Source organism: Rutidosis leptorrhynchoides, chromosome 1 (genome assembly GCF_046630445.1).
Source record: "Rutidosis leptorrhynchoides isolate AG116_Rl617_1_P2 chromosome 1, CSIRO_AGI_Rlap_v1, whole genome shotgun sequence".
Classification (NCBI taxonomy): domain Eukaryota; kingdom Viridiplantae; phylum Streptophyta; class Magnoliopsida; order Asterales; family Asteraceae; genus Rutidosis; species Rutidosis leptorrhynchoides.
In genome coordinates, this window is record NC_092333.1 from 401864176 (window position 1) to 401936264 (window position 72089).

Consider the following 72089-nt stretch of genomic DNA (forward strand, 5'->3'; position numbering starts at 1 on the left):
TGTTCTCCTAATACGAGCCGTCATTTTCCACATTGGTTTAGAAAAACCTGGTGGTTTAGAGGTTCCCGAGTTATTGTCACAACTTAAGAAATACGGGTGTTGACGATACATATAAAGTTCATCGGGTTTGGAATCAAATTTCTCTATTTTTATGCCCTTTCCCTTATTGTTCTCTTTTGCCTTATTAAATTGTGTTGGGGTAATTTCTATAACATCATCGGAATCCTTGTCGGGATCTGATTCATCGGAGAATTGGTAATCCTCCCAATACTTTGCTTCCTTGGCGGAAACACCATTGACCATAATTAACTTTGGTCGGTTGGTTGAGGATCTTCTTCTACTTAACTATTTTATTATTTCCCCTGCTGGTTCTATTTCTTCTTCCAGTTCCGATTCTTCTTCCGGTTCCGACTCTTCTTCCGGTTCCTCTTCGGGAACTTGTGAATTAGTCCACGAATCATTCCAATTTACATTTGACTCTTCATTATTATTAGGTGAGTCAATGGGACTTTTTCTAGAGGTAGACATCTATCACATAATATCAAACACGTTAAGAGATTAATATATCACATAATATTCACATGTTAAAAATATATAGTTTCCAGCAAAATTTGTTAAGCAATCATTTTTCAAGTAAACACGGTCGAAGTCCAGACTCACTAATGTATCCTAACAAACTCGATAAGACACACTAATGCAAAATTCTGGTTCTCTAAGACCAACACTCGGATACCAACTGAAATGTCCCGTTCATATTGATTATAAACGTTCCATATTAATTGATTTCGTCGCGAGGTTTTGACCTCTATATGAGACATTTTTCAAAGATTGCATTCATTTTTAAAACAACCATAACCTTTATTTTATCTATAAAGGTTTAAAAAGCATTACGTAGATTATCAAATAATGATAATCTAAAATATACCGTTTACACACGACCATTACATAATGGTTTACAATAAGAATATATTACATCAAAAATAAGTTTCTTGAATGCAGTTTTACATAATATCATACAAGCATGGACTCAAAATCTTGTCCTTATTTTAGTATGCAACAGCGGAAGCTCTTAATAATCACCTGAGAATAAACATGCTTAAAACGTCAACAAAAATGTTGGTGAGTTATAGGTTTAACCTATATATTCTCAAATCATAATAATAGACCACAAGATTTCATATTTCAATATACATCCCATACATAGAGATAAAATTCATTCATATGGTGAACACCTGGTAACCGACATTAACAAGATGCATATATAAGAATATCCCCATCATTCCGGGACACCCTTCGGATATGATATAAATTTTGAAGTACTAAAGCATCCGGTACTTTGGATGGGGTTTGTTAGGCTCAATAGATCAATCTTTAGGATTCGCGTCAATTAGGGTGTCTGTTCCCTAATTCTTAGATTACCAGACTTAATAAAAAGGGGCATATTCGATTTCGATAATTAAACCATAGAATGTAGTTTCACGTACTTGTGTCTATTTTTTAAATCATTTATAAAACCTGCATTTATTCTCATCCCAAAAATATTAGATTTTAAAAGTGGGACTATAACTCACTTTCACAGATTTTTACTTCGCCGGGAAGTAAGACTTGGCCACTAGTTGATTCACGAACCTATAACAAATATGTACATATATATCAAAGTATATTCAAAATATATTTACAACACTTTTAATACATTTTGATGTTTTAAGTTTATTAAGCCAGCTGTCCTCGTTAGTAACCTACAACTAGTTGTCCAACGTTAGATGTACAGAAAAAAATTGATATATATTATCTTGAATCAATCCACGACCCAGTGTATACATGTCTCAGGCTAGATCACAACTCAAAGTATATATATTTTTGGAATAAACCTCAACCCTGTATAGCTAACTCCCTCATTACTGCATATAGAGTGTCTATGGTTGTTCCAAATAATATATACACATAGGTCGATATGATATGTCAAAACATTTGCATACGTGTCTATGGTATCCCAAGATTACAAAATATATTAGAATACATGTATAATACAATGTAAGTTAGCTAGGATATGATTAATATAGATTTGTTACCAATTTTCACGTTGCTACAACAAGAAAAATTATCCAATCTTGTTTTACCCATAACTTCTTCATTTTAAATCCGTTTTGAGTGAATCAAATTGCAATGGTTTCATATTGAACTCTATTTTATGAATCTAAACATAAAAAGTATAGGTTTATAGTCAGAAATATAAGTTACAAGTCTTTTTCGTAAAGGTAGTCATTTCAGTCGAAAGAAAGACGTCTAGATGACCATTTTAGAAAACATACTTCCACTTTGAGTTTAACCATGATTTTTGGATATAGTTTCATGTTCATAAGAAAAATTATTTTTCCAGAAGAACAACTTTTAAATCAAAGTTTATCATAGTTTTTAATTAACTAACCCAAAACAGCCCGCGGTGTTACTACGACGGCGTATGTCCGGTTTTACAGTGTTCTTCGTGTTTCCAGGTTTTAAATCATTAAGTTAGCATATCATATAGATATAGAACATGTGTTTAGTTGATTTTAAAAGTCAAGTTATAAGGATTAACTTTTGTTTGCGAACAAGTTTAGAATTAACTAAACTATGTTCTAGTGGTTACAAGTTTAAACCTTCGAATAAGATAGCTTTATATGTATGAATCAAATGATGTTATGAACATCATTACTACCTCAAGTTTTCTGGATAAAGCTACTGGAAATGATAAAAATGGATCTAGCTTCAAAGGATCCTTGGATGGCTTGAAAGTTCTTGAAGCAGAATCATGACACGAAAAACAAGTTCAAGTAAGATTTTCACTCGAAATAAGATTGTTATAGTTATAGAAATTGAATCAAAGTTTGAATATGAGTATTACCTTGTATTAGAAAGATATATTACTGTAAATAAGAAAGATTTCTTGAGGTTGGATGATCACTCTACAAGATTGAAAGTAAGCTAGCAAACTTGGAAGTATTCTTGATTTTATGAAACTAGAACTTGTAGAATTTATGAAGAACACTTAGAACTTGAAGATAGAAGTTGGGAGAGATCAATTAGATGAATAAAATTGAAGAATGAAAGTATTTGTAGGTGTTTTTGGTCGTTGGTGTATGGATTAGATATAAAGGATATGTAATTTTGTTTTCATGTAAATAAGTCATGAATGATTACTCATATTTTTGTAATTTTATGAGATATTTCATGCTAGTTGCCAAATGATGGTTCCCACATGCGTTAGGTGACTCACATGGGCTGCTAAGAGTTGATCATTGGAGTGTATATACTAATAGTACATACATCTAAAAGCTGTGTATTGTACGAGTACGAATACGTGTGCATACGAGTAGAATTGTTGATGAAACTGAACGAGGATGTAATTTTAAGCATTTTTGTTAAGTAGAACTATTTTGATAAGTGTCTTGAAGTCTTTCAAAAGTGTATGAATACATATTAAAACACTACATGTATATACATTTTAACTGAGTCGTTAAGTCATCGTTAGTCGTTACATGTAAGTGTTGTTTTGAAACCTTTAGGTTAACGATCTTGTTGAATGTTGTTAACCCAATGTTTATAATATCAAATGAGATTTTAAATTATTATATTATCATGATAATATGATGTATGAATATCTCTTAATATGATATATATATATACATTAAATGTCGTTACAACGATAATCGTTACATATATGTCTCGTTTCAAAATCATTAAGTTAGTAGTCTTGCTTTTACATATATAGTTCATTGTTAATATACTTAATGATATGTTTACTTATCATAATATCATGTTAACTATATATATATCCATATATATGTCATCATATAATTTTTACAAGTTTTAACGTTCGTGAATCACCGGTCAACTTGGGTAGTCAATTGTCTATATGAAACATATTTCAATTAATCATGTCTTAACAAGTTTGATTACTTAACATGTTGGAAACACTTAATCATGTAAATAACAATTTCATTTAATATATACAAACATGGAAAAGTTCGGGTCACTACAGATTGTTCCACCAAACTCTCCTAAATCAGATTTCGATAGTGAAGAGAAAGTTTTTAATCAACGAACCAAGATGGTTGAACGTCAAAGAGGGGTAGACACCTACTACCAACCGGGTGATTATGAAGATCATTCACCCATTGTTTTTCCCGCACCAGAAGGGGGAAACATACGGAGATTTTAGGTCCGACCTCAACTCAATTCGATCTTGCCAAGCTACCGAGGTATGGCTAATGAGGAACCATATGAACACATCACTGAGTTCAATGAGATATGTGCTACTAATCAGGTAAACGATTTCACTGATGATGAGGTACGTCTTCGATTATTTTCTTATTCACTTAAAGATAAGGTAAAACGATGGTTTCTCTCTTTATCAGCCCAGAGTATTAATACTTGGCGGAGATGAAAAAACGGTTTCTAGAGGAGTTTTATCCTATAAGTAAAACTTCAGACATGCGTACGCAAATAAAATCTTTTAGACAACTACCCGGTGAATTATTTCATGAAGCGTACGAGCGTCTGAAGGAGTTACTTAGGGCATGCTCACACCATGAGATACCAAAGTGGGAATTGGTTAAAGTTTTCTATGATAGTTTGGATTCCCAAAATAGGCAATTCCTTTTGGCGGCTAGTGGTGGGGAGTGTTTAACTCGATCTAGTAAGGACGAATGGACCTTCTTTGAGCAGTTAAGCAAGGGTTCGAAAATCCAAGCTTCAGTTAATCGTAAACAACCTAGTACCTCCCGAGTGAATCATGTTTCCAACTCGAGTGGTTCATCTAGGAACTTAGAGCAAGAATTAGATGATTTGAAAATACTTATATTTAACAACCCAAACCAGGGTCTTGCTTGTAATGTTTCGCAGGTTCAGGAGGTTTGTGAGATTTGTGGAGATCCTTCTCAATTTGCATATGGATGTAGAAATGGGATTCCACCGGTGAATCAACAAATAGTGGAGGAACAAGTTAATGAAGTGCAGGGACGAAGATTTGATATATACTCCAACACGTATAATCCGGGTTTGAGAAACCATACTAATTTTAGTTGGAGCAATAATAATGCTCTAAATGCTACCCATGGTAACCAATAAAGACCGCAAAACAACTTTCAAAACCAAGGGAATTTTCAGAACCAAGGCAACTATCAAAGAAACTATCAAAATCTTTATCCCAACAACCGAAACCAAAATCAAAACCAAAACCAAAATAATTACCAAAATCAAGGCCAAACCAAAACCAAAATCAAAAAAATGCTCCACCCAATCAACCATCTAGCTCGGATGCCAAGATGGATGCGTTTATCTCCGAAATGCGGAAAATAGTGGAAGTGAGAAATAAGTCAATTGGTGCATTGGCTAAGGAGATTGGTAATGTAGCGGAAAGTAAAGGAAATCGGGAGCCAGGTACAATTCCAAGTTACAGGGTTCTAAATCCAAATCATAAGGACCAAGGAAGAGGACATGAAGTGAACATGGTGGGCACTTTAAGGAGTGGAAAGACATATGATAATAAGGTAAAAATGCCCAAGAAATCAGAAATCAAGTATGGTCCAGGTAAGTCTCCTATTTTAAATGATTTGAGTAATGATGCTAATGAGGTTCCCGTGGATTTTGGGGTTGGGTTAAATGTGGAAAAACCGGTAGTTGAAAAGTTTGAGGAAATGGATATGACTAATACTATTCCATTCCCCGAGGCTTTGGAGTCCCCAAACCAATTCCCTTATGGGAAAAAGGGACCAAAAACAGATTATATGTGGGAAACGTTTAAACAAGTAAAAATCAATATCCCACTTATTGATGCAATCAAACAAATCCCTGCATATGCTAAATTTTTAAAAGATGTGTGTGTTCAAAAATGGAAACTAAATGCACCATTGCCCAAAAAGGTAAAATTAACTCAAAAAGTGAGTGCGGTCATTTCTGGTTCACTTTCACCGAAGTTTAAGGACCCGGGGACACCATTAATTTCGGTTACGGTGGGTAATGTTAATGTCAAAAAGGCTTTATTGGATTTGGGGGCTAGTATTAACATACTTCCATCAATGTTTATTGACTGGTACGAGTTGGGAAATTTAAAATGAACTAATATTCTCATCCAACTTGCAGACCTGTCAATGAGAACTCCAAGGGGTATGTTGGAAAATGTGATTGTGAAAGTGGAAGACTTTTATTACCCGGTAAATTTTATTATTATGGACATTGAGACCACTTTTAGGGAAACCCAACCGACGATCATCCTTGGTCATCCATTTTTGGCTACAATTGATGCTCTTATCAATTGTAGAACCGGGGTTATGAACATTTCTTTTGGTAATAAGAGATCAAGGATTAATATTTTTAATTCATTACATACACCAAATGTCCAGGATTGTGTTGTGTTGGATACTAACCATGAAAAGGTTCAAAAGTATGCACCGGATGTGAAAGAGAAAGAGGATGTAAGGAAATTTAGTGAAGAGGGTATGACGAGTGAATTCATGGAATCTCAAATAAGAACTAATGCAGAAATTTTGATGAGTCAACAAGAATCAATCCAAAATCTTGAGCGCGAGTTGAAAAATCTGAGTCGAGTTCGTCTATTAGCACCACTTTTTCATTGCCGGTGAAGGAAACCGTAATGGCAGTATCCACATTTGTTGGGGTAGATGAAAAAGTTTCTAAATGCGAAGAGGACGAACAATTGGTAACTCCAAAGACGATTGAGCATGTATCTAGTGATAAAATGGAGAATATGTGTATTCAGAATGTGTCTGATGCTACACTTGAAAAATCTGAACAATCCGATAGAAAGGTAGTCGAAGTAACGGGGGAACCGTATAAAAACTTGTTGAAAGGTTTGGAGGTCACAAGATCAACGTGAATAAGAATGTGAAGTTGAATTCTCAAGTTAATTATGAGGTGTCTTCAAATTTAGAGGATCTTGAGGGGCCTAAGTGTGGGGGAGACGAGGAAAATCCACCACGTATTTTTGTGAGATCGCATGATAAGGTAGAGGAAGATAAGGATGACCCAGTGATTAATCGCTCCATGAGAAAATTACATAGACGGGTCCATGATGCTAGGAGTAGAGGAGATGAAAGTTTGAGTAACCGTCTTGTGTGTAACTTGTCTCCTAAACAAAAAGATAAATTATTTGAGTTAATGCAAGTCCCCAAGGAAGATAATGCATGGTTAGAGTCTAAGTTGAGAAACGTTAGAGTTAATGAAGATTCTCACAAAACAAGAGAAGGAGGAATCTTCTACAGTCCCGAAATTAGCTGAAGTAGAGAACAAGTCGTGTGCGCGACTCAGAAATAAAAACTGCATGAACTATGTGTAGAGTTTGTAAGTCTTCTTTAATTTATTTATATATTATTTTCCTTTATTTATTAGATAAATGAACTTTGTGGGTATGTTAACTGCAAGCCCTCACGAGACAAAACTCGTCCACCCGAGGGAATCGGGTGGTTTAAAGGCTTATTGCACATGCTAAGTGAAATCGTGTTCCCTACAAAAGTGGGCTAGTTAGATTTTATGTTTCTTTTGTTTTTGTTTTGTAAGAATAAAAAGGATGGAAGGAACATGTTCTGTGATGAAATGAAAGATGGTGTACTTGTCACAATTGTATTGGGAAGTTGCTTTTAACCCAGGGTAATATTGTTCTCTTTCTTCTTTCTCTTTGTTTAATTTCCTCACTTTTGTCTGAAATAATCTCTAAACATGCATACGAGGACGTAGCATGACTTAAGTGTGGGGGGAGGAAGGAAATTTTCACATTTGGCTTAGCTTGAAAATGATGGTTGTTTTGAGGTTTTAAGAAATAAGTGGTTCTAAAGTGCCTAGGTGGTCAATTTTTTGATTTTAAAGCTATAATTGAGATGTTGACCCATTAGAGTTCCCATAGTGATTAAGAATTAACTTGGAAAGTTTGGACTTGGCCAGTGAGGAATGATAGTGATAAGCATTGGACCTTGTTGACCTTGACTAGTTAACTTTAAGGAAATGTACTATTATGGAGAAAAGAAAGGTTGAAAATGAGATCCCATTGTTGTATGCTCGGTAACATGAATGATAAAGAAACACTTTAGGATCTTCTTTTTAAACCAATTTTTTTATTTTTGCAGCCAGTCTACCCAGGTCGTCAGTACACACTTGTGTGCTAGAATCAATTAGTGACCATTAGCAGCCTAAGACTTTAATGTCGAATTTAATCTTACTTTATCTTGTTTAGATTTGGTAACATTAGGTGGCAATGCAACTCATTTTTACTAAGACATAATTGGTTTAAATTAGCATGGCAATTATATCTAGCTATTACGCTATAGTGTTTGTGGCATTTTAATTAGTTTGACTCAGAGTGGTTTCCTAGGTTCCACAATGGATTCCACAATTTACTCACTAGTATTAAAGTGCATAATAATGATGATAGTCACCAATGCAACACTGGTAGAGTTTACTCTTCCCTGAGCAAAGGTCGAAAGGGAGTACTTTATATCACAAGCTATGACAATGATATTCACCACACCCAACAACCATCATCTACATTACATACATATATTTATATATCATTGTAACCATCACCACACATTCACCATTACATCCCAAATGTCCTTAATATGTTAAATGCGGTGTGCTATCATGAAAAAAAAAGGAAGTGAAAGAGACGAATTTAAAAATTATATGCCAAAAATTGTGATACGATTGCCCTAAAAAGCATGGACCACTGAGGCATAAAAAAAATTTGATGAAAAAAAGAGAGTAGAAGAAGAGTATGCCAAAAATTGTGAAACGAGTGCCTTATAAAGCAAGGACCACTGAGGCATAAAATTCGTTCTTATTGAAATGTCAAGGCGGAATTGTAAGACTCCCTATAACTCCACAAAAGTACCTACTCCTTCATGTGATGCCTCGTACAAATGGGCAATGTAACCAAAATCCACTTCATCGAGCTTGTGGTATGGGGTATTCCCAATTAGTGTTAGGGGGTTCATTGGTGTCGGGACTTAGAAGCTATGTGTAACGACCCGACTTTTTCGACTTACTTTTGTGCTTGTTACTTTCTGCGAAACTGCATATTTGTGCGTACTATGTTGGTTTATATTCTGGGATCTCATTTCATGATTAATTACTTTCATTAGTACCATACAACGTGCCATTAAATACTTAGTTACTTAACTTGATCCTCGAATGCTTTTACGACAGTTAGTGTCACTTGACGTTGAGAACGAGCTATATGTGTTTTGGTACACGTTTAACTTTTGTCGTAATTGGAATATTACGACTACATAATAGTAATTGTTATTTCCTAATAACAATTACTTGGGTTTTTGGTTGCTTAATTACGCTTAGTAATTTACTTACGCTCACTAGTTAGTCTTGTTGGACTTTCTACCTTGTTGTACTTTAGCCAACCCTACTCTAGCTAATGGACTATTTAATTAGCCCAAATTTAATAAGTTTATGACCCATATAAATATAGGACAAAAACCCATTTATAAGAGGGAACATACTAGCATTTTTGTTAACCATAATCACAAATGTTTAATGGGATCCGAACATAAGCACCACCTTTAGACCACCACTAACCAAAAAGCAAAAAGGTGTCCCCCCATAAACCTACGGCCATCACCACCCCGTCCCACTATAAATACCAAGCAAATCTCACCCATTTCACACTTAATCTCATTCACATTATACACACACTTACTCTCTAATTCTCTCTCTAGTCTTTCTCACTCTAAAAATTATAAGTTTTAAATTTTCTTCTTCTTCTTTTCTTCTTCATAGCATCAACATCATCATCATCATGCAAGGATTAAGCTTTTTAGCTTCTTGATCTTGTTATATCTTGAAGATTCAAACTTTGATTTGAATCCTTCAAGAACATGAAAGATTCAAGCTTTCTAGCTTTGAATCTTCATTACTTTATTGGATTTAAGTTTTCTAGCTTATGATCCCTTTATTTTGTTAAAAAGATCAAAACTTGTGTTTATGATCTTCATATAACTTGAAGATCTAGCCTTTTGCTTTAAGGATCTTCAAGAACAATAAAGATCCAAGCTTTCTAGCTTAGGGTTTCATTATTTTGTTCAAGATCTTAGCTTTCTAGCTTATGGTCTCATTAATCATGTAAAGATCCAAGCTTTCTAGCTTACGGTTTTCTTAATACTTGAGATCTAAGTTATCATTGTAGATCTCACTTATTTGGAACCTTTTTGTGATTGTTGTGATGATAAAGATCAAGTCTTCATCGTCTCATATGATGAAGATGCATAAACTTGTGTAAAAAGGACAAAGGTTGAAGCTTTATTGTGTTTATGCAATAAAGAGGCAACCTTGATATTCAAACCTTGTAGAATGTTAGCTTTTACTCTTAGTTGTGTGTTTATAGTTGAAACTTGGTCAAAGTGATGCTAAAACATCAAAGAGTTGTACACTTAAAGCTTACACGCATTAAGGATGAGAACCGTGATGAGCATTAAGCACTAAGAAACCCACTAGAGCACTTGTTTTCTGTTTTTTGGGGTCTGATCAGATGCCTAGGACTTCTGGAATATTTATTTTCAGATAGTTCGTTTCGATTATATGACTTTTCGTTTAGGACTCGCTTAAATCCGATATACGATTTAGGATTTATAGCCTTTCGAAAGTCACTACGCCGTTATAACGACGTGCTGAAAATTCTGACCTACTCGCGCTTGAACCATCGCCACGGTCAAACGACATCGAGTTAGGATCTGAAAATTGGACAGCAGTTAGAGGACTCACATAAGGAACCTCAGCCACTGACCACGTGTCTTTTCGGTTTGTATAGAGGTCGTAGCAGCTGTCCGAATTCAGCCTTTTGTTTCGATCTCTATTCTTGTTGAAAACTTACTTTGTCTTTTACGAATGATGATGATGATGATGATGATACTTAAGACTTAATTTATTCACTTTTAAACTTTTGGGGACATTATACTGACTTAGTGATCTTTGACTTAGGTTGATGACCTTTCGGACCGACTTACTACTTGCATACTTTTCATATCGACTTTACCGCACATTCACCGTGAGTTATAGCTTCCCTTTTTACTTTACTATTTTTGGGATAGAGAATACATGCGCTTTTTATGTTTTACATACTAGACACGAGCCACTTAAACTTTATATATGTATATGTATATATATATATATATATATATATATATATATATATATATATATATATATATATATATATATATATATATATATATATATATATATATAACGGCATAAAGATTCCCCTTAGCACAGTAACATTTAATCATTGGTTTTTGAACCGGTAAACGCGAATATTAGATATGGATCCATAGGGTTTGACATCCCCACTCAGGCTAGTCGCGCTAGCATTTAACGGGTGTTTAATACTTCGAGAACATACGCACTCGCCAAGTGTACTTTTAGAGGGTATTATTATTACGTTAAGTTAGTTACCGGGTGCCCACGGATAAGCATATACTTTTCATACTGTTTGAATACGAAATCTCGTCCTCTACATTACATTACTGAATACAAACAAACTATTGCTCACCAATATTTGTGTTGACTTTTTAAGCGTGTATTTCTCAGGTGCTTAGACGTTGTTGCTTCCGCTGTTAGACTTACTGTCTTGGTGTTATAGACTTGCTGTTACAGACTCGCTGTGTTAGACTTCCGCTGCATTACATAGAGATGTCTCAATCATGGAACGTTTATTTTGCATTCGCAACTTATGTTATTTTGAATAATGGCTTTGTAACGACCTTTGTGTCACATTATCTTTTGTAAAACGTTATCTTTTCATGAATGCAAAACTTGTTTTAAAACAGCATGTAGTATTATATCGTGTAATGAACCTGTTGTTGACGATTCGTACATGATGGTTTTGTACGGGGCATTAAATTTGGTATCAGAGCATCGGTTGTATGGAATTAGGTTGCATTAGTGAGTCTTGACTGAGCCGAGTAGGATTCGCTAATAGGACTAATCTACAACTTGTGCGTTTACTTGTTACTGTTTACTACTACTGCTTACCTTTACTACTATGTGAACTTGCTGTATGCTGCTACTTTCTCGCTACTGCATGCTACTATCTGTCTTTGATTGTGATATTGCCGAAACGGACGGTTTTTATTCGCGCGGTGTCGTCGGGCCGCGGCGCGCCAGGATCAGCCACTCGAGGGAGGGGTACTGTTTTAAATTTATATTTAGCGGGACCTAAATCTTACTACTCCTTATAAGTAAGGGAAGTATGACCTAGAGTCTTATTTTTGAGATATCAGTAGAATCGAACCAATATTTAAGCCTAAGATAGTTAAGACAGAGTAGTGATTACCTATTTGGGATTTTCTAATTTATAAGACAGATAAAGTAAATGCGATAAAATTCGTAATTCAGTTAAGTTTAAAGTGATTGCATACTATGACTTCATCAGTTATTATGTCGAGATTATGGAATGCTGGCTCATGAATAGGCAGAGGCCTTGTATTCATTACACTGGTCCTAGACAACAACGTCCCTTACCTCTGACACCCGTGCAGTCTGACTACAGGCATGCACGTTCAGATGGCTCATCCAATTGAGCGACTCGGTTGGGTGACGTATTAACATTCCACAATGGTCTAAACTTTCTTAAGCATAATAGAATACATGGTTTACCATATCTGAGAGATGTGATATGTTTCAATGCTTTTGTTAATGATTGGTTTTAAAAGATAGTTAGGCCCTTAAAAAGAGTTCAACCATAAAGAACACCATGGCCAAGTCAAGCTGATTTCCATGAACACGTTCGGTTATCCTAACGGCCCAATCCTTTATGTGTATAAACAAACAGTTCCTTAATTAACTAAGAATCCCTCAAGCGGGGTGCAATGCTTGAGACCGCATTATGGTGCAGTGTACTGGTTAATACTAACTGGGTTCCATGGCCTTACTTAGCAGAGGTACAGCTTACAACAACCGATGTGCTTCAGCATGCACGTACGAAGTTTATATGCTTGGTGACTACACTAGCATGGCCTGGGACTGACAATGTACTAAGGGTCTAGTCAGATGTTTCACTACGAAAGAGTCCTCAACCAGAATCCAAAGCTTGATAGACTTACTACAACCGTTGTGCCTCAGTCAGTCTTATGTTGTATCCAATAGACTTCTCTTACCAAGGGGTGACACAAATAGTGTACTCTGAATTAGTGTTCGCGACTTCCCAATAACAGAGCCTATAACTACGTTCTATTAGTTGGAAAAGCGATTGAGTTTAAAGCATAATCGGAAAGCATTTCAACAGCATACACAAACCATAATATTATTTTAGCATTATAACTGCTTACATCATATCATACACTAAAGATAACTACTCGCTAATCATGGCAACAATATCACATAACATAATGATAGAAGACATTATATAAAGATAAGAGATAGAAGTACCAGTAGATTAAACGAGTTCTGAATACAAAAGTGACAACTTCAAGACTCTAGACAGCTCCTAATACAATCTTCGGCGTTCTTCTCCGGGTACTAGGTTTCCCGCACGGAGTCGAAGGCCTTGAGAGTATGACTAATATTGTACAAGCAAGAGAAAGAAGTGAATTGAAGTGTGTGTTGGAATGAATGACAAAGACCCTTTAAATAAACAAGAATTTTGCCTGCAAACGGCTGGCACGCCGTTTGGCAAGCCGTTTGGTAGGCCGTATTTGGTAGGCCGTTTGCTAGACAAGCCGTTTATCGAGCCCGTTTGCTTGACCATTTGGCAGGCCATTTGCCATACAGGCAAGCCGTTTGGCAAGCCGTATGGCAGGCCGTTTTTATGCCTGGTCAGCCTTGATTCACTGGATCATAACTTGATTTCTTGTCTTTCACCGTTTTCGCTCTTGAATCTTCGTTTTAGCTCCGATTCTCTTGATTCTTTTTGTACTGTCTTCGTAATTACTTGTTCTTCAATTCTAACTGACGAAGAGGGTAGTTTGCTGAAAAAGTTTGAATCTTTCTTGTTTTTGGGCCTTAATACCGGGGTGAAAACGTGACTTTTTAGCCGATATCAGATTGCATGTTACTTTTGTTTGGTACTTTTACGATTGCCATGCTATATACTGTTGGGATGCTGTAGTGCCTGATTTCGTGCTTGCTATATGTCTTACTGAAATGAAAAATGTTATTTTTCCTTGTTCAGATGTCAGACATGCCGCCCATGACCTTTGACTTCGAGAGTGACTCAGATACGTCTGCTACCTCTCCTACTATTGTTACTGACTCACCGCTACCCTTCGGCGACTCTGGAGATTTGTCTTCTGGAGATAGTAGACATGCGCTTGACCTAATGGACATCTTAGACGGAGACGAGGATCCCGAGGAGATTCCAGCACCACCCAGCCCTAGACTCCCGAGGCCACTGCACCATTCCGGTGGTACTGTGATCCCTGGGGGACACGGAGACGGTCCCTTCCGTAACGAGCATGGACATTAGGCTAGACGCACCACTGACGGACATGTCGTACCGATTACACATGGCATATATCGACTTATGACCACCAGCCAGACACTTTCTCCCGCCCCTGATGTACCTGCACTACCTTCCGACGATTCAGACGGATCATCATCCGATGACACCAGCGAGGAGGATCCCGAGGAGGATTCTGAGGAGGACCCCGAGGAGGAGCCCGTGCTGCTGTAGAGACCCGTCCTAATCCATTTGTACGAAGTCATCAACATTTGGTCCCATTACGAGGTACTGTCCTAAATATGCCATAACTTTGCCCAATATGCCATGAACGACTCCATGTAATATCTTTAAAATGAACAAATGCACAGCGGAAGATTTCTTTCATACCTGAGAATAAACATGCTTAAAAGTGTCAACCAAAAGGTTGGTGAGTTCATTAGTTTATCGTAAACATTCATTTCCATCATTTTAATAGACCATGAGATTTTAGATAATCCAAAAAAGGGGCATATTCGATTCGATAATCCAAGCATAGATTGTAGTTTCGATTAATTGTGTCTATTTCGTAAAACATTTATAAAAGCAGCGCATGTACTCTCAGTCCCAAAAATATATATTGCAAAAGCATTTAAAAAGGGAGCAAATGAAACTCACAATACTATATTTGTAGTAAAAATATGCATACGACTGAACTGAATGATGCAGGGTTGCCTTGGATTCACGAACCTATAACATTTACATATATATTAACACATATAATTAACATGTAATAGTAATCAAACCTAGTTTATATATATTACTTATATAATATATTACTTATTTGAAATTGTAATGTATTTTTTTTATAAAATATTTATTTGTAATAATAATAATAATAATAATAATAATAATAATAATAATAATAATAATAATAATAATAATAATAATAATAATAATAATAATAATAATAATAATAATAATAATAATAATAATAATAATAATAATATTGATACCAATAATAATCTAAATGATAATAATAATAATAATAATAATAATAATAATAATAATAATAATAATAATAATAATAATAATAATAATAATAATAATATTGATACCAATAATAATCTAAATGATAATTTTAATAATAATATAAATTTTGATAAAAAAATGATAATAATAATAATAGTAATAATAATAATAATCATAATAACTATAAAAATAATAATTTTTCTAATATATAATCATATTTACATATAATCATATTTACATATATAATAAACGTAGTTAAATCATCTATTAATTTTAATGATTAGATTGAGTACATATATGTATACATATACATATACACATATGTATATATATAAATGAGTGTATATATATAATTCTTTATGTATAAGTGTTTATTATAATTTTTACCATTATAATTACATAATATAAGTTCTAGTCATAAATATGTATATGTAAAAATATGATTGTTAGTTATCTTTACAATCTACGTTTTATAGATAACGTTTTATTAACCCTTGTTAAGTTATACGTATATACCTATTAGTTCATACACCTAGAACTTATATAATATAATAATTATAATTATAGTAATTATAATATAGTGGTAATAAACATATGAACTTTAGGTCGTAATTTATACCATCGGTTTAAACGAAAAGACTACCGAGTGTGATCGTGGTGAATCGAACAGAAAACAACATAACTTCGTCATCACCAACTTCCATCGTGTACATCTTCATCATTATCATTCACCATATATCGTCATCATTATACCCATTATATCATCATTATCAAATCCTAATTATCTAATCATCATCATCACCTAATCATTTTCATTTAAACACGACCATAACATCTCATATTCATGATCACGATTATCTTTACATCATAATCATAATCATAATCATAATCATCTTTCATTATCTCTTATTATTTACCATCATTAATTATCTTATCAATCATCTTCATAATTGCCATTCTTAACTTCATCCTTGTTTTCATAATTACGATCATAAATAATTACAACAGGTCATCTTCCGGTTATAGCAGGAACAAAGATGTCATAATGCAGCTGTAGCACTGTAACAGGTTCGAGAAAAATAAGAATAGAAAGAGAAGATGTGCAGTAGCAGAGATCAACGATGGAAGTTTAATTTGGTTGTTCGTGGGTCGTTCTTGGGTTGCAACAGAATAAGTGGCCTGTAGTAGCAAGTCCACAAGCCTCGGTTAACTAGCCCAAATAGATATACATGTCAACAGCCCAACAGAAAATGGAAATGGATTTTGCCCCATGTTAATTACAATCGATTTTGCTGTGATTCAGTCCAGGGAAAAAAATCAACTGTTCCCAATACGTGAAAACCGGCACCTGTGTATCAAACCCGAGGTAATACCTTCATTCCTCAATCGAACTATAACATAATTACTTTATAAAATAATTAAAATAGCCTTTAGTAACCCATTAAGGTCGGCCATCTTTACTTTTTAATTATGAAGATGTCGGACAATGTTCTATCACCTCCCACTTGCATACCCTTTTATAATGCGTTATATATTATTGAAGTATTATATAACCAAGTTGCAAGTCCATTAATCTCCAAGTAAAATCTAAGTGGCATAAAACCAACATTTCTATCGGTTTCTTGACAGGAACATAAACATGTCAAAGTATTAGCGAGATGGGTGGGAGTGGTGGTTGGATTTCAGACAGAAACAGAAAGAGAAAGCAGCTATCCAGTTGTAATAGTAACGGTTCAAAGCTGGTCCTTTGCTCAAGAATAGAAGAGAGAGAAGGAAGAGAGGGATGTGAGAGAGAGAGTTGAAGATGGTTGACGGGTTTAGATGGTTGTTGTGGTATTCGAACAGGAGAATCAGAAATAGGGGCTGCAGTAACAATAGCTTAAGGAGTGGTTCGAGCTTGGTGATGATATTCAAGGGTTGTGGTGGAAGATTAGTTTTAGATGGTTGTTTGTTGGTGGATATCGACCAAACAGTTAACCGTATAGTGGTAATGGTTTGGCCGATTCCAGAACTAAGATAGAAGATGAAGTAGTTTAAAAAAACGAGTAATACCATAGTTCGATGGTGTTTCATGTTGGTGATGGCAAACTGTATGGTGGTGGAAGGTTGTGATTTTTCAACGGAACAGGAATAGTAATATGGCTGCAGTAGTTTGATAAATGATAACGTTTTTAAGGGGGTGGGTTTATGAAGAGGTGGTGTTAAGGTGACGTATTTGAATGGTGACCAGAAGTGGATGGAAGGTGGCGAGTGTCGGTGGTGGTTGCCTCGGTAGTGATGGAAGTCTCGGTGGTGGCCGATGGTGTTGGGATGTGGGTGTTCTTGGTGGTTTTTGTTGATATAGATGACTAGCATGAGTAAACAAAATGGAGTAAACAAAATGGGTTCTTGATTGGTGGTTTGTGGTTGATTTGAAACAAAAACAAAACTAATATAATATGTATTAGTATATTTGTTTTTTTTTTCAAAGAAGGAATAAAACAATCAGAAAGCAATTTAGTTGAGGTGGGGTTACGGCAAAACAAGGAAAGAAATTAAAGTTTGTGGTGCATGAATCTATCATCATATGGATATATATAATTTTAGTGGTGAAAGACAAAAACACAACTTGTGTGCTCCACAACAAAAAGAACCAAGTTGCATGACCAGTAATAAGTTCTTAATAATGAAATTTTAGAATCAAACGTGCCTATTAAAAATATAATACGGTAAGTGAATTTGAAAAAGAAAAAATCAATCACTTAATCAAGCACAGAAACAGAAATAGGATAGCCATCGGTTACTATGTAGTTGACATAGATTTTAGGGTATTATTTTGTGCCCCGTTTGTTAATCAGTGGCGAATAAAAGTACACAGAAAAATTTCAAATTAAATCACTGTCCGCGCTCGATCTCAGGTAAGATATAAAAAAAATTAAAATTTAATAATTAGATCACAAATACATTTCTAATGAGCCTATAATTTGTATAACTCATTCTCGGATCACTGTTTATTTTAAAATCACATAAGTTCGAATTTAACTTGCTTAATATCGATTGAATGACAATTGAGTGTTATTGTCGTTTACTAAATAGATTCTGTGACGACCCGGAAATTTCCGATCAAATTTAAACTTAATCTTTGAATAATTTCGACACGCTAAGTAAAGTCTATTTAATTGAATCTCAAAATGTTTGAACTATTTTTCATGAATTCATTGACCTTCGACTGCTCTCAACGATTCACGAACTACTATTTGTAAATAGATACATATATATTTAAATATATGAATTTGAAATATAAAATGAAATATTGTATGACGTTATTGTTAGAACTAATAATGTAAAATAAAATAATATATAATAACTATTATTTAAAAGGCATCTATATATGTAAATGAAGTATATTGAATAATATATATATATATATATATATATATATATATATATATATATATATATATATATATATTTATATATATTTGAATTTATTTTGTAATCGACAGTAACGCTCAATTGTAATTCGATCGATATTAAACGAGTTAAAAATGAATATATGTGATTTTAAAATAAATGGTGATCCGAAAAGGGGTTAAATGAATTATAGACTTATTAAAAATATATCTAAGAACTATTTGTTGAATTTTAAAACTTTTTATATTTTACCCAGAATTGAGAGGGACAGTTGATGTAATTTTTATTTAATAAATTAATGATCAAATTTTATAACATAATGACCAAAATAAATAAAACTATTTAATTTAAAATTTTGAGATTTTTCTGAATAAGTTTATCCGCCACTGATTAAGCAATGGACCACGATATAACAGTCCGTAAATTGAAATATCTATAGATTATGACAAGAAGCCGATGGCTTCACTGTGGCACCACTGTTGTATGTTGGATTCCTTCATAAAGTGGTAAATATATTATAATTATGAGTAGTAGTACTAATATATTATTGATCGATATATATTAATGTATATTGCTGTAACCCATTTAACTTATATATTTACAATATATATATATCCATCTTTAGATTAGCAAAGGAAGGAATGATCCCATCTCACTCTCTTTTAAACCTTCATCATTCAATTAACGCCACCACTTCACCACCAAGAATCACCTAAACCCGTCACCATTACCACCTTCATTATAGTGTATCGTGTCTACTGTTACCATACAAGACCGAACATATCTTTGTGATACTTCTATTTGTCTTCACCGATAACAACCATCCCTCTTGCTCGATTTATATTTTTTTTTTGTCTCACCGAAAACAACATTTATTAATTGCCTTTGGGCCTTGTTGATCATTGGGCTTCAAGAAGTAAAATCAACCGGGATTGTAAATTAATTCGTAGACTGCTACTGCAGCGACAATTCAATGTTTCTGTTCCGGGAACGAGGAGGTATGATGATGACTTGATAATAATAACGATGAAGTTGAACGGGTTATACTATGTTTAAGCTTATGATCGGGATTTTATGTGTGAGGTACTTGATGATAACGATGAAACTGTGATGTAAGATGATGTTGATGATTATATTTATGATGATCATTAAGTTATGAAAATGATAAAATGATGATTGTAATGATGAATAGACATAAAATGTTGATGGATCAATTAGTGATGATTCGATAGGATTAGATAGAAATAATGACGACTATTATGATTATGATACATGATAATCATATGGTGATTCTGATTGATGACGATGATGATAAAAATCCTAGTGATAAGATAAGAAAGAGGAAAACAGTTAAACAGGATAAATAAATTTACGTGTGGTTATAATTAGGAAAAATAGATTAGTTCAGACGGTTAAGGGTGTTGATGTTTAAGTGAGAGGTTGTGGGTTCGATCCCGGGCAATGACAGTTAGTTCTTTTTGGAGCTTTTTCTTATGAGGTAGTATTTTTATTATTATTATTATTATTATTATTATTATTATTATTATTATTATTATTATTATTATTATTATTATTATTATTATTATTATTATTATTATTATTATTATTGTTATTATTATTATTATTATTATTATTATTATTATTATTATTATTATTATTATTATTATTATTATTATTATTATTGTTAGTGTTATTTTCATATTATCAATATTATTATTACAAATAAATATTTTCTATATAAGTGTATATTTATTACAACTATCATAATATTACATATAGTTATATATATTAAAATTATTTAATTAAAGAATTACATATAAAAACATTATTGATTTTTTTAATATAATATTAATCATATACATATATATATATATATATAACTATATAAATAGTAATACAAATTAAATATATAATATATATAATCTAAGATATAATATATAACTATTTGATTACCATTATATGTGTTAATATATATATAAATGATATAGGTTCGTGAATCCGAGGCCAACCCTGCACTTGTTCAATGTCGTCATATGTATTTTTACTACAAAATACAGTATCGTGAGTTTCATTTGCTCCCTTTTTAAATGCTTTTGCAATATATACTTTTGGGACTGAGAATACATGCGCTGCTTTTATAAATGTTTTATGAAATAGACACAAGTAATCGAAACTACATTATATGGTTGAATGATCGAAGCCGAATATGCCCCTTTTTACTTGGTAACCTAAGAATTAGTAAACCAGTCTACTAATTGACACGAATCCTAAAGATAGATCTATTAGGCCCAACAAACCCCATCCATTGTAGCGGATGCTTTAGTACTTCGAGTTTTTATATCATGTCCGATGGATGTCCCGGAATGATGGGGATATTCTTATATGCATCTTGTTAATGTCGCCAGGTGTTCAATCCATATGAATGATATTTTTGTCTTTATGCATGGGACGTATATTTATGAGAACTGGAAATGAAAATCTTGTGGTCTATTAAAATGATGGAAATGATTATTTATATTAAACTAATGAACTCACCAACTTTTTAGTTAACACTTTAAAGCATGTTTATTCTCAGGTATGAAAGAAATCTTCCGCTGTGCATTTGCTCATTTTAGAGATATTACTTGGAGTCATTCATGACATATTTCAAAAGACGTTGCATTCGAGTCGTTGAGTTCATCAAGATTATTACTAAGTCAATTATAGTTGGATATATTTTGAAATGGTATGCATACCATCAACTTTCGATGTAAAGAAAGTTTGTCTTTTAAAAACGAATGCAATGTTTGTAAAATGTATCATATAGAGGTCAATTATCTCGCGATGTAACCAAATGTAATGTATTCGTCCAGATGGATTAGGATGGGGCAAGACATGTGGTATCAGAGCGGTGGTCTTAGCGAACCAGGTCTTGCATTAGTGTGTCTAACTGATAGTCATTAGGATGCATTAGTGAGTCTGGACTTCGACCGTGTCTGCATGTCAAAAGTTTTGCTTATCATTTTTGTCGGAAATCATCTGCTTATCATCCTTAGGAAATTACCTGCTCATTATTCTTAGTCTAGACACGTTTTACTGCATTGACTGCATGAATAGTGTATAAACAAAATTTATATCTTAGCGTATCTGTTACTGTAGACCTTGCTTGATATCTCTCATAAATTTCTCCGTAATTTCAGGGATCCTGGTACTATATATATCTATGCATATTATGCATTGAGAATACATCCAAACTATCAATTGCTTTCTCTAAACTCTTCATATCAAAAATCTTTTCTGTGATCGCGTAAGATGGCCTCTACGAATCGACCACGTTCCTCTGACTCCAAAGACAGCGTGACAGGAGCACACCAACCAATCAACTACCATGATTACTGGATAAAATGGGGGTGGGTTCGTGACATACTCACCCTATGGAGAATGGAAGAAGGTACTCCATATCATGAACCGAATCTACCACCTAAACTTGGAGTACTCGACCCGCTCACCGGTGAACCTGTTCGCAACACCGTTTATACCTTTTTTGCAAGAATTTTTCATCTTGAGGCTACCATTAACGGAACTAGAGAAGATATCCGACCTCTACCTCACATTTATAACCAACCAGGGTTAGTAGAAGAAGTTAAAGAACTCTGAGCTCGAGTGTTAGCCTTAGAGAGCACGGTACACAATTTGCAAGCACCAACAGTATCACCAACACCAGTAACATCACCAGCCTCAGCACCAACAGCACTAGTACCACCAACAACAACATCCACATCACCAGTTTCCACATCTCATTCTGTACCTCGAGTATAATCATCGTTCTACATGACGTTCTACATCATTTATCTTCGTTCGACATAGCAATTATGTAATCTCTAATGTTTTAGAGATTATATATTTTTGTTCTAACGGTAAATCAAATGAGTTTAATATCATATTGACTCATTAAATCCATGATTACATCTGAAGAAAATATATAGGTATATATATTTTTTCATAAAGATCGTAATTAAAAATTCTTTTGTACAAACTGTTAATGGTGAAAATATTTTAACGGGTAGGTAATATCCGAGGAATAATTAGATTTCACATTAATAAATACACTGTACATTCTTTCAAATCTAAGTCAACAGTCATTTACTATCCTACTTACATCTAGAAAGATACGAATCCGTTCACCGTAGAATAACCATTTTCATTCAATTTCATATTTGGATTTTGACCTATCAGAATCCAACAAGTGGCATAATGGAGAAAACATTGGAAAAAATAAAATTTGTTAGAAACAAACAAATTAACAATGAAAAATTTTGTTAAGAATCCACGCTAACTGTTCCTAGCTAACTGTTCCTAGCTAACTGATTACATTTTATATGTCGCAATTTAATTATCGCAATTTATATTCTCGCAATTTATTTATCGTCATTTAAGTTCTGTTATTTATTTTACGCACTTTAAATATCGGGACACGTATACAAGGTTTTGACATATCATATCGACGCATCTATATATATTATTTGGAATAACCATAGACACTCTATATGCAGTAATGATCGAGTTAGCTATACAGGGTTGAGGTTGACTCTATAATAATATATATACTTTGAGTTGTGATCAAGTCTGAGACATGTACACGGGTAACGATACTTATTAATTAATTCGAATATTATATATTAAACTATATATGAATTATTGGACTGTTACTGTGGACTATCGACTGTGGACTAATAACATTGGATAATTAAAATGAATTAAAATATTGATTATAACATATGAAACTAAACAATTCTTTAAGTTTGCCACTTGATTTCATCTTAAACTTCATTTGTATCTTGACGATTACAATCTGCGTTCAAACCTTTTATGATTCTTGAAAACACCTCAATCGAGAGGATGAACCAACCACACTTCATCTACAGAAAGAAAGATTGATGCGTATAGTTATGCACCTGAAAACTCTCAGAAACTGAGTAAACGTTTAGCGTGTAGTTGTGCTAATTCATTTAGCGTTATTATTACCGAAAATAACTTTGCAATCTCTTTCCAAATTAGTCAATTTTGTCACAGCTCCAACAAGTCAACTTCGACTTTTCGTTCTAAACAACCTTATTATAACCTTGATATATATGCGTACTCTTTTATTGTTACCGGGGAATCTTTTATATTCCATCATATTACCAGCAGACGTACCAGCAACCTCATTGCTCCTTGGCTTAAATCTCTCTGACAAATCACTATATTTATCTATTGAAGTCTCATCATGTACTCATCCGCATCTTGTAATAAGAATTGCCATACCAATTAACATGAATCAATAAATCTGTATTGTGAGTCTCGCAACGTTTCCACTTCAACAGTTATATGTATCCATATAACATTTATCTCTTATAACTATGATCTTCCATTCTGAAATTCTGAAAAGCACCCAGTCTGCGAATTAATGCTCTGAATTTTGAAAAGTTGAATGAAGCAACAAAAACTGTAAATGATCTCAACAGCCAAAAGTTGATGATAAAGAATTGTATGTTGGCAAAGCTCAGAAAAAGTTTGAAACTGAAAAACTGATTGAGCAAACTACGAAGGAGTCTCTGAACAAATCACAAGGACTAAACTTGTATATTAAGAATTCTGATGATTCTGTTTCTGATGAAATCTTTAGCGAATACCTTGCTTCTGACTCCAAACTCTTGCAGAAAAATTTTCTTCACCATCCTTCGATATTAGAAATTCTAAGATATCATCGTATCTTTCATTATAAATATCCTCCATATTCTGAAGATATTTTCATAACTATTCTTATCTGAAATCATTAATGTCTTCGTGCTATCAGTGTTACATCATATAGAAACTGTTAGTTTCTATATTCTATAAACTTTCGAGCTTAAAATATGAATGTTATTGAAGTAAAGTTGGGAACTGATGCATGAGTTAATATAATATAATGACACTTGATCAACGTGATTATATTATAGTAAGTCATGCTGAGTTTCTAAATGAAACATGATGATTCACAGATTATAACGTCATCAGGTGTCATGTTACATAATTCTTTCATTCTGATTAACTTCTGAACATATCAAGAAAATATATTCTTGATAGTTCTATTCTCAGTGATTCTGGTAATTTGACAAATCAAATCGTGCTATTACGTTCTTTCTCATTTAGATAATTAAATTCATTCGAAACTCCATACTTACGAATTCTGGACCATTACTCGCTTTACTAGAGGTCGAGAGGAGAATAAAAAGGCAAAGAGCTCCAAAATATAAGAGAAAATATAAAGCCCAATAGCAACACGGAGGTTACAAACTGTGAATATTAATACGAATAGCAATATAAAGACACGGTAGAATTAAGAATAGTATCATCCCAAAGTAATAATAGAGGGAAACATATTTTTCAGCTGGAAGATTGAAAAGAAGAATGACAGAAATGATAATTAGGAAAATATCAAGGATTAGAACTGGATTAAGCATCTTCACAATCTTTTGGATGTATGAACTAAGAAGGAAAGTATAGGAATGGTGAAAATAAGGGAACGGAAAAAGTTTAATTTATAATGGAAATATCAGACAGTGTAATCGAGGCAAATCACCGTAATTAATTATAGAGATCTTGAGTTCCTTATTCGTCGAAGAATCAAATCTTTTAGATTTCGAAGATTTTCTTTTAAATCCCTTAAATTCCGGAATTCAACCATGACTAGTCAAAAGTTGTGATGAAACTTGCATTACTCATTTCACTCTTTTGTGATAGCTTCACTCGTACGCTTCGCATAATCGAATCGATTTATCTATATTACTATATGTTAATAAAACTCTATTTATCAACTCATAATCGTCATGAAAACATTTTTATCGTTAGCCATGACAACCCTAATCAAATTTCGGGACGAAATTTCTTTAACGGGTAGGTACTGTGACGACCCGAAAATTTCCGATCAAATTTAAACTTAATCTTTGAATGATTTCGACACGCTAAGTAAAGTCTATTTAATTGAATCTCAAAATGTTTGAACTATTTTTCATGAATTCATTGACCTTCGACTGCTCTCAACGATTCACGAACCACTATTTGTAAATACATACATATATATTTAAATATATGAATTTGAAATATAAATTGAAATATTGTATGACGTAATTGTTAGAACTAATAATATAAAATAAAATAATATATAATAACTATTATTTAAAAGGCATCTATATATGTAAATGAAGTATATTGAATATATATATATATATATATATATATTTGAATTTATTTTGTAATCGACAGTAACGCTAAATTGTAATTCGATTGATATTAAACGAGTTAAAAATGAATATATGTGATTTTAAAATAAATGGTGATCCGAAAAGGGGTTATATGAATTATAGACTTATTAAAAATATATTTAGGAACTATTTGTTGAATTTTAAAACTTTTTATATTTTACCCAGAATTGAGAGGGACAGTTGATGTAATTTTTATTTAATAAATTAATGATCAAATTTTATACCATAATGACCAAAATAAATAAAACTATTTAATTTAAAAATTTGGGATTTTTTTGAATAAGTTTATTCGCCACTGATTAAGCAATGGACCACGGTATAACAGTCCGTAAATTGAAATATCTATAGATTATGACAAGAAGCCGATGGCTTCACTGTGGCACCAGTGTTGTATGTTGGATTCCTTTATAAAGTAGTAAATAAATTATAATTATGAGTAGTAGTACTAATCTATTATTGATCGATATATGTTAATGTATATTGCTGTAACCCATTTAACTTATATATTTACAATATATATATCCATCTTTAGATTAGCAAAGGAAGGAATGATCCCATCTCACTCTCTTTCAAACCTTCATCATTCAATTAACGCCACCACTTCACCACCAAGAATCACCTAAACCCGTCACCATTACCACCTTCATTATAGTCTATCGTGTCTACTGTTACCACACAAGACCGAACATATCTTTGTGATACTTCTGTTTGTCTTCACCGATAACAACCATCCCTCTTGCTTGATTTATATTTTTTTTTGTCTCAACGTTTAAACCATCATGTTCGATAATTAAGAACCACAACAACTAACACCTCAAACCCATCTAATCATCTTCCATAACCTTTCTTTCTTTTCTTTTTGAATTCGATGACCACAAACCCAAGAACCAACACAATCAAAATCACCACTTACCGTTTCTTTACGCTACTATTTTCCTTTCTGTTTATACTTCATATTCATCATCATCATCGTGTATTGCTGCTGTTGTGTAGCTACCTGCTGCTACAACTACCTTGTATCATTTTACTACTCGAGCCAAACAAACCAAACACCACCTCTCTCTCTCTCATCATCTTTCTCTCCTATTTCTATTTCTGTTTCAGTCGGATACAACCATGAAACCATTATCACCTTCGATCACTCACCCATGAGTTATTAATCGATTTGCAGCTACGACTTTCATCACGATCGGTTACTAGGTTATTGTTTGCCAAGGATGGGTTGAGACCCAATATCAAGCAAGCCAAATATTTAGCCCATCAACAAATAAATAAATTCACAAACCCAAACACAACCCAACTTATGCTACAACTTATCCCTTCTACTTCATGTTCGAAATTCACATGCTATTGAACTGTTTTGTCTAGCTATTCCAGCGAACTCCAAAAACTTACAACTACTTTTCTATTTTTCGCTGCAGACATGTAAAATTCTACATAAATAACTTTATCAATTAAAATATGCTTTAGCATGTTCCTTTGTTTCTCATCATGACCGACATATATTCAAGCAACTAACCCCACCCATTTGTTGAATTATGATAAATGATGAGGTAATCGACTACAGCTGGAAGTGCTTCGTTCCTGTTTCAATTTAATCAAACTGTGAATGTTCATGGACATAATATAATATACATATAGGATAACTTACAAACCCTTTTGGCGACAAACACCATAAAGAAAATTCCACTTGAAGATATGAGTTGTCTTTTTTTTTTAAATCTCCTTTTAGTCGAATAACATAACAGAAGATAGACAAGTAAGTGTTTGGACCGATGAGTTTATATTTTTGGGCAAAAACATTTATAAATTGCCTTTGGGCCCTGTTGATCATTGGGCTTCAAGAAGAAAAATCAATCGGGATTGTAAATTAATTCGTGGACTGCTACTGCAGCGACAATTCAATGTTTCTTTTCCAGGAACGAAGAGGTATGATGATGACTTGATAATAATAATGATGAAGTTGAACGGGTTATACTATGTTTAAGCTTATGATCGTGATTTTATGTGTGAGGTACTTGATGATAACGATGAAACTGTGATATAAGATGATGTTGATGATTATATTTATGATGATCATTAAGTTATGAAAATGATAAAATGATGATTGTAATGATGAATAGACATAAAATGTTGATGGATCAATTAGTGATGATTCGATAGGATTAGATATAAATAATGACGACTGTTATGATTATGATACATGATAATCATATGGTGATTCTAATTGATGACGATGATGATAAAAATCCTAGTGATATGATAAGGAGGAGGAAAACAGTTAAACAGGATAAATAAATTTACGTATGGTTATAATTAGGAAAAATAGATTAGTTCAGACGGTTAAGGGTGTTGATGTTTAAGTGAGAGGTTGTGGGTTCGATCCCGGGCAATGACAGTTAGTTCTTTTTGGAGCTTTTTCTTATGAGGTAGTATTATTATTACTCTTATTATTATTATTATTATTATTATTATTATTATTATTATTATTATTATTATTATTATTATTATTATTATTATTATTATTATTATTATTATTATTATTATTATTATTATTGTTAGTAATATTTTCATATTATCAATATTATTATTACAAATAAATATTTTCTATATAAGTGTATATTTATTACAACTATCATAATATTACATATAGTTATATATATTAAAATTATTTAATTAAAGATTCACATATAAAAAAATTATTATTTTTTTAATATAATATTAATCATATATATATATATATATATATATATATATATATATATATATATATATATATATATATATATATATATATATATAGTAATACAAATTAAATATATAATATATATAATCTAAGATATAATATATAACTATTTGATTACCATTATATGTGTTAATATATATATATAAATGATATAGGTTCGTGAATCCGAGGCCAACCCTGCACTTGTTCAATATCGTCATATGTATTTTTACTATAAAATACAGTATCGTGAGTTTCATTTGCTCCCTTTTTAAATGCTTTTGCAATATATACTTTTGGGACTGAGAATACATGCACTGCTTTTATAAATGTTTTACGAAATAGACACAAGTAATCGAAACTACATTATATGGTTGAATGATCGAAGCCGAATATGCCCCTTTTTACTTGGTAACCTAAGAATTAGTAAACCAGTCTACTAATTGACACGAATCCTAAAGATAGATCTATTGGACCCAACAAACCCCATCCATTGTAGCGCATGCTTTAGAACTTCGAGTTTTTATATCATGTCCGATGGATGTCCCGGATTGATGGGGATATTCTTATATGCATCTTGTTAATGTCGCCAGGTGTTCAATCCATATGAATGATATTTTTGTCTTTATGCATGGGAAGTATATTTATGAGAACTGGAAATGAAAATCTTGTGATCTATTAAAATGATGGAAATGATTATTTATGTTAAACTAATGAACTCACCAACCTTTTGGTTGAGACTTTAAAGCATGTTTATTCTCAGGTATGAAAGAAATCTTTCGCTATGCATTTGCTCATTTTAGAGATATTACTTGGAGTCATTCATGACAAATTTTCAAAAGACGTTGCATTCGAGTCGTTGAGTTCATCAAGATTATTACTAAGTCAATTATAGTTGGATATATTATGAAATGGTATGCATGCCGTCAACTTTCGATGTAAAGAAAGTTTGTCTTTTAAAAATGAATGCAATGTTTGTAAAATGTATCATATAGAGGTCAATTATCTCGCGATGTAACCAAATGTAATGTATTCATCCAGATGGATTAGGACGGGGCACGACAGATTCGAAATCACAAAATATATATTTAATATACTTTATTTATATAGATGTGTTTTAAATAATAAGTATCATAATATCATATTTTATTTTATTTTACATAATTAATTTTAATAACAACAACATATAATATTTCAATTTATATTTTCAATTATTATATATATATATATATATATATATATATATATATATACATACATATCTATTTACAATTAATTGTTCGTGAATCATCGAGAACAGTCGGAGGGTAATTGAGTACATGAAACAGTTCAAAAATTTTGAGACTCAACCTAACAAACTTTTCTTATCGTGTCAAAAATATTAAATCGTATCGAGAGTTTGATTCAAAATTAGTCGAAATTTTTCGGATCGTCACAGCAGCCACACTCTATCCCGCCGAAGAAGCGGTACCGCTTCGATGGTACTGTTATTCCAGGGGTTAATGGAGGTAATCCGTTCGTGAACGCACATGGATAGTTGGTTAGGGTCACCGCCCGTAAGAGGGTTACACCACCTGCACCACCTGCCCCACCCGCATCTCCCACCGTCGAGGAACTGACGAGGGAAGTGCATGCCCTCCGTTCTCGGATAACTGAGCTCGAGGACCAGATGACCCACCTGATGGACATCATTTACCCACCCTCGCCCTAGGACTATTGTATTAGATCTATTTATGTATTCTTTTTGTAGTTTCCTATTTTTCATTTATGTATTGTACGAACCTTATGCTGTTGTATGCAATTTTCTTATTATGAATGGAACTACTATAACAACCCGGCTTTTTCGACTTGCTTTTGTGCTTTCATGAAACTGCGTATATGTGCGTACTGAGCTAGTTTATGCTCTGGGAACTTATTTAATGATTAATTACTTTCATTAATATCTTACAACGTGCTATTAAGTGTGTAATCACTTAACTTGATCCCCGAATGCTTTTACGACCGTTGGTGTCACTTGATGTTTGAAACGAGCTATGTACTTGCTACACGTTTAACTTTGGTCATAATCGGAATATTATGACTACGTAATACTAATTGTTATTTCCTAATAACAATTACTTGGGTTTTTGGATGCTTAATTACGCTTAGTAATTTACTAGAACACACTAGTTAGTCTTGTTGGACTTTCTACCTTGTTGGATTTTAGCCCACCCTACTCTAGCTAATGGACTATTTAATTAGCCCAACTTTAATAAGTTTATGACCCATATAAATATAAGATAAATGCCCATTTATTAGAGGGAACATACTAGCATTTTTGTTAACCATAATCACAATTGTTGCATGGGATCCCAACATAAGCACCAACTTTAGACAACCTTTGACCAAAAATCAAAAGTTGTCTCCCCCTTGTCCTCCCTAAACCCACGACCAAGCACCCCTTTTTCCCTATAAATACCACTCAAACCTCACCCATTTTACACTTGACCTCATTTACAAATTACACACACATACTCTCTAATTCACTCTCTAGTCTTTCTCACTATAAAAAGTGTAAGTTTTAAATTTTCTTCTTCTTCTTCTTCTTCTTCTTCTTCTCTTCTAAATGTCGACATCATCTTCATCATGCAAGGATCTAGCTTTTTAGCTTTTTGATCTTGTTATGTCTTGTAGATTCAAACTTGGGTTTGAATCCTTCAAGAACATGAAAGATTCAAGCTTTCTAGCTTTGATTCTTCATTTACTTGTTAGATCTAGGTTTTCTAGCTTATGATTCTTTTATTTTGTTATAAAGATCAAAACTTGTGTTTATGATCTTCATGTAACTTGAAGATCTAGCCTTTTGCTTTAAGGATCTTTAAGAACATTAAAGATCCAAGCTTTCTAGCTTAGGGTTTCATTATTTTGTTAAAGATCTTAGCTTTTTAGCTTATGGTCTCATTACTTTCATTAGATCTTAGCTTTTTAGCTTATGGTCTCATTACTTTCATTAGATCTTAGCATTCTAGCTTATGGTCTCATTAATCTTGTAAAGATCCAAGCTTTCTAGCTTAGGGTTTTATTAATACTTGAGATCTAAGTTATTATTGTAGATCTCACTTACTTGGAACCTTTTTGTGATTGTTGTGATGATAAAGATTAAGTCTTCATCATCTCATATGGTGAAGATGCATAAACTTGTGTAAAAAGGACAAAGGTTGAAGCTTTATTGGGTTTATGCAATAAAGAGGCAATCTTGATGTTCAAAACTTGTAGAATGATAGCTTTTACTCTTAGTTGTGTGTTGATGGTTGAAACTTGGTCAAAGTGATGCTAAAACATCAAAGAGTTGTACACTTGAAGCTTACACGCATCAAGGATGAGAATCGTGATGAGCATCAAGCACCAAGAAAGTCACTACGGCTTTGTAACGGAGTGCTGAAAATTCTGACCTACTCGCACTTAAACCGTTGCCACGGCCACTGACTACGCGTCTTTTCGATTTGTATAGAGGTCGTAACAGCCGTCCAAAGTTAGCCTTTTGTTTCGATCTCTATTCTTGTTAAACTTACTTTAGCTTTGATGAATGATGATGATGACACTTAAACTTAATTTATGCACTTTTAAACTTATGGGGACAACATACTAACCTAGTGACCTTTGACTTAGGTTGACGCCTTTCGGACCGACTTACTACTTGCATACGTTTCATATCAACTTTTACGGCTTATTCACTGTGAGTTATAGCTTCCCTTTTTACTTTAGTATTTTTGGGACTGAGAATACATGCGTTTTTTATGTTTTACATACTAGACACGAGTACTTAAACTTTATATATGTGTGGGTTACAAAATGGCACAAAGATTCCCCTTAGCTCGGTAATGTTTAATCATTGGTTTCCTAACCGTGAACGCGAATCGTAGATATGGATCCATAGCGCTAGCAGACAACGGGTGTTTAATACTTCGAGGACAAACACACTCGCCAAGCGCACTTTTAGGGGGTGATATACATACGTTAAGTCTAGTTATTGGGTGCGCACGGTTAAGCATATACTTTATCATACTGATTTAAACTGCTGGTTGAAGCACTGAAATCTCGTGGTCTACATTACTTTACTGATTAAAAACTATAGCTCACCAACATTTATGTTGACTTTTTAAGCGTGTATTTCTCAGGTGCTTAGACGTTGTTGCTTCTGCTGTTAGACATGCTGTCTTGGTGTTATAGACTTGCTGTTACGGACCTGCTGTGTTAGATTTCCACTGCATTACTTAGAGATGTCTCAATCATGGAACTTATATTTTGCATTCGTAACTTACGTTATTTTCAAACAATGACTTTCTAACAACCTTTGAGTCACGTACTTATGTTTATGCTTCTATTCATAGGAAGCAAGTTATCTTTTGTAAAACGCTATCTTTTCATGAATGCAAAACTGGTTTTCAAACAACATATAGTGTTTGACCTTGTAATGATCCTGTTGTTGATGATCCGTACACGATGGTTTTGTACAGAGCGTCACATTTGCTATCAGAGCATTGGTTGTAGGGAATTAGGTTGTATTAGTGAGTCTATACCAGGCCGAGTAGGATTCACTAATAGGACTAATCTACAACTTGCTCGTTTACTTGTTACTGCTTATTACTACCGCATGGTACTGCATACTTTTACCACTATATGAACTTGCTGCATGCTACTGCTTACTTTCACTGCTATGCGAACTTACTGTATGCTACTGCTTATCCCTACTACTGCATGCTACTATCTGATTTTGTATGTTACTTCTGTTTAGAACTGTTATTACTGCAATGCTATGTACTGTTGTAGTCGATCTAGGCTGCTGTAGTTACTATGCCTGATTTCTTGCTTGCTACCCGCTTGCTTTTTGCTGTGCCGACTTGGAGAATTTATCTTTCCTAGTTCAGATGTTTTTCTGAACCCTTTTCCCACTCGTCTAACCCTAAGGACTATTATTGTAATCCACCTGTTACTACCGTTCCATCATTCCATAGATCGAAACATTACTTCATGCAATCTAGGCAGAGTACCCCTCAGATTACATGCCCGTTGAAGTTGATCCTCGGAGGAGGAGATATGTGAGGACTTGTCGGGGTAACCGCACCCCGAGCTCACTCTAATTTACCACGTACAACGTATGAACCTTAGAAGGATGTTTAGTTTCCGCAAGTTGACTCGTATCCCATACGCTTTCATGACCGTCACTTATCTCTTTCCTTCTACACCACTACTCGACGATCTAACGACACTTCTGGACTTAGGTCCCTAACACTCCTAGGCATTGGAGAAGTCTGGAAGGACATCTCCTTTCACAAGGTCAGAGTGTCATCTAATGATGCTCAGCCACACCCAAAGACTTGGGAGTCACCTCAAAACATATCGTATTACTACTTGCTACACGTACAACTCGACGCGAGACCCAGATTGAAATTCTAGAAAGGAACCTAACGACATTACCTGAACCCGAACATTTTGAAGAAATTTCGAGACATTTAGGCATTGATGCATGACCTACGGAACCTACGCACCCACACCGAGAAACCGTGAGATTAATTATGTAGAATTTGTTTTGGGATAGCATAGATAGAGCACCGTTAGATGAAATTGAGTAAAACTTGAAGTGATCACGGTACATTGACCATATGGAGTGACATTGGAATGAACATACGATTTAGTACAATATAATGACGCTAGGCCAGCGTGATTATATTGAAGTAAATCATGCAGAAGTTCCAATGTGATTACCTTAGGAATATGAAGTGATTCAAAGAAAACTTTGGTAGGAACCACTTGACTATACGCATTATGGTCTGTTAGAGGTAGGGAAAGAATAACCACATAGCCCAGATACCGTATAAGAAGGGCCTTGATTGCAGAATTGATAACCCGAAAATTTGTTATAGATATAGACACCCTGGACACTTAAGAAAAAACTTCTCAAATAGGAAAAACTTTGGACTTACTTGCGGTAGAGCAATCGTTATCTCAGCTATGGAGACTCGCTTGGATCCTGATTTTAGTTAGGGTACGTTTCGTCACAATATTTTATTGTCTCAAAGTTGTTTAATACTAGAGCGATAGAAACCCTATATCTAAGAAACTTAGTGTTATGACTAATAAGCCATTAACAACCATGAGAGTTAAGTATTCTATAGGACAAACTAATGGAAATCTGGCGGAGATAGAGGAATAATTTAAGGTAGTACCTTAAAATTAATAGGTGGGTCATTTGGAGATGACCTCATGTCAACAAAACTTGGAAGTTTTAAAGTAGTAGTGTTAAGGATTAGTTACCTACGTACAAACAGATGTTATTTGAGAAAATTGATAGAATTTTTCACGGTGGTATAATAAGATTTGGTTAGAACAAACCCTAAGATTAACCTAACACTCATCAAGTTAGGAAGCTTGATGTAATGGTCGGAATGGACTTTAGGATTAACCTAATACTCATCAAGTTAGGAAGCTTTGATGAAATAGTTGGAATGGACTGGCTTTCAAGGATGAAAGCGAAAGTTATTTATAGTGAGAAGGTCATTCGTATACCTCGCAAGAATAGTGAGCCGTTAATAGTGTACGGGGAGAGAAGTAGCCCGAAGTTGAACCCTATTAGTTGCATGACAACAACCCGAAATTCCATAATGGAAATGGGAAGGAATAACAATGGATTTCATCACGAAGCTACGTAAAACGGTAGGCAGTTATGACACTACCTGGGTTACTGTTGATCGCCTAACCAAAACTGCTCACCTTCTAGCCATAAAAGAAACCGATGCAACGAATAAACTTTCACAACGATACATAAAGGAAATTGAATCCCGTCACTTCAGCAATTTAAATTCTATATTAAAGATTACCCAAGAATCTTATTTGATACTCATTCTTACACGACTCTGAATCCTAACTTATCCTGGGAGATTTATTATTCGATGATGATCATACCATCATCCTTCTTATTTCGATATTAGTCATACCAGTTTGAAATTTTCCAAAATCAATGGGTGGTTAATTCCCATCCTCATACTCTCTCTTTCGTATCTCACTTATAAGCAACAACTTCACACTTAAGCATTTTTAGTCGAAGGACTTATGATCTACTAATAGTCATCAACCACATTTAAATCCAATGGTTTTTATTACCTCAAAGATCACCCGAAATTTTCAAAATCTTTTACTCAATCCTCATCAATCTTTTTCCAACTTGTAACCTCCAAAATATGAAAATTTTGTTTGCCAAAAATTTTCACACACTATTTTACGGTACGATCCTCTCAAAGTTTTATAAAAGTAATTTAATTTTATTTTCCATTCGTGCAAATTTTCGAAATCGTATATGTTATATAAAATAAAGTAAATGATTACTTATTTTGACAAATACATATGAAATTTTACTTTCACTTTTACCAATCAATTCTTTTATTCAAAAGATATTTTACTTTGAATTGTACGGGTTGTACATAACCCTAGTTTACTAAGAACTTCGTTTCTTTTCTTACATTGTCACCTTAAACGATTTCTATAAAATTTTCGTTGCTTGTTATATAAAATTTTTCGTGTTATTCGTATCCAAGTCATCATGAAGACTGACAACCGTCGAAATTAAGAGATTCATGTGTGTGTATGTGATGAAGGCACTTACTACCACGTCAGGCAGAGCCTTCGGGCATCCACTAACACTTAAACCATTCAAAATTTTTGCGTTACCCCAGAGATCTTATTTGCCACACCTGTCGGAGCGATGCTCTTTCTTACATAACTCTAAGTCCTGACTTATTCCAAGGGACTCTCATCTAGTGGTACTAACACCATCAGTATTCCAACTTTAGTATTAGTCATAACCTATTTGGCATTTTGCAAAGTCAAGAAGCGATTAACTTCTCGTCCTCATGCTCTATCCTTCATACCTCACTTTTTAGCAACGGCTTCACACGTGAATATTTTTGGCTCAAAGACTTCAGTCCTGATAATCATTAAAACTACATTTAATGCATTAGTTTTCATTACCTGGTAACATGTCAACCGATGATTCAAAGATTTTTCACTCTACCTTTTTTAGCTTGTAACCTCTGAAATGCGAAAAACTAGGTTTATCAAAATTTTTACACGTTGTTTATTTGTGCGGTCCTCACGAGATTTATGGACAAATGAAAGCAATAAATTTTTTTTCTGTTACTTATGCGATTTATAAACTCACATATGTATGTATGTAATTAAGTTAATAAATCTACCCTTACTTATTTTGGTTAGTACATACCAAGTTATACCTTCAAATTATTTAAAGATCGCTCCTTTAGTGAGCTATTTAACTTAAGTCAAATAGTTTTGTGTAAAATGGTGCACGTTGTACATACTTCTAAAATTACTAAGAACTTCGTTCCGTTTATGTTGTCTCATCAAATGTTTAAAGCTTTTTTAAAACTTCCTTGGTTGACTTTATTAAAGGTTTTCGTATTGGACAACACCATGTGTGGATCACACTTCTTCTCGCCCTCCGTTAGGGATAAAGCTTACTATTAAGATCTTTATTAAAAACTCTTGAGCCACTTTGGATAGCAGATTTATAAAATTTGATAGGAAGTCTTTGCGCTCGAAAAATGTTCCTTTTAAGGTTAGACTTGGCAAAAACGCGAGCCGATAAATCAGTTTTCTGAGGTACGCTCAGTGGTCATCCTATCGTAGGAAAGGCACTAGGCGGGTTTCTACTCTCACTATTTCGCGACTAATCGCAACACCCTCGTAAACATCATCTTTATGGATCAGTATATTGAGGTACAAGAAATCACTTTTGGGATTATTTTTACTCGGAGTAAACCATTCTTTAGGACCAAGAGTTTATGTATCTTCTCATCCGCGCATCCCCTTATGTATAAGGATAAATTCAGGATAAACCGCTCGAAGAGTTCACTCTCGTTCAAAGATCACACCTTTCGTGTGATTTTATTTCGGAAATGTAGTATAAAATACTTTAAGAATCTATGAATCTTGTTATCCTCTTGGAAGGGACTGCTTAAAATGTCTATAACACAGATGTGGTTACTCTACACATTCCTTCCTTCATTGGTTGCAACTATATGTTGTTCTAGTTAATTTTAACCCTAACTTCAACATGTAACTGAAAGGATAAAGTTACGTTATGGAACTGTGCTTCCATTCCATCCAAGGATAAGTTCACACAGAGTATGTTGTAATCGCCATGTTTTCCACTCTATATGTCAGCTTTGTATTGTGACATAAGCGCTCAATATTTTAGATGATTTAAGAAACATTCATGATGTATTTCATGCATCCAGCTTACGGAAGATGCCTGTAGGGCTAAAAACATCATCTTTCCTTTTGTGGATATATATTCGGATGAGCTACACATGTTAACCAGAAACGAAATCATTTTGTTGATCTCTTAGGACAAGATAGATTGGTCGTTAGTTCCTTTGGATGAGAGTATATTTGTTGAGGTGGCCAATGGGAAGAAAGAGAAAGTTGACCAAATTGGCCGAGGAGGTATCATAAACTTAGCTAGTGTGGATTTTGAGATTGATTTGATACCCATTAAGTTAGGGAGTTTTGATGTGATAGTCGGTATGGACTGGTTGTCCAAAGTGAGAGCAGAAGTTATTTGTGGAGAGAAGATTCTCCGTATACCTCGCGAGACTGGTGAGCCATTAATTTTTTACGGGGATAGATGTAACCCGAAGCTGAACCTTATTAGTTGCTTGAAGGCACACAAGGTTATGAAAAAAGGGCGTTTTGCTGTTTTGGCGCACGTGAAGAAGTTAGAAACTGAGGAGAAAAGCATGGATGAAGTACGAATTATGAACGAATTTCCTGACGTCTTTCTAGAAGAATTGCTGGAATTATCACCGCCAAGATCAGTGCAGTTCCAGATCGATCTAGTTCCAGGAGCTACACCTGTAGCTCGCGCACCTTATCAACTTGCACCTTCCGAACTGCAAGAGTTGCACAGTCAACTGCAAGAACTGCTAGACCGTGGATTCATCCGACCGAGTTCATCGCCTTGGGGCGCACCTGTTTTGTTCGTGAAGAAGAAGGACGGATCTTTCCGCATGTGTATCGATTATCGTGAACTGAATAAGTTGACGATCAAGAATCGGTATCCCCTTCCCAGAATTGACGATCTTTTCGATCAGCTGCAAGGATCCAACGTTTACTCCAAGATTGATTTAGGATCAGGTTATCACCGTTTGAGGGTGAAGGAGAGCGATGTACTGAAGACTGCGTTCCAAACTTGTTATGGCCACTATGAATTTCTGGTGATGCCATTCGGTTTAACCAACGCACCTGCCGTGTTTATGGATCTTATGAATCGCGTATGCAAGCCATACCTGGAAAAATTCATTATCGTATTCATAGACGATATCTTAATCTATTCCAAAATCGAAGAAGAACATGAGCAACATCTTCGACTCATGCTTGAACTCTTGAGACAAGAGCAACTCTATGCCAAATTCTCCAAGTGTGAATTTTGGTTGAAGGAAGTCCAATTTCTTGGTCATATTGTAAGCGATCATGGTATCAAGGTCGATCCCGCAAAGATCGAATCCATCAGCAAGTAGGAAACCCCCACTACTCCTACTCATATCCGTCAATTTTAGGCCTCGCCGGTTATTATCGTAGATTCATCGAAGGTTTCTCTTTGATTACACGTCCTTTGACCGTGTTAACTCACAAGGGGAAGAAGTTTGTTTCGGAAACCGAGCAAGAGTCGGCATTCCAAACCCTAAAGCAGAAGTTAACCACCGCTCCTATTCTATCCCTTCCGAAGGCAGTGATGACTTCGTTGTGTATTGCGATGCCTCCCGACAACTGAAGATTCACGATTGAAACTACACTACTCATGTTCTCGAACTTGGAGCCGTTATCTTTGCACTCAAACTGTGGAGACACTATCTGTATGGAACCAAGAGTACCATCTTCACCGACCACAAAAGCCTCCAACACATCTTTGATCAGAAGAAACTAAATATGAGACAGCGTTGATGGATCGATACGTTGAACGACTATGATTGTGAACTTCGTTACTACCCTGGCAAGGCAAATGTTGTAGCCGATGCCTTGAGCCGAAAGGAAAGAATGGTACCTCTTCGTGTTTGAGCCTTGAACGTCACCATTCACACGAATCTCAATAGCCAAATCCGTGTAGCCCAAGAGGAATCTCTCAAGGAGGAGAATATTGCTCAAGAGCACTTGAACATTCTCGTTTCTCGATTCGAGGTCAAGGAGACTGGACTCCGATACTTTGTCGGAAGAATCTGGGTGCCTAGTTATGGAGATTTACGAAGGCTGATCCTAGATGAAGCTCATAAGTCAAGGTATTCGATTCATCCAGGAGCTGGTAAGATGTACCAGGACCTCAAGGAACAATATTGGTGGCCAAACCTCAAGAAGGATGTTGCGACTTACGTCGGAAAGTGTTTAACTTGTTCTAAGATCAAAGGCGAACATCAGAGGCCATCCGTGTTACTTCAACAAACCGAAATCCCACAATGGAAGTGGGAAGGAATAACAATGGACTTCATCACTAAGCTACCAAAGACGGTAGGCAGTTATGATACCATCTAGGTTATCCTTGACCGTCTTACCAAATCTGCACACTTCCTAGCCATGAAGGAAACTGATACGATGGAGAGACTGGCGTAATTATACATAAAGGAAGTTGTATCTCGACACGGTGTACCCTTATCGATTATTTCAGACCGAGATGCCCGTTTCGCTTCTAGATTTTGACGTTCTTTGCAAGAAGCTTTGGGAACACGTTTGGACATTAGTACTGTGTATCACACGCAAACTGACGGACAGAGCGAACGCACGATTCAAACCCTGGAGGACATGTTGCGTGCTTGTGTAACTGATTTTGGGAAAGCTTGGGAGAAGCATTTGCCGCTGGCCGAATTCTCTTACAACAACAGCTATCATGCGAGTATTAAGGCCGCACCTTTCGAAGATTTATATGGCCGCAGATGCTGTTCTCCTATCTATTGGGCCAAAGTAGGTGAAAAGCAACTCACCGGACCCGAACTCGTCCATGAAACGACCGAGAAGATTGTCCAAATTCAAGCGAGGATCAAGACGGCCCGTGATCGTCAAAAGAGCTATGCCGATCTTAAGCGTAAAGATCGCGAATTCCAAGTAGGTGACCGAGTGATGTTGAAAGTCACACCTTGGAAAGGTGTAATCCATTTCGGAAAGCGTGGGAAGCTAATTCCGCAATATATTGGTCCTTTTAAAGTCTTGGAGTGTGTTGGACCCGTTGCTTTGTAAGACCCAAATATTTGTTGCGTACATAAGCGTAAATAAGATACGTGAAGTGGTGGTTTCGTTGTACATTTTAAAATGAAAAAGAATCTGACCTGGGTAATCTGCGCTCCGCGCAGGCTTTTGGCGCGCCGCGCCATTAGTCTGTGACAGATTCCTTTCTTTTAAATTAGATATTTTGGGGGCTTTTTGGTAATTACGCATGGGGGCCTGAATTTGAGGCCTAGATTCAGTCTTGGAGCTTCATTTACTCCATCTTCAACAACCCTTATCACCTCCATTTAATTTCTAGAGAGAGAGAGTGATATTCTAGTGAGGGAAAACTCTTTTTGGGGAAGAAGAAGAAGAAATCTTGCTTAAGCTCAAGTTCTAAAGTTGTTCATCTACTTCCTAGCTATGTTTTGAGTGTGGTGGTATGTTCTAACTTTATTTTCCTTGTTTAATTTGATTAAGGGTTAGGGTTTGGGGTAAGTGATGAACTTAAAACCCATTTGTTAGTGAATTGGGTGTTTTGGGTGAATTTGGGTCATGTAGACTCAAAGATGACTAACTAGGGTTTTTCGAGGTATTAATTGATGTTTATGAGCTTAAATTAGTTAGTTAATTACTAGCACACCTATAGATAAGTAAATGGGCGCTGTGTGGGTTAGTGGATGACTCGAAATGGGTGTGTTGACCTTAATTTGGTCAAATGGGTCAAAATGGACCTAAGTTCGTTAATGTTGGTGTGTAATGCATAAACCTTGTGTTGAAATGTGCTTTAAACCTAAGTTGGTTAATGATTAGGGTTTTGGGGATGTTAACCCAAATATTAGTGTTAAGGGTGCAAATGGGTCGAAATTGCACCATGGGTCAAGATAACACTAGAATGGAGTTTTAGTTGGTTGACCAACTTGAGTTTGTTATTGATATTATGTATAATGTAATAGGTACGTTACATTGAAGATTTCCGAGCTTGATTATCTTTCACAAGAGATTTTGAGGTGGGTGGAATAATTATACGTATGTGTATATGACGTGTTTATTTGTGGGTGTTATATTATGAACCATTAAGCCGGTAGTGCCATAACATGTGTGCAATAAGATGTGAACCACGAGTCGGTAGCATCGAGTGTGAACCACGAGCCGGTAGCACTATAAAATAAGATGTGAACCACGAGCCGGTAGCATCGAGTGTGAACCACGAGCCGGTAGCACTATAAAAGAGTATGACTCAATTGCGTGTGGTGAGAACCACGAGCCGGTAGCACCATAGCGTTTATGGTTAACCATATTAAGATTGTCGATTATTTAGCATATTGTTTATATATATATACATTGTGTTGAGTACATGCTAATGCGGTTTTGTGATAACGTACGACTTGTTAAGTGTTTTGGGTACGATGACATGCTAATTGAGTTACGAGTTTCGTACGAGGTATTTATTGAATGTGATTGCAAATAGATGGGTTAAATATATCTATGTGTAATTATTGCATTCACTAAGCTTTGCTTACCCTCTCGTTGTTTACCTTTTTATAGGCTCCGGTATGGACAAAGGTAAGGGCGTTTGTTTGGAGTAGAGATCTCGTTGTGTTAGGGGACGCTTTTGGAGATATTAGCTTTTGGAGTTTGACCGAGACTTGAGTAGTTTAACCCCAAACACCATGCTCGTAGTGTCGTTTGGTATTTAAACTTTTTGTGGTTTAAACTCAAGTTATGTATTAAACTCGTAATCCGGGTCGATGTGGGCCCCGCTTTATAAAACTTATTTTATGTTTGAATCGTGTTAATTTTACATATTGGAATATGTTGTCAAAAGCGTTTCGTCTAAATATGTCGGGAAGTGGGCGATCTTTTTCACAAAAAAGGAAAAGCTGGACAGGCCAGTTTGGCGCGCCGCGCAGGTATCGTGTGTGATGACCCGGGAATTTCCGACCAAATTTAAACTTTAATCTTTATATGTTTTCGACACGATAAGCAAAATCTGTAATGTTGAGTCTCGAAAGTTTTGAAATCTATATTCAGGTAATCAATGACCCTTTGACTATGCTCGACGATTCACGAACCTTTAATTGTAAAGTTAAATGTATATATAAATAATTACATATTATAAATTAAATATAGTAATAAACTACTATTTGATTTAGTAACATAACTAAAACTTTCTATTATGAAAATATAGAGTAAATTGAATATAATTGTATATTAAAAATGATTAACATTAATTTCAGTATAAGTGTTTAATATTAAATATTTGAAAAATTAATATTATTATATATATGAATAAGTAAAAATTAGAATTATTAATATTATTATCATTATAATTATTGTTAATTTCATTATTATTATTAGAAAATAATATTAATGTTTATATAACTAATATTATTATGTTCCCTTGTATATATAGTTAATATATAGGATTATACAAACATTAACATATATACATATACACATATATAAAATTTAGATATATACATAGATAAATTAGTATATCTAGTTAAATAAATTTATAAATACAAAATATACTTATACTAATAGATATATAAATGTATATAGTTATATAAATACGTAACAATGAATTAGAATCCAAAAATCAGTTGCATCCCACAAATAAATCTGTAGATGATGTATATGCCTGTCTCTAAATTGAATTACATATAGAATCAAATTTTAGAATAACACCAAATTCAGTTTGAAGTCTCTTTCACTTTTTAATTTTTTTGTATTATTCATTTGTCTGCTAGATTATTCCCAGCAACACTCCCACTCTGTATTATAAGGCAATCATCTCAATGGTTATTAACTCATTCCATTTTCTTCATTACCAATTTCGAATATCAGTTACAACTTTTGTTTTCCTACTCGCTATTTCTATTTATGTACCACTAAGACCACTTGTGTTCAAAATCTTTCTTCCTGTTTCGGTTAGAATCACTAAGACCACAACGAAGACCACCATTAACCACCATGACCACCATCGAACCATGGTCTACGTTTATACTACTGCAACTCGGTCACTTCTATTCTTTTGTTTCGATCACCTCACAACCACAACCCATGATTACCTATAATCAACAATAACCATATTGAAACCATTACAAACCGAACATCGACACCTCAACCATTCAATACCCATTAAACGCCATCAAACACCACCACGAAGCCACTTGTAATTGCCTTTTAGCTGCTGTTTTTTTCTGTTGGACACCAAACAGACACCGTCTTCAATCTGTTTTGTTTTCTATTTCAGCTGCAAACAAAACTCATTAAGGTAACTACAACCACTCGCTCCTACTGCTGCATTTGCTGTTTACTTCCTCTGTTGAAGAACCAAACACCCATCGACTACTACAAAACCATTTATTGCTGTAGCCGTAAACCTCAACCACCTGCAAACCATCTTCACCATAACCAAAACACCAAGAACATCATAAATTATTACTTTTGTTCGATATAAATAGGTATACAGAAAATCTAGAGGGATTAATGAAATTAAGGGTAAATCATTGAATCGATGACTTACTTGCAATAATTGATTGACTGATTACTTGATTGGTGAGGGATGATGATTAGCGAGAATGATGTAAACCGATGATGACCTTGAAGGGTGATGATAATGAATCGGTGACCTATTAAACATTTATGATTTCGATTTGATTTTTCTGTTGAATAATCAAGGAAACCCTAAATTGTGATCGGTTTCCTGCACTCCACCTTTACTATGCTCGATCTACTTCTGATGATCGACAATTAAACATATACGGAGCATTATTGGGTTATGTAATTTTCATTATATGTATTAATAGATATACAAAATGATATAGGTTCATGAATCCGAGGCCAACCCTGCATTGTTCAATATAGTCGTATGTATTTTTACTACAAAATACATTAGGTGTCATTACTCCCTTTTTACTCATTACATTTTTGGGTTGAGAATACATGCAAATGCTTTATTATCTGTTTTACAATATTTATATGCGTGAGTTTCATTACTCCCTTTTTACTCATTACATTTTTGGGCTGAGAATACATGCAAATGCTTTATTAACTATTTTAAAATATTTATATTCGTGAGTTTCATTTGCCCTTTTTACTCTTTACGTTTTTGGGCTGAGAATACATGCAAATGCTTTATTAACTGTTTTACAATACTTATATGCGTGAGTTTCATTTGCTCCCTTTTTAAATGCTTTTACAATATATATATTTTTGGGACTGAGAATACATGCGCTGTTTTTATAACTGTTTTATGAAATAGACACAAGTAATCGAACTACATTCTATGGTTGAATTATTAAATCGAATATGCCCCTTTTTATTTAGTCTGGTAATCTAAGAATTAGGGAACAGACACCCTAATTGACGCGAATCCTAAAGATAGATCTATCGGGCCCAACAAGCTCCATCCAAAGTACCGGATGCTTTAGTATTTTGAAATTTATATCATGTCCGAAGGAGGATCCCAGAATGATGGGGATATTCTTATATGCATATTGTGAATGTCGGTTACCAGGTGTTCAATCCATACGAATGATATTTTGTCTCTATGCAAGGGACGTATGTTTATGAGAAATGGAAATATGAAATCTTGTGGTCTATTAAAATTATGAAATGATTATTTATGATAAACTAATGAACTCACCAACCTTTTGGTTGACACTTTAAAGCATGTTTATTCTCAGGTATGAAAGAAATCTTCGCTGTGCATTTGCTCATTCTAGAGATATTACTTGGAGTCATTCATGGCATATTTCAAAAGACGTTGCATTCGAGTCATCGAGTCATTAAGATTATTATTAAGTCAATTATAGTTGGATATATTCTGAAATGGTATGCATGCCATCAATTTTCGTTGTAAAGAAAGATTGTCTTTTAAAATTGAATGCAATGTTTGTAAAATGTATCATATAGAGGTCAAATACCTCGCGATGTAATCAACTATTGTGAATCATTTATAATCGATATGGACTTTGTCCGGATGGATTAGGACGGGTCTCTATAGTTGGTATCAGAGCGGTGGTCTTAGCGAACCAGGTCATGCATTAGTGTGTCTAACTGATAGTTATTAGGATGCATTAGTGAGTCTGGACTTCGACCGTGTCTGCATGTCAAAAGTTTTGCTTATCATTTCTAGTCGGAAATCATCTGCTTATCCTTCTTAGGAAATTACCTGCTTATCATTCTTAGTCTAGACACATCTTACTGCATTGATTGCATAAATAGTGCATAGACAAAACTCATATCTTAGCGTATCCACTAGTTCATATCTTAGCATTTCTATTACTGTAAACTCTGCCTGACATACTCCGTATATTCCTCCGTAACTTATGGGATTTTAGTATTATATATGCATATGTAACTTATGTATTGCAGGGTACTAATCTACATCCTATAATCTATTTCTTATCGAAAATCCTTCAGCTGATCGTATGAGATGAATCGCTCAACCAGTTCGAGTTCCTCAGATTCCGATAGCTATTCCGATAGTTATTCCGACAGCTATTCTGATATGGATTTCCACTCGAACTCCGAAAGCAGTATAACCAGAATGAATCAACCAATCAGCCATCCTCAATTCATCTGATGGGTTCATAGTCGACTTAATCCATGGAGACGCGAAGAAGGCGATCCTTTCCATCAACCAAATTCACCTCTTGGCGAAGAACCTGAAGCACTTACCGGCGAACCCGTCCGAAACACCATTTTCACGCTCATTTCCAGGATACCACGCAATGATATTATGATATCAAAAATTCTAAAAATTTATTCATTCGCTCGTTCCTACCGACAATCATTCTGGAGTAATAAGTCAACGAGCTTTGAGCCCGAGTTGTAGCCTTGGAAAATATGGTACAAAATGTACCAGCTTCAGCAGCATCACCGGCACCAGTCGTATCATCAATAACAGCATCAGTACCATCAGCAATCCATGCCTCAATATCACCATCTGTACTTTGAGTACGATTTTCGTTCTACGTATCGTTCTACCTCATTCATCTTCGTTCGACATGGCGAATATGTAATCTCTAAAGTTTTAGAGATTATTTATTCTAGTTTCAACCGAAAACTAAATGAGTTTAATATTATGTTAACTTATTAAATCCATGATTACATCTGAAGAAAATATATATGTATATATTTTCATAAAGATTGTAATTAAAAATTCTTTTGTACAACCTGTTAATGGTGAAAATATTTTAACGGGTAGGTAATACCCGAGGAATATTTAGATTCCACATTAACAAGTTACACTGTACATTCCTCGAATCTGATTCAACGATTATTTACTATCCTATTTACATTCACCGATACACGTATCCATTCACCACAGAATAACCATTTTAATTCAATTTCATATTTGGATTTTAACTTATCAGAATCCAACAAGTGGCATAATGAAGAAAACATTGGACAAAATAAAAATTGTTAGAAACAAACAAATTAACTATGATGAAAATTTGTTAAGAATCCATGCTAACTGTTTCCAGCTAACTGTTCCTAGCTAACTGACTACATTATATTTATCGCAATTTATATTCTCGCAATTTTATTTATCGTCATTTAATTTCTGTTATTTACTTTACGCACTTTATTTATTATCATTTAATTTCTGTATTTATTTTACGCACTTTAAATATCGGGACACGTATACAAAGTTTTGACATATCATATCGACGCATATATATATATATATATATATATATATATATATATATATATATATATATATATATATATATATATATATATATATATATATATATATATATATATATATATATATATTATTTGGAATAATCATAGACACTCTATATGCAGTAATGACCGAGTTCTCTATACAGGGTTGAGGTTGATTCTATAATAATATATATATTTTGAGTTGTGATCGAGTCTGAGACATGTACACGGGTCACGATATGTATTAATTAATTCGAATATTATATATTAAACTATATATGAATTATTGAATTGCTAACTGTGGACTATCAACTAAGGACTACCAACATTGGACAATTAAAATGAATTAAAATATTGTTTATAATATATGAAATTAAATAATTCTTCAAGTTTGCCACTTGATTTCATCTTAAATCTCATTTGTATCTCGACGATTATAATCTGCGATCAAACCTTTCATGATTCTTGAAAATACCTCAATCGAGAGGATGAACCAACCATACTTCATCTACGGAAGAAAAGATTGATGCATATGGTTATGCATCTGAAAATACTCAGGATCTGAGTAAACGTTTAACACGTATCTGTGCTAATTCCTTTAGTGTTATTATTACCCAAAATAACTTGGTAATTCCTTTCAAAGTAGCAAATTTTGTCACAGATCCAACAAGTCAACTTCGACTTTTCGTTCGAAACAACCTTATTATAACCTTGATGTATATGCATGCTCTTTTATTATTACCGGGGAACCTTTCATATTCTATCATATTACCAGCAGACATACCGGTAACCTCGTTGCTCCTTGGTTTAAATCTCTCCGACAAATCACTAAATTTATCTATTGAAGTCTAATCATGTACTCATCTGCATTTTGTAACAAGAATTGCCATACCAATTACCGGGAATTAGCAATTAGTACTTTGAAAACTCACAGCATATCTACATCAACAGTTATATGTATAACATTCATCTCTTAGAATTATGATCTTTCATATTGAAATTCTGAAAAGCACCCAGTCTACAAATCAAAACTCCAAATTCTGAAAAAGCTGAATACAGCAGCAAAAACTGTACACAACCTTAACCGTCGAAATTTTGATGATAAAGAATGGAGTATTGGAAACACCCAATAAAAAATTTAGTACCTAAAAGCGAATTATGCGAAACAATGAAGGAAGCCGTGGACGAATCACAAAGAATAAGTTTGACTTCAAAGAATTCAGATGATTCAATGCCTGTTGAAGTCTTTGGCGAATATCTTGCTTTTGACTCCAAACTCTTGCGGACAAATTTTCTTCACTATCATTCAATATTAGAAATTCTAAGATATCATCGTATCTTTCATTATAAATATCCTCCATATTTTAGAAGATATATTTTCATAACTATTCTTATCTGAAAACATTAATCTCTTCCTGATATCAGTGTTACATCATATAGAAACTATTAGTTTCTATATTCTGTAAACTTTCGAGTTTAAAATATGAATGTTATTGAAGTAATGTTGGGAACTGATGCATGAGTTAGTATAATATAATGACACTTGATCAACGTGATTATATTACAGTAAGTCATGCGGAGTTTCTAAATGGAACATGGTGATTCACATATTTTAACGTCATCATGTGCCATGTTACATAACTCCTTCATTCTGCTTAACTTCTAAACATATCAAGAAAATATATTCTTGATAGTTCTATTCTCAGTGATTCAGGTAATTTGACAAAACAAATCGTGCTACCACCTTTCCTTTCTACCTTGTATATTATGATAATTCGAAACTCTATACCTATGAATTCTGGACCGTTACTTGCGAAAAGTAAACAAAAGCATGAAGCTCCGAAATAGAAAGGGAGTAGAAATCACAGCAAATAAGAGAGCGCATTAACTGTGGATGACAATAATTATATGAGACAGAAGCAGGGACATTGAAATATAAGGGAAGATATAAAACCCAATAACAACACAGAAGTTACAAACCGTGGATATTAATACGAATAGCAATATAAAGACACGGTATAATTAAGAATAGTATCCCCCCAAGGCAATATTAGAAGTAAACAGATTTTCGGGTGGAAGATTGAAAAGAAGGATGACAGAAACATAGATAGGAAAATATCAAGAATCAGAATGAGATGGAGCATATTGAAGAATGTTTTAGAATATGAATTGAGGAGAAAGAATAGAAGGTGTGAGTTGTGGAAAATAAAGAAACGAAGGGGGTATATTTATAGTGAAATGTCCGACAAAGCAATCGAGACAGATAATCGCATTTAATTATAGAAATCTTTAATTCCATAAATCTCGATGGGTCAAATCTTTTAGATTTCGAAGATTTTCTTTAAATTCCTTGAATTCCGGAATTCAACCAAGTCAACGTCAAAAGCTAAGATGCACCTTATTTTCTAAATTCAATCGAGACAACGTCAAAAGTTAAGACGAATCTTACTTTTCCTAAATTCAACCATGAATATGTCAAAAGTTATGACGAAATTTTATTCTCTCATTTCACTCTTTTGCGATAGCTTCGTTCGTGCTCTTCGAATAAACAAATTGTTTTATCCATATTACCCAGTAGTGATAAAACTATATTTATCAACTTATATTCGTCATGAAAATATTTTTATTGTTAGCCATGACCACCTCACTTAAATTTCGGGACGAAATTTCTTTAACAGGTAGGTACAGTGATGACCCGAAAATTTCCGACCAAATTTAAACTTTAATCTTTATATGTTTCTGACACGATAAGTAAAATCTGTAATGTTGAGTCTCGAAAGTTTGAAATCTATATTCAGGTAATCAATGACCCTTTGACTATGCTCGACGATTCACGAACCTTTAATTGTAAAGTTAAATGTATATATAAATAATTACATATTATAAATTAAATATAGTAATAATCTACTATTTGATTTAGTAACATAACTAAAACTTGCTATTATGAAAATATAGAGTAAATTGAATATAATTGTATATTAAAAATGATTAACATTAATTTCAGTATAAGTGTTTAATATTAAATATTTGAAAAATTAATATTATTATATATATGAATAAGTAAAAATTAGAATTATTAATATTATTATCATTATAATTATTGTTAATTTCATTATTATTATTAGAAAATAATATTAATGTTTATATAACTAATATTATTATGTTCCCTTGTATATATATAGTTAATATATAGGATTATACAAACATTAACATATATACATATACACATATATAAAATTTAGATATATACATAGATAAATTCGTATATCCAGATAAATAAATTTATAAATACAAAATATACTTATACTAATAGATATATAAATGTATATAGTTATATAAATACGTAACAATGAATTAGAATCCAAAAATCAGTTGCATCCCACAAATAAATCTGTAGATGATGTATATGCCTGTCTCTAAATTGAATTACATATAGAATTAAATTTTAGAGTAACACCAAATTCAGTTTGAAGTCTCTTTCACTTTTTAATTTTTTTGTATTATTCATTTGTCTGCTAGATTATTCCCAGCAACACTCCCACTCTGTATTATAAGGCAATCATCTCAATGGTTATTAACTCATTCCATTTTCTTCATTACCAATTTCGAATATCAGTTACAACTTTTGTTTTCCTACTCGCTATTTCTATTTATGTACCACTAAGACCACTTGTGTTCAAAATCTTTCTTCATGTTTCAGTTAGAATCACTAAGACCACAACGAAGACCACCATTAACCACCATGACCACCATCGAACCATGGTCTATGTTTATACTACTGCAACTCGGTAACTTCTATTCTTTTGTTTCGATCACCTCACAACCACAACCCATGATTACCTATAATCAACAATAACCATCTTCAAACCATTACAAACCGAACATCGACACCTCAACCATTCAATACCCATTAAACGCCATCAAACGCCACCACGAAGCCACTTGTAATTGCCTTTTAGCTGCTGTGTTTTTCTGTTGGACACCAAACAGACACCGTCTTCAATCTGTTTTGTTTTCTATTTCAACTGCAAACAAAACTCATTAAGGTAACTACCACCACTCGCTCCTACTGCTGCATTTGCTGTTTACTTCCTCTGTTGAAGAACCAAACACCCATCGACTACTATAAAACCATTTATTGCTGTAGCCGTAAACCACAACCACCTGGAAACCATCTTCACCATAACCAAAACACCAAGAACATCATAAATTATTACTTTTGTTCGATATAAATAGGTATACAGAAAATCTAGAGGGACTAATGAAATTAAGGGAAAATCATTGAATCGATGACTTACTTGCAATAATTGATTGACTGATTACTTGATTGGTGAGGGATGATGATTAGCGAGAATGATGTAAACCGATGATGACCTTGAAGGGTGATGATAATGAATCGGTGACCTATTAAACATTTATGATTTCGATTTGATTTTTCTGTTGAATAATCAAGGAAACCCTAAATTGTGATCGGTTTCCTGCACTCCACCTTTACTATGCTCGATCTACTTCTGATGACCGACAATTAAACATATACGGAGCATTATTGGGCTGTGTGGACAGTTGGGCCAAATTATTTATTAAGGAATAAATCTGGGCCGAATATACGGGTTATATAGTTTTCATTCGGATTTAAATCAGAAAACAGGCAACAGCCTGATGGTTTAGAGTGTTAGTGTTATGCGAGAGGTCTCGGGTTCGATCCCTGCCAGGGTCACTATATTTTTTTTTAGGCCAAAATACTTGAAGGTAGTTTACTTTTCATCCAGTTTTATTATTAATCATTAATATTATTATTATGATTATTACTGTTATCTAAATCAAAAATCAATAAATGTAGTGTTATTAAAATCTATTAAATATTAGTACTATCAATATAGGTATTATTATTATCAATACAATTACGCTTATTATTATCATTATCATGATAATGATACAAATTATTATTATTTTTGTTAATATTAGTATTTGTAACATTTTATAATTATTAGTATTATTATTAACATTAACATAGGTATTATTATTAGTATTATCATTATTATTGTTAAAGTTAATATTATTATTACTAGCAAATCATTACCATCAAAAACTATCATTTTAACAGGTAAATATTTTGTATGTAAAATATACTCATTCCATATGCTATAACTATATTAATATTTTATATAACAATATATCAAACATATTAGTATTATTTATATAAGTACTTACATATAACAAACCTTTGGTTTTTTTAAACATATATATATATATATATATATATATATATATATATATATATATATATATATATATATATATAATAAAATGAATAAATATTAATTATTTTAAATATATACAAAATAAATATATATAACATATAATCTAAGAAATAATATGTAAAAACAAAGTATATGTTTTAAAAATGGAATTTAATAAATCCTATATAACCACAGATATATAAATAATATATAAATAAAATTATGTAATTTTTATTATATGTATTAATAGATATACAAAATGATATAGGTTCGTGAATCCGAGGCCAACCCTGCGTTGTTCAATATAGTCGTATGTATTTTTACTACAAAATACATTAGGTGAGTTTCATTACACCCTTTTTACTCATTACATTTTTGGGCTGAGAATACATGCAAATGCTTTATTAACTGTTTTACAATATATATATGCGTGAGTTTCATTACTCCCTTTTTACTCATTACATTTTTGGGCTGAGAATACATGCAAATGCTTTATTAACTGTTTTACAATATTTATATGCGTGAGTTTCATTTGCCCTTTTTACTCTTTACGTTTTTGGGCTGAGAATACATGCAAATGCTTTATTAACTGTTTTACAATACTTATATGCGTGAGTTTCATTTGTTCCTTTTTTAAATGCTTTTGCAATATATATATTTTTGGGACTGAGAATACATGCGCTATTTTTATAACTGTTTTACGAAATAGACACAAGTAATCGAACTACATTCTATGGTTGAATTATTAAATCGAATATGCCCCTTTTTATTTAGTCTGGTAATCTAAGAATTAGGGAACAGACACCCTAATTGACGCGAATCCTAAAGATAGATCTATCAGGCCCAACAAGCCCCATCCAAAGTTCCGGATGCTTTAGTATTTTGAAATTTATATCATGTCCGAAGGAGGATCCCGAAATGATGGGGATATTCTGATATGCATATTGTGAATGTCGGTTACCACGTGTTTAATCCATACGAATGATATTTTGTCTCTATGCAAGGGACGTATGTTTATGAGAAATGGAAATATGAAATCTTGTGGTCTATTAAAATTATGAAATGATTATTTATGATAAACTAATGAACTCACCAACCTTTTGGTTGACACTTTAAAGCATGTTTATTCTCAGGTATGAAAGAAATCTTCGCTGTGCATTTGCTCATTCTAGAGATATTACTTGGAGTCATTCATGGCATATTTCAAAAGACGTTGCATTCGAGTCATCGAGTCATCAAGATTATTATTAAGTCAATTATAGTTAGATATATTCTGAAATGGTATGCATGCCGTCAATTTTCGTTGTAAAGAAAGATTGTCTTTTAAAATTGAATGCAATGTTTGTAAAATGTATCATATAGAGGTCAAATACCTCGCAATGTAATCAACTATTTTGAATCGTTTATAATCGATATGGACTTTGTCCGGATGGATTAGGACGGGTCTCTACATCGTGAGTTTCACCGAGGCCAACCTTGCATTGTTCAGTTCCATCGTATGCATATTTTTACTACAAAATATCGTATCGTGAGTTTCATTTGCTCCCTTTGTAAATGATTTTGCAATATATATTTTTGGGACTGAGAACACATGCGCTGATTTTATAAATGTTTGACGAAATAGACACAAGTATTCGAAACTATATTCTATGTTAGATTATCGAACCGAATATAACCCCTTTAGCTTGGTAGCCTAAGAATTATGGAACAGTACCCCTAATTGACGTGAATCCTAAAGATAGATCTATGGACCTTGATAAGTCTCATTCTGGAATTTGGAATGCTTTAGTACTTTGATTTATATATACTGATTGCGACAGTCAGTATATAGCATACTGATTGCGATCGTATGCAGGGATATTCTATATGTATCCTTGTTAGTTGGTTACCAGGTGTTCAATATACGAATGATTTTTAAACACTTGCGAGTGTATGATTATTGAAGAAATGAAATCTTGTTGTCTAATAAAATTATGGAAATGAATGATTATGATAAACCTATGAACTCACCAACCTTTTGGTTAACACTTTAAAGCATGTTTATTCTCAGGTATGAAAGAAATCTTCCGCTGTGCATTTGCTCATTTTAAGAATATTACATGGAGTCGTTCATGGTATATTTAGGGCAGTACCTCGCAATGGGACCAAATGTTGATGACTTCGTCCAGATGAATTAGGTCGGGTCGCTTCAGTTGGTATCAGAGCGGTGGTCTTAGTGAACCAGGTCTTGCATTAGTGAGTCTGGACTTTGACCTAGTAATTGTTAGGATACATTAATGAGTCTAGACTTGGACCTTGTTTACATATCAAAAGTTTTGTATATCATTCCTTATCGAAAAATATCTACTTATCATTTTCAGTCTCGACACGTCTTGAAAGGACCCGTTCATATACATTATAAACGATTCACAATAGTTGATTACATCGCGAGGTATTTGACCTCTATATGATACATTTTACAAACATTGCATTCATTTTTAAAAGACAAACTTTCTTTACAACGAAAGTTGATGGCATGCACACCATTTCATAATACATCCAACTATAATTGGCTTAATAATAATCTTGATGAACTCAATGACTCGAATGCAACGTCTTTCAAAATATGCCATGAATGACTCCAAGTAATATCCTTAAAATGAGCTAATGCACAGCGGAAGATTTCTTTAATACCTGAGAATAAACATGCTTTAAAGTGTCAACCAAAAGGTTGGTGAGTTCATAGGTTTATCATAACAATCATTTCAATATATTAATAGACCACAAGATTTCCGTTTATAAATATATGTACACTCGCAAGTGTATAAAAGTATTCTATAAATTGTAGGCACCCGGTAACAAGCCCTAACGTTCATGTTTTACCCTCTGAAGTACACCAGATCAGGTGTGTTTAATATAACCTCGAAGTACTAAAGTATCCCATAGTCAGGATGGGGTTTGTCAGGCCCAATAGATCTATCTTTAGGATTCACGCCTACCGTACATAGACAAGTAGTTTAATGTTACCAAGCTAAGGGTATATTTCTGGTTTAAACCCACGTAGAATTAGTTTTAGTACTTGTGCCTATTTCGTAAAACATTTATAAAAACAGCGCATGTATTCTCAGTCCCAAAAATATATATAAAAGGGAGCAAATGAAACTCACAATACTGTATTTCGTAGTAAAAATACATATAACGTCATTTAACAAGTGCAAGGTTGGCCTCGGATTCACGAACGTATCAATATTGAGATTCAATATTGCAGGAAAGTACGTAGACACAACGGAGATGATAAACACTAGATTGACCTCACGAGCATACCCATGAACCATACCCATCACCTCCATAGCTATAACCCATAATTTCCTTAGCTTCGACTCATTCAAAAAAACTATTTTGAAATCACTCGGACAGCACTCCGTCATAATATTTTATGTATACTAATAATATCTTGAAATAATACAGAGCAAATATATATATATATATATATATATATATATATATATATATATATATATATATATATATATATATATATATATATATATATAAATCGATTGAGAGAGTTTAGAGAAATATATTTTCAAGTTTCTATGAAATAATGAAACCTATTGAATTCTATTTATAATAGATTTTTGAATTATTAAATTATGAATTATTAAAGTGAATTATTAAAGTATGAATTATTAAAGTGAATTATTAAAGTATGAATTATTAAAGTGAATTATTAAAGTATGAATTATTAAAGTGAATTATTAAAGTATAAATTATTAAAGTGAATTATTAAAGTTAAAGTAAAGTAAAAGTAAAGTAAAGGTAAAGTTAAAGTGTAGTAAAAGTATAAAAACTATGTATGTATAATACGCGTATAAATATATATAATATTAATTTAAATCGTTATATATATTTAATGAAATAAAATATAAATATCGTTATATTTATTATACTGGTTAAGTAATGAGTTGTCAAAAGTGATTCTAGATATTTATAAAAGTTATATACGTTTTAATAATAAAGTTCTTTTTAAACTGAAAACGTCTTTGTACGTTTGAAAATAGATTAATAGAATATTATGGAAACCAATTCTCCACTAACTTTTGTCTAACTTTCGTAAATGACACTTTTTGTTTTTATTTATAAATAGCTTTACAAATTATTCTGAATATCGTTAAGAGGAATAGATTTTCTCAAATCATAGTGGACCTCTCAACAGAGACTTGTAATCATAATTCAATGTTTCTGATAATTCAATCATTTAATATATTTCTTTTTAATTTCGTCGAAAATCATATTGAAACAAATACATTCGTGTAAAGTATTATACGTTTAATACTTTATTAATATTCTCAAGTTATAATATATATATACATATACATATCTATTTATATATAACGGTTCGTGACTCGTCGGAATTTGGTCGAGGTTATAATGAATGTATGAACACAGTTTAAAATTCTTGAGATTTAACTTAACAAACTTTGCTTATCGTGTCGGAATAATATAAAGATTAAAGTTTAAATTTGGTCAGAAATTTATGGGTCGTCACAGTACCTACCCGTTAAATAAATTTCGTCCCCGAAATTTGATAGAGGTCGTCATGACTAACAATGAGAATGTTATTATAACGATTATAGAGTTTTATCATGTTCAAGAAGAATGGTTAAAATAATTCGATTACTCGAAGCGTGTGAGTGAAGTTATCGTAAATAAATGAAATAAGATAATAGTGATTCGTCGTATCTTTTGACGTCATCACGATTGATCTCCGAAAAGAAAATCTTTGTAATCTATATTGGATTTGATTATTCGGCAATTAAGGAAATTATGATCCTCTTCGAATTAATGCGATAATCCATTTTGATTTCTCTGCCGGATATTTCACTATAAATCCACCTCATTTGTTTTTTTACAACTCACACCTTCTCAACTCATATTTTAAAGTATTTGTCAATATGCTTCATCCAGTGATGATTCTTGATATACTCCTCACTTTCATATCTGTCGCTCTTCTTTTTCATCTGCCTCCGGAAGAATCTATTTACTTCTACTATACTCTTGGTTTTATAGTGTTTTTAGTTCTCCCGTGTCTTTATATTGCTATATGCATTGATATATACGGTTTGTGATTTCTGGGTTGTTGTTGGGTTTTATATCTTCCCTTATATTTCAAAGTCCTTACTTCTTCTATAATCATTGTCATCCACAGTTAATGCTCTCTTCTATTTGCTATGATTTATACTCCCATTTCTAGTTCGAAGCTTTGTCCTTTCGTTTCTTCTTCTTGCGATTAAGCACCGCTTGTAATGGTCCAGAATTCCCAGATATAAATTTCGGATGAACATTGTTAATGTTCTAGGAAGAAAATTGTAATGGCACGATCTTGACTTGTCAACTTACCAGAATACCTCAGAAAAGGCCGAATCATCAAGAAATATTTTCTTGATATTTAGAGATCAAAGAGAATACAAGAGTCGTGTAACATAGCACATGATGATGTTATGATCTGTGAATCATCATGTTCCATTTAGAAACTCAGCATGAATTACTGTAATATAATCACGTTGATCAAGTGTCATTATATTATACTAACTTATGCTTCAGCTCCCAACGCTTCTTCAAGAATATTCCTATTTTAAACTCGAATGTTTCAGAATTTAGAAACTAAAATAGTTTCTTTTATGATATAATACAGATGGCGCGAAGAGGTAAATAATTTCAGATAAGAATAATTATAAAAATATCTTCAGAAGTATGGATGATACTTATAATGAAAGATACGATGATATCTTAGAATGTCTAATATCAGAGGATGATGAAGTATATTGTCAGCAGGGGTTTAGAGTCAGGAGCAAGGTATTCGTTAATGACTTCAGTAAGTACTGAATCATTTAGATTCTTTGAAGGCAGGTTCAGCCTTTGTGATTTGTCCACAGCCTCCTTCATACTTTGCTCAATCCGTTTTCCAGTTCCAAAGCTTCTCTTTTTCTGAGCTTTGCCAATATACTATCCTTTATCATCCAACTTTTTACTGTTAAGGTCGTTTACAGTTTTTGCTGCTACATCAGCATTTTTCAATATTTCGAGAACTGGTTCGCAGTTTAGGGTGTTTTTCAGAAATTTCTCATTCAAAGAATGTAAGTCTTGGAGGTAGACGTTGTGTGTATATGTAATTGTTGATGTAGACATGCTGCGAGGTTTCAAAATACTGATTGCTGATTCTTAATAATTGGTATGGCAATTCTTGTTATAAGGTACGAATGAGTATATGATAGGGTTTCGATAATTATAATGATTTTTTTTTTAAAGTCAAAGATCAGTGAAGTTGTTGGTAAGTTTATTGCTAATGTGGTGAATATAAACGATTCCCCGGTAACGTTGGCGAAAGGGCAACGTATCTATCGAGGTTATAATAAGACTGTTTTGATTGAGAAGTCGAAGTTGACTTGCTGGAGCAGTGACAAAACTGTCTATTTTGAAACGGAATTGAAAAGTTATTTTAGCTAGTAAATACCAAAGGGTCTAACACGGATACGTGTCAAACTATGACTTGGGTTTTGAGAGTTTTTCAGGTGTATAACTGTGGGTAACATGTGGTTGGATCATAATCTCGATTGTTCCTTAGTTGAAGTGTCTCCAGGAATTTCGAAGGCTTTGAGCACATATTGTAATCGTTAATACATATGATGTTCTAACACAGTTTTGAAGTCAAAGTATAGCTTTGAAAGATATAAGAATCTAAGAGTGATGATACTGGTTATATTTCGAATTGAATTATGCGATTTCAAAATCAGAATATGTAATTGAATTTGAATGAGTATGACTGTTTTGATTTATATGAAAGAATGGATATTGTTGTGAAAGTAGGGAGTATAGTTGATGATTGCTGAATCAGTTTCGAAAAATGTAATATATTAATTGTGAATTTATATATCTCTCGGGTATTAGCTACCCGTTAAAAAAATTTCACAATTAATATTTTGTACAAAAGAAGTTTATTACAGTCTTTATGAAAATATATGTGTATATTTTCTTTAGATGTAATATAGATTTAATGAGTTAATATTAAATTAAACTCATTTGTTTTATGGTAGGAACTAGAATTGCATAATCCCTAAAACTTTATAAATTGCATAAGTATTTCTTCAATAATATTGAAATTATGAATCATTACTTTGTTATTTGTTGGTTTTCGTGAAATTCTTGTGAACTTCGCAAGGTACGAATGATGTTATTTGAAAAGTTTCGAGTAAATCGATGATGAAAGTGTAAAATCAAACATATATTCGAATAATACACTTGATTTATTATGAATTGGATTTTTATTGAATTGAGACAGAGATTGTAATTAACGATGGTTAAGTTGTGGACAAAGGACGTACATCATTGCATATTTGTAATATGAATTAACTGAGTAGTTAAGATTCACACATAATAGCTTAGTACGGGAAGATTTATTATGGTTTAAAAATTTATACATATAAAATATACATATAAATCTTTCGATTGGAAATGAGTTAATACTTCATAACTCGTTGATACAATATATTTGTTGTTGATTCGTAATGATGTCCACAACGATTCTTGAACTGACAGAGTTTGTGATATTACAGGTGCTGTTGATTCTGACAATACTGACGGCACTGACTGTGTTGATGATGCTACGGTCCTGTTGATGCTGTTGGTAAAACAATTCTAGCTTGTAAATCGTACACCATTTTCGATCAAAGTTTCTACTCTACCATCTCCGTTCACTCATCCGATTTACGGTCAGAATTAAATAATCTCTAAGATTTTGGAGATTACATAACTGCCGCAGAGATATCTCTTCAATGAAGTTTATGAATTAATACTTCATCGTTTGTTGTTGTTGATATTCCTGGATATTTACAGGGCGTATGACGTTGATGTTTGAGATACAGATTGTGATGTTGCGATGTGGGATGTGGATGTTGTTGTTGGTGGTGGTGATGGTACTGTTGGTGTTGCTGATGGTGGTACTGTTTATGCTGCTGGTGCTGCTGCTGGTGTTTGTAACCTTTGCACCATATTCTCCAAAGCCACTAACCGAGCGCGAAGCTCGTTGACTTCTTCTATTACACCGGGGTGATTGTCTGTTCGGACGAGCGGATAAATAAAATCTAGAATTTGGTGTAGTATGTAATCGTGACGAGATACTCTAAAATAAGAGAGAAAATAGTGTTTCGGATAGGTTCGCCGGTAAGTGCTTCAGGTTCTTCGCCAAGAGGGCAATGTGGTGGATGGAAGGGATCACCTTCTTCTTGTCTCCAATGATTAAGGAGGCTACGAACCCATCCCCAATTCATCCAGAATAGATGATGACTAATTGGTTGATCCATTCCGGTCACACTGCTTTCGGAACTTGAGTGGGATTCCATTTCGGAATCCGAGGGACTTGAACTAATGACGAATTCCATTTCGTACGATTGAATAAAGAATTTTTCGATATGAAATGATTTTCCGGCTATCGGGTGGTATTCTAATTATATAGAGCAAAAGGTTTCGTAGATTACGGAGGAATTTACGGAATATGTCAGGCAAAGTTTACAGTAACAGATATGCTAAGATATGAATTAGCAGATACGCTAAGATATGAATTTTGTCTATACACTATTCATGCAATCAATGCAATAAGATGTGTCTAGACTAAGAATGATAAGTAGGTAATTTCCGACAAAAATGTTGAGCAAAACTTTTGACATGCAGACACGGTCGAAGTCCAGACTCACTAATGCATCCTAACGACTATCAGTTAGACACACTAATGCAGACCTAGTTCGCTAAGACCACCGCTCTGATACCAACTGAAAGGACCCGTTCATATACATTATAAACGATTCACAATAGTTGATTACATCGCGAGGTATTTGATCTCTATATGATACATTTTACAAACATTGCATTCGTTTTTAAAAGACAAACTTTCTTTACAACGAAAGTTGATGGCATGCACACCATTTCATAATACATCCAACTATAATTGGCTTAATAATAATCTTGATGAACTCAATGACTCGAATGCATCGTCTTTCAAAATATGCCATGAATGACTCCAAGTAATATCCTTAAAATGAGCTAATGCACAGCGGAAGATTTCTTTAATACCTGAGAATAAACATGCTTTAAAGTGTCAACCAAAAGGTTGGTGAGTTCATAGGTTTATCATAACAATCATTTCAATATATTAATAGCCCACAAGATTTCCGTTTATAAATATATGTACACTCGCAAGTGTATAAAAGTATTCTATAAATTGTAGGCACCCGGTAACAAGCCTTAACGTTCATGTTTTACCCTCTGAAGTACACCAGATCAGGTGTGTTTAATATAACCTCGAAGTACTAAAGCATCCCATAGTCAGGATGGGGTTTGTCAGGCCCAATAGATCTATATTTAGGATTCGCGCCTACCGTACATAGACAAGTAGTTTAATGTTACCAAGCTAAGGGTATATTTCTGGTTTAAACCCACGTAGAATTAGTTTTAGTACTTGTGCCTATTTCGTAAAACATTTATAAAAACAGCGCATGTATTCTCAGTCCCAAAAATATATATAAAAGGGAGCAAATGAAACTCACAATACTGTATTTCGTAGTAAAAATACATATAACGTCATTTAACAAGTGCAAGGTTGGCCTCGGATTCACGAACGTATCAATATTGAGATTCAATATTGCAGGAAAGTACGTAGACACAACGGAGATGATAAACACTAGATTGACCTCATGAGCATACCCATGAACCATACCCATCACCTCCATAGCTATAACCCATAATTTCCTTAGCTTCGACTCATTCAAAAAAACTATTTTGAAATCACTCGGACATCACTCCATCATAATATTTTATGTATACTAATAATATCTTGAAATAATACAGAGCAAATATATATATATATATATATATATATATATATATATATATATATATATATATATATATATATATATATATATATATATATATATATATATATATATATATATATATATATATATATATATATCGATTGAGAGAGTTTAGAGAAATATATTTTCAAGTTTCTATGAAATAATGAAACCTATTGAATTCTATTTATAATAAATTTTTGAATTATTAAAGTGAATTATTAAAGTATGAATTATTAAAGTGAATTATTAAAGTATGAATTATTAAAGTGGATTATTAAAGTATGAATTATTAAAGTGAATTATTAAAGTATGAATTATTAAAGTGAATTATTAAAGTAAAAGTAAAGTAAATGTAAAGTTAAAGTATAGTAAAAGTATAAAAACTATGTATGTATAATACGCGTATAAATATATATAATATTAATTTAAATCGTTATATATATTTAATGAAATAAATTATAAATATCGTTATATTTATTATACTGGTTAAGTAATGAGTTGTCAAAAGTGATTCTAGATATTTATAAAAGTTATATACATTTTAATAATAAAGTTCTTTTTAAACTGAAAACTTCTTTGTACGTTTGAAAATAGATTAATAGAATATTATGGAAACCAATTCTCCACTAACTTTTGTCTAACTTTCGAAAATGACACTTTTTGTTTTTATTTATAAATAGCTTTACAAATTATTCTGAATATCGTTAAGAGGAATAGATTTTCTCAAATCATAGTGGACCTCTCAACAGAGACTTGTAATCATAATTCAATGTTTCTGATAATTCAATCATTTAATATATTTCTTTTTAATTTCGTCGAAAATCATATTGAAACAAATACATTCGTGTAAAGTATTATACGTTTAATACTTTATTAATATTCTCAAGTTATAATATATATATATACATATACATATCTATTTATATATAACGGTTCGTGACTCGTCGGAATTTGGTCGAGGTTATAATGAATGTATGAACACAGTTTAAAATTCTTGAGATTTAACTTAACAAACTTTGCTTATCGTGTCGGAATAATATAAAGATTAAAGTTTAAATTTGGTCATAAATTTCTGGGTCGTCACACGTCTTATTACAATTATTGCATAAATGGTGTACAGACGAATTCATATCCCATCATATTAGACCTTGTCTGACACGTTTCCTTAATTCCCTACATAATCTATGGGATCTTTTGTACTATATATAGGTATTCTATGTAATTAGAATATCATCCGATATCCAAAAATCATTTCATATCGAAAACCCTCTAACTGACCGTGTAAGATGGATCCTGCACAAAGTTCGAGTTCCTATAGTTCTGAAGGTGATTCTGAAAACTCTGAGAACAGTGTGACCAAAATGCCCCAACTGGTTGACTATACTTCATTCTGGAGGAAATGGGGATGGGTTCGAGACATACTCACTCGCTGGAGAAATGAAGAGGGAGAACCCTACCGCGAACCCAACTTACCTTCCAACATCGGAGAACTTGACGCACTCACCGGACAACCAATTCGCAATACCATTTTCACACTCTTTGCCAGAATATTTCGCCTCGAAGAACGCATTCATAGAGTTATGTTGGTGATTCAACCTCTACTCCCGAATACTAATCAAGTAGGATTAGTAGAAGAAGTCAGGGAGCTTCGTTCTAGGGTTGAAGAAAGAATGGAGTCTCTAGAAAATACAGTACGCAATTTGGAAGATAGACTTACGCCTACTACATCACCACCAACAACACACGCCTCAACACCATAATCTATATCTCGAGCATGATCTTCGTTCTACATATCATTCTACATCTTGTTCTACATCATTTATCTTCGTTCCCCATGGCGATTATGTAATCTCTAATGTTTTAGAGATTATCTATTCTAGTTCTAATCATAAATCAAAAGGGTTTAATATCATATTGACTCATTAAATCTACGATTACATCTGAAGAAAATATATATGTATGTATATTTTCATAAAGATTGTAATTAAAAATTCTTTTGTACAAACTGTTAATGGTGAAAATATATTAATGGGTAGGTAATACTCTAGGAATATTTAGATTTCACATTAATAAGTTACACTGTACATTCTTCAAATCAGATTCAGCAGTCATTAACAATACTGCTCAAATCCGCACATATACGTTATCCATTCACCAAAGAACAACTATTTTCATTTAAATTCAATTTCATATTCAGATTTTGACCGATTAGAATCCAAGTCAAGATTTGACATGTGGCATAATGAAGAAAATAATTGACAAAGTAAAATTGATTAGAAACAAATTAATTAACTAAGTAAAATTTTAAACCTATACTAACCAAATCCTAGCTAACTGTTCCTATACCCGTTAAGACTATTTTCTTATCACATTTTATTTATTGTCATGTTAATTATCGCAATTTATTTATAGCAATTTTAATTATCGCAATTTATTTATCTCAATTTTAATTATCGCAATTTATTTATCGCAATTTTAATTATATCAATTTATTTATCTCAATTTTAATTATCGCAATTTATTTATCGCAATTTTAATTATCGCAATTTTAATACTCACAATTTTATTTATCGTCATTTAATTACTGTTATTTATTTTACGCAGTTTAAATATCGTCGGATAAATCGGGACACGTATACAATGTTTTGACATATCATATTGACATTATCTATATATATTATTTTGAATAACCCATAAGACAATATATGCGGTAATGCTCGAGTTAGCATATAATGGGTCGAGGTTAATTCTAAAATAATATATATACCATGGGTTGTGATCGAGTCTGATACATGTATACAATGGGTCACGATACGTCTTAATTAACTATATTATATATTGAACTATTGGACTATTGGACTACTAACCTTGGACAATTAAAAAGTATTAAAAGAGTAGAAAATATTAATTACAATATTTTGACTTAAAATATCGTTGATAAGTTACATCTACTACAGTTAAATAATTCCTCAAGTTTTCCACTTGATTTCATCTTAAACAATCTTTTGTATCTTGACGATTACAATCTGCGTTCAAATCCTTTGAAATTCTTGAAACACCTCGAATTGATAACCAATGATTCAGTTATGATGAATTTGAATGCTGATGAAGCAGCAAAACTGTAGATGGTCTTAATGGCCAAAAGTTTGATGATAAAGAATAGAGTGTTGGAAACAGTCAATAGAAAATTGATACTGGAAAGCGAATTATGCAAAACTATGAAGGAGGCTGTGGACAAATCACCAGGACTAAACCTGTATTTAATGAATCCAAATGATTCTGTATCTGATGAACACTTTACCGAATATCTTGCTCATTATTTATTGTAAATCCTTGCGGAAGGATTTTCTTCATCAACCTTCAATCTTAGAAATTCCAAAATATCGTCATAAATATCTTTGATATTTCTGAAGATATATTCATAAATATTCTTGTCCGAAATTATCTATCTCTTCGTGCTATCTGTGTTACATCATAAAAGAAACTGTTTTAGTTTCTATCCTTCTATAAAATTTGAGTTTAAATTATGAATGATTTATGGAGAAGTGTTGGGAGTTGAAGCATGAGTTAGTATAATATAATGACGCCCGACCAACGTGATTATATTACAGTGAGTTATGATGAATTTCTAATAGAATATGATGATTCACAGACTATACCATCATCATATACCATGTTACATAACTCTTTTATTCTACTTAACTTCTAAAAATATTGAGAAAATATTTTCTTGGTATTTCTATTTTTTCGTGAATTCTGATAATTTAACAAATCAAATCGTGCAATTACCTTTCCTTTCTGCTTAATATATTATGATCATTTGAAACTTCATACCTACGAATTCTGGACCATTATTCGCTTGACTTAAAGTCGGGAAGAAGAAACAAAAGCATGAAACTACGAAATATAAGGAAAAAATATAAAGCCCAAAAATAGCACCGAAATTACAAACCGTGTATATCAATGCGTATAGCAATATAAAGACACAGGAGAATGAAAAACATTATAAACCCAAAGTAATAGTAGAAGAAAATAAATTCCTCCGGTGGTAGATGAAAAAGGAGAATGACAGAAACGATAGTCAGGAAAATATCAAGAATCAGAACGGGATGGAGCATTTTCACAATCTTTTGAAAGTTAGAATTGTGAAAAGTAAGATGAGAATGGTGACACTAAGGAAACAAAGAAAGTGAATTTATAGTAAAATATGAAACGTAACAATCGAGGCAGATTACCGCATTTAATTAAAGAGATCCTAATTTCTTTAATCACCGAAGAATCAAATCTTAATTAGATCACGAAGATTTACTCTAAATTCCTTGAATTCCGGAAATCCACCATGACTACGTCAAAAATAAAATCTCTATTTCACTCTTTTGTGATAGCTTCACTTATATGCTTCAAGTAACCGAATCGTTTTATCTATATTACTCGATAATGATAAAACTCTATTTATCAACTCTTATTCGTCATGAAAACATTCTTATTATTAACCATGACAACCACACACAAATTTCGGAACGAAATTTATTTAACGGGTAGGTACTGTGACGACCCGGAAACTTTCAACTAACTTTAAATTAAACTCTCGATACTATTTAATATTTTTGACACGATAAGCAAAGTCTGTTAGGTTGAGTCTCAAAAATTTTGAACTGTTTCATATATTCAATTGACCTTCAATCATTCCCGACGATTCACGAACAATTAATTGTAAATAGATATGTGTGTGTGTGTGTGTGTGTGTATATATATATATATATATATATATATATATATATATATATATATAATTGAAAATATAATTTGAAATATTATATGTTGTTGTTATTAAAATTAATTATGTAAAATAAAATAAAAATATGATATTATGATAATTATTACTTAAAACATATCTATATATATAAATAAAATAAATTAAGTATACATTTTGTTATTTTGAATCTATTTAGTAGACGACAATAACACTCAATTACCATTCGATGGATATTAAACAATTTTAAAGCGAACTTATATGATTTTAATATAAACGGTGATCTGAAAATGAGTTATATAAATTACAGGCTTATTAAAAATGTATTTAGAAGCTATTTGTTAAATTTTAAAATATTTTTATATTTTACCCAAGATCGAGCGCGGACAGTTGATTTAATTTTTATTTAATAATTTTAAACATTAAATGACCATATTTATAAAATAATGATTAGAATAAATAAATATAATTACTGTAAAAATTTGGGATTTTTCCAAAGACTTTTTATGCACCACTAATTTATCAACGGAGCACGAATTTCAGTCTGTGAATGAAATAGTAGACGACGGCTAATATTTCACACGTTTTATTTTAAAATATTTTATAATTAATATTATATTTATTTAATTATTTATGTTACATTATTATTGTACTATTATTATTATTATTATAGTATTATAATTATATAGATATTTATCTTAGTACTATTTAAAATTTGAAATTTGTGCATTACACTGTTTTTGATTTGTGCTTTATCCCTTCACAAGTTAAACTTATACGGAGTAATATATATTCTTATGATTGAAAACTTATATCTCAAACCCACTTCTGTCTTCTGCTTTATATTTCTTCTTTTGCTTAAAGAACTATCACCTTCACACCACTCTTTTATTTACCATTCGAGAACTTGAGCTTGCTGTTTTCTATTTCGTGTTTCTGCAATCACCACCCAAGACACCGGCCTCCTTCTTCGTGATAACCCGAACACAAACACGATTGTAATGCCCAACCACCATCTATCACCTTCTTTTCCAACCAACACCACCACTGAACTTGTACTCTGATCAACTATTTGAGCAACTTTAAGAACACCTTCTGTGTGATTGTTTCTGTTTACTAGTTTAAATCAAACCACCACCTTAATCATATTAACCACTATAGTTCATGTTTATCTTTCTTGTTACTCGATAAACCATCACCTTTGGAAACACCATCATCGAAGACCACTGACTTTGCTTTTCCAATCTATTTTTCTGTTTCTATTAGTCTAAAACCGAACCCAATCATCATCATTAAACAGCAGTAAATTTTTTTTATGTTTCTGTTCAGGAAAGAACCAAAACGAACTCCACCTATAACCCTTTATTATTGTTATTGCTTTACGATACTACAGCTGCTTCTATACTTCCCTTTTTCTGCTTCTATTATTGTTTTAACGACAAAAATAATACACGATGAAGAGATATAAATGACGATGAATATCGATAGTGATTGTGAATAAGATGATAGATGAAGTGGGAATGGTAATGATGAAATAACGATGAAGATGAGGTAACTGTGTGAATGATGATGTATGCATGCTTCTGTGATGATGAACGATGAGATGATACAGCTATTTCCATCACTTTTGATTCCTCTTTATTCAGCCTTATTTAACAACCCAGCCCAACATCAAATTTTGAAGCATCGGCCCAAGTGTAATCGGCCCAATACGAAGCCCAGAACTGTCACTGCTATTCAACTGCACTTGTTTTTAGTTTCTTGATGATTCCAAACAGAAACGATAATGGTTAAAAAGAATTAATTCATGAATATAATTAGGAAATCATAAGCAGAGCAGTTGGTTTAAGGTTGTGTTAGGGGATCGAGAGGTCGCGGGTTCGAGCCTAGGCTGAAACATTATTTTTTTTAAAGGACTATTACATGGAGGTAGTATTTTATTTTCCAAATATCAATATTGTTATTATTATTATTGTTGATGTTATTATTATTATTATTATTATATTATTATTATTATATTATTATTATTATTATTATTATTATTATTATTATTATTATTATTATTATTATTATTATTATAATTATTATTATTATTATTAGTATTATTATTATTAAGTATTATAGATATTATTATTATTATGATCAACATCATTATTATTATTAATTATTGACATCATTACTAGTATTATAATTATTATCATTATTATTATTACTAATATATGTATTATCATTATTATTATTATTATTATTAACATATGTATTATTATAAATATTATCATTATTATTATTAATATGATTATCATTATTAGTATTGTTATTATTAAAAATTATTATTTTTATTATCATTTTTACTGAAATTATTATTTTGATATCACTAAAACTATCATTATTATTGTTATCAGTATTATCCATATCATTATTATTAAAATAATTATAATTATGATTATGAAAATAAAAGTTTTAATGACGTTATTAAAGTTATAAGCATAAAAATAAAGATTATATATATAAATATATATATTTAATACACATAACTTAACTATATTAGTACTTCTATATATAAAATGAAAATATATATAATGAAACTTATTAATTTATTATATATAAATTACATTACTAATAATAATATATATATTTGTTCGATTACAATTATGTGTGTTAATATATATACAAATGATATAGGTTCGTGAATCCGAGGCCAACCTTGCATTGTTCTGTTCCGTCGTATGCATATTTTTACTACAAAATATCGTATCGTGAGTTTCATTTGCTCCCTTTTAAATGCTTTTGCAATATATATTTTTGGGACTAAGAATACATGCGCTGATTTTATAAATGTTTGACGAAATAGACACAAGTAATCGAAACTATATTCTATGTTGGATTATCGAACCGAATATCACCCTTTTAGCTTGGTAGCCTAAGAATTAGGGAACAGTACCCCTAATTGATGCGAATCCTAAAGATAGATCTATGGACCTTGACAAGTCAAATTCTGGAATTTGGAATGCTTTAGTACTCCGATTTGGAATGCTATAGCATACTGATTGCGATCGTATGCGGGGATATTCTATATGCATCCTTGTTAGTCGGTTACAAGGTGTTCATTATACGAATGATTTTTAAACACTTGCGAGTGTATGATTATTGAAGAAATGAAATCTTGTGGTCTATTAAAATTATGGAAATGAATGATTATGATAAACCTATGAACTCACCAACCTTTTGGTTGGCACTTTAAAGCATGTTTATTCTCAGGTATGAAAGAAATCTTCCGCTGTGCATTTGCTCATTTTAAGGATATTACATGGAGTCGTTCATGGCATATTTAGGACAGTACCTCGCAATGGGACTAAATGTTGATGACTTCGTCCAGATGGATTAGGTCGGGTCGCTTCATTTAATACTTCGAGAACATACGCACTCGCCAAGTGTACTTTTAGGGGGTATTATTATTATATTAAGTTAGTTACCAGGTTCCCACGGATAAGCATATACTTTTCATACTGTTTGAATACGAAATCTTGTGGTCTACATTACATTACTGAATACAAACAAACTATAGCTCACCAACATTCGTGTTGACCTTTTAAGCTTGTATTTCTCAGGTGCTTAGACGTTGTTGTTTCTGCTGTTAGACTTGCTGTCTTGGTGTTATGGACTTGCTGTTACAGACTCGTTGTGTTGGACTTCTGCTGCATTAATTAGAGATGTCTCAACCATGGAACTTTTATTTTGCATTCGCAACTTACGTTATTTTGAATAATGGCTTTGTAACAACCTTTGTGTTACATTATCTTTTGTAAAATGTTATCTTTTCATGAATGCAAAACTTATTTTAAAACAGCATGTAGTATTATACCGTGTAATGGACCTGTTGTTGACGATTCGTACATGATAGTTTTGTACGGGGCGTCACACTATGCACTTAGTACTAGTGCAGACAAGGGCATGAGTTTGGCTAGTTTAAAAGTTAAAGAGGACAAAAACACAAACATATGCATGATTTTAGTTATGGTTGACATTCCGATTTAAATTAATTTATCTTTGTACGAATGAGGGTCACGTTAAAATTTCCAAACCTTATAAAGTTTGATTGGTTCGACATTAGTAACCGCTTTACACCCATTTTTATTTGAGTCATGACTAACCTAATGAAATCACTCCGGATGTAATTTAAACCATTTTGTGTTTCTTTTGACATGCTACCTAGATACATTTATATTGTTGTTAAAAGATTAAGTGTGGATCATGAAAAGTTGTGAAGGTTATTTGTTCACTTAGTTCTAAGTGTTGATCCATTTAATGATTTGGGGAAATGATTGAGGTTTAAAATGTTATGACTAGTGTTGGAATTGTTGAACTAAGGGAATATTCTGTGAGGAAAAGTTTATGATTGACGCATTAGAGGATGAAAATTGTTTGAGGTTTTGAGTGATTAACCC